Genomic DNA, 72,089 nt, shown 5'->3' on the forward strand with positions numbered 1-72,089 from the left:
CACAATCTTTGTTCACATTTCATACTTACGTGATGTGCTTGGTGCTATACAAAAGATGACTCACTTCTACATCTCTGATGACAAGACACATGACACTTTGTTTGTGCAGCACTATTTTCTTTTTCACAGTGAGTGGCTAAAAAGACACGGCTATAGTGTCAAGCGACATTGGGTGTGGTCGGATGGTGGTGCATCACAATTCAAAGCAAGGCGGCCATTCTATTTTGTTGCACAACTCTTCAATATGATAGGTGTCGAAATGACGCACAATTTCTTTGCTTTGAGCCATGGAAAGAGTGAACACCCCGGGGCTGGTGTAGTGGTCAAAAGAGCCCTCACATAGGAGCAATTGAAATCTAACAGGTGGGGAGCCGCATAATGCTTCAAGCGTTGTTACATTCATCAATGCAACTCTGAAATCACTACCCACAGACAGGCAAGAAAGTCGATCATGTTTTTTCACAGGTCAAGCTCGGTGATGTCAATAGAGTTATAGAGTAGGATTGCAAGCGCATGACAGGGTCTCGATCCTGGCACTGTGTCAATGGCTACAGTCGGACAAATATGCACAGACTAAGGCACATGCTGCTCTCTTGCTTTTGTGGTGCGTACATCAAAGGTCAATGGAGGAGACGTTCCAACAAAGATCATGTGCAGGGGTGGGTATAATTGCAAATACAACCCACAATTACGGATGAAGCGATGGAGAAGCGTCGAGCCAGGATGAGGATGAATACGCCCCCATGTATGCTGGCCACCATGATGACCTAAGCGATGCCTTGATGGTTGGCTAGAACTTTGTAGTGATTGCAGAGGAGGCAGGTGAAGACTTCTACGTTCTGAAATGCACCAACACAAAGCGCCTAACCAAAACAGAGGAAAAGGGTCAATGGCACAACATCATTAAGAAACATTTGTATGTGGTTGAGGGCCTATTCTATGACAAGGTAAATGACCGAGATGATACTTATGTCCTTTTGGACAACAAGCCCACTGCTCTAATCTACTCCCATCTGATGAAATGCATCAGGTTTTCCATGTCCGCGAGGGAAGGTGAGCATAATGTATATGATATGTCAAATGACATATTTGAGCAAATCTAAAACAGCAAGCGCCCAGAGGAGAACTTATAAGATATATCTCTGTGAATTTGACTTTGGCCAACACTTTTAATAGTAGCTAGCACTTTTCATAGTAGAGTGATAAAAGACGTCTTTTAAAACACTTGAAAGCGGTTCTGAGCACTTAGCGAGTTGACCAGGACTTTACTGGCCCCCTGAACCACTTTACCAGCCCTCAGAAACACTTAAATGCACTTTTGAGTACGTTACCAGTCCCATGTACCACTTGACTAACTCTTTGGAGCACTTAGGACCACTTGACCACCAGCACTTTTAAGCACTTTATACCACTTGACAAGCACTATGAACCACTTGACCACATCCAAAACCACTTGGCCAGCACTTTATACCACTTGAAAATCACTCTGAATCACTTGACCAGCACTTTGAACCACTTGACCAACACCTTGAACCACTTGGATAGCACTTTGTTCCACTTAACCGCTATTTACCAGCCCCATGAAAAACTTGACCAGCTCTTTGGACCACTTAGGACCTCTCGACCAGCACTTTTAAGCACTGTATACCACTTGACAAGCCCCTTGAGCCACTTAACCACCCCCCTGAACCACTTGGCCATCACTTTATACCACTTGACAGGCACTCTGAACCACCTGACGACCAGCACTTTGAACCACTTGACCAACCCCCTGAACCACTTGGACAGCACTTTGTACTACTTGACCACCACTTAACAACCACTTGAACCACTTGACCAGCTGTTTGGACCACTTTGGACCACCTGACCAGCACTTTATACTACTTGACAAGCACTATGAATCACTTGACCAGCTCTTTCAACCACTTAGGACCACCCGACAACCACTAAGGGCCACCTTTGAAGCACTTTATACTACTTGACAATCACTATTGACCACTTGACCACACACACTTTGAACCACTTGACCACTTAACCAACACTTAACACCCAATCTAGTTGGCAGCAGTAGTTGACTTGCAAAATTCTTCATAATATATTCAGGTTTAGATACATCAACAGTTTTCTTTACAAGGAGTTAGCTTTTTCAAGGAGTAAAGTCAGTTAGTTAGTAGACTGCTCTAGCCATTCTTGCTGACGTGGCCGCTTATAATTGGTTGCTGGACCTGGCATTTTTTATGCAAAAATTTTATGTTGTGCCCGTACTTTTCCATGTGCCAAATTCCAGTCCAATTGTGCAAGTTCATCCGTCCTGGCATCAAATGGCCATTCCCTAACAGTCTTGGCTCTGTCAGGAGTCTCAGTCCACTGTATTATAAATGAGGCAACCTCTTCCTTAAGGAAATTTTCCCACTGCCTCTCATTTTGCTTTTCTATCCTAGGCAGAATGACAAAGTTACTGGGATCATTGAAGTACATCTTATAAAGGGAATCATCTAGCAGTAAAGTGTTAGACTTATTGAACTTAGGAAAGAGGTGCCAAAAGGTTTCTAGTTTTTTGAAAAACATTTGCTTTGGGGGTGTTAGAAGCTAGACACACCCTACGGAAATTGACTGCCCGGCAGATTATCATTTTTTGTAATTATTCATTTATTGAAAAAACCCGACATTTCACCTTGTAACAAATATTGGGGCTTACAGAAGTTTCTAGATTGTATCCCAGTTTTGACATTTAGATTGAGTAGATGGTTAATTTGGAACTTTAGGGTTTGAGAATTGTAAGATATTTATACCACTTTTTGACCTTGATGAAAAAACCTTTTGTCATTTTTTAAAAAGAAAGTTTGAAGTCTGTGAGTGAGCGTCCTGTGTACGAGAAAGAGTGTGAGCTTCATCTTGATGCTACATGTGTACCAGTGGTCGGAATCGAGTGCAGAGAAGTGCAGCGTGTTGCCCCCGACGAGAGCTACACGCCGATACCTACATTGCACGTGTACGGTTCGGTTATGCGAGCTCCATCTCCGAGCTTCATTTGGTGCTTCAGTGAGCATACGTTGTCCAATTTTGCATTGCAGCATATCCACACGTTCACATTGAGTAGAGCTACACATAAGGCACTTTAGATTTTGGAAACGAAGACCTGCAAATTTTGGCCAGACATCCTACGTGATTTTGCACCGGGTGTTTTGGGTTGGGGTTTTGGTTCATAGACCTTAGGGAGAGCTACCTATTGGTGTTAGTAGGGTCTCCTTCAAGTTCTGTGGTGTTTCGAGATTGGTTGATGGGTGTTCGACTCTAAAAAGCATTGTAGGAAGTTTCCTCTTATGCACTCTTGAAGGCTGTGACTTATTAGACATTGGGTAGAGACCTCTGTAGGAATTAGTTAGGAGTCAGTGGAGTGTAGGTTGACACCCTATGCTTGCTTCCACGCGCCTGCAGGTCGAGCTTTGTCCTTAGCTGACAAATCTTGTTAGGTGAGTTCTCGCTGTACTGACGTCCGTCGCGGTGTATCCGTCCAACATTGGCGACACTGTCGGGGACGAAAACCTTAGGTAGGTGACCGAGACTACTCCTTGAGGATAGGGATTTTTTGGCTTGCCAAGAGTCTCGTTTTACATTTAGATAGGATCAGAGGGTGGAGGACTCTCTAGGTCTTAGAGGGAGTCTAGGAAGCGTGTGTCTGGCCTATATCCTTCTACTTAGGTAGGTTTAGGTAGACTGAGATAGTTTTAGATAATACTTGAGTTCTAGAGTAGGAGTTGGAGTGGTAGAAGCAGTGAGAGGAGAGCTTGAGAGTCCGGAGAGGCCAGAGAGCAACCAAAGCACCATTATCACCATTTCATATGAAGAGTAGGAGTAGAGTAAGTAGGACATCATGATTCAGAATCTAGAGCACTTCATGCATGTATACTTTCTTGGTAGATTCATCACAAGGTTGTAAAAGACGCAGAAAGACGCAAAAGTGTGTTTGAAAGCTGAAGTGAAGTCCAAAAGTTATTGTGAGTGTTTCTGATAGAGCTGTAGAGCATCAGGAGCATTTCTATCAGGAAAAAATTTAACTTTAAGCTAGGAGATATCCTACGTGTAGGATGTCTACATGCTAATCTGATGGGAATTTTGGGATTTTGAGTTGACCAGTGTGTTCAAAAGGTGGGGTTTATCCTATTTTCACCTGGAAAGTGGAAATTCAACCATATCTTGACAGGATAAGGCCAGATAGACTGTAATTGCCAGATATCCTACCCAAATTGTACCAAAGCATTATTTTAAGACTAAAACCATAGGATGGCTGCATGAGCATGATCTGCATGACATATTGAGTGACTGAGAGAGGACTCATCTCATTTGGGTGAGAAAAGTGGGTTCTAAGCAGACTTTAGCACTTTTGACTGAAAAAGGAAAGAATAGCTAAAATTGGGGACTTTTGAAATCCAAACCAAAATCTAAGCATACCTCTGGGTTGCTGACATCAAGGAGAAGTTGTGGGTCAAGTCTGGGGTCAAACAGGCCAAAAAGACATCCTACACGTAGGATGTCATCTGTGTGATTTTGCACTCCAAACCTAATTTTGAGCATACCAAAGTGATCAGCAACTCAAGGGGAGCCTGTGCTTTGAATTTGAAGCCATTCTGATGAAAAGACATCCTACGCGTAGGATGTCTAAAGCAAGAAATTGAAGCCAAATACTGACTGTGGGCATAGCAAGGTGTTGTATAGCCTGAGGCAAGCCTACTAGTCAATTTCGGGAGTTGATTAGACTGATCAAGACCATCAGCAGGCTGTCAGAATAAATTTATGATCCATTAACCAGCTTATAGGTGTCCAAATCAAAAAGTAAAAACAGTTGTGGACTCAGCACATCAAGGGGAATCCATAGTGTAAAAATCCAGGCAAAACAGAGCAGGAGACATCCTACGTGTAGGATGTCTACTGGGGCCTACTGAAGAGAAAATTTGATTGGGCTTAGACAGTGAGGTTCCATTTGGCTTAAGGGTTATAGAACTTCTTTCAAAAGTGAATTTGGACCTTGTTTGGCCATTTGACGGAGCAAAGACTGAATTCAGACATTTTCACGTAAATTGACCAACATCTGAGGGAAGTATAGTTTTCAGATTAGCAGACTTAATCCAAAACATCAGCAATGTATAAAATACAGTAGTGGTTGAGCTTAACTCTCTAGTTATACCAATCATTACTAAGATCACCTCTAGCAGATAAATGTTTTGATTCAATTGCCAAAACTAAACGCTTGTGTACAGGTATATTCAGGAGCAAAGCAAGAAGTTGTGCGGAGACTGATCCATTGCCAGGTGAGTGGTTGGATTTGGGATAAATTGCATTGATTGTTAAGTATGGAGCTTGATTTACCCTTGTAATTTTCTGTGGTAAAAGCGCACATTTGTAAGGCCCCGGGGCATTATGAGGAGAAGCCATCGTGCGTGAAGGAAAATCACTCACCGGAAACCAAAATTTTCACGGACAAGAATCAGGGGCAACTTTAGAGGCCAATGTGGCAGGTAAAGTAGAGAAAGATGCTCTAATTCTCTCATTAGACAATGTGTCTAATTCCTGGATAGTAGATTCCGGGGCTTCATTCCATGCGACACCACAGAAGCAACATTTCCAAGACTACACCAAAGGTAATTTTGGGTATGTATACTTGGGAGATGATGAAGCTTGTGAGATTGTCGGCAAAGGTACAGTTTCTATCAAAACTGCTAACGGAAATGAATGGAAGCTTAAAGATGTTAGGCATGTTCCTTCTCTTTGCAAAAATTTGATCTCTACAGGACAATTGGACGATGAAGGTCGCATTCGGAAACAAACGGTGGAAGATCTCAAAGGGATCTTTGGTGGTTGCCAAGGGTGAAAAAGTCGGTACACTTTACTTGTGTACTGTTAGCACGCAACCTTCAGCTTGTGCAGCAACTACAGAAGTTGACAGTGCGGTGTGGCACTACCGACTTGGGCATATGAGTGCCAAAGGAATGCAAATCCTTCAAACAAAGAAGCTTCTACCAGGTTTGAAAGAAGTGGACTTAGAGTTCTGTGAAGATTGTGTTTATGGTAAACAAAAGAGGGTAGAATTTCAAAAATCAGGAAATGAAAGAAAAAATAAAAACTTGAGTTGGTTAATTCTGATGTTTGGGGTCCTGCAAGTACACCATCACTTGGTGGCTCATTGTACTATGTAACATTCATAGATGATGCGACTAGAAAAACATGGGTTTATGTCATGAAGAATAAATCCGATGTATTTTCCATATTTCAAAGGTGGAAAGCCTTTGTGGAGAATGAAACAGGTACCAAGGTTAAATGCCTCAGATCCGACAATGGAGGCGAATATTGCAGCCAAGCTTTTGAAAGCTTTTGTGCTAGCAATGGCATTCGGAGGCAAAGGACACCTCAACAAAATGGGATTTCGGAAAGGATGAACAGGACAATCATGGAACGAGCACGAAGCATGCGGCTACATGCAGGCCTATCGCTTGAGCTTTGGGCGGAAGCTGTAAGTACGTCTGTGTACTTAATCAATCGGTCACCCTCAACGGCATTGGATGGGGGAGTTCCAGAAGAGGCATGGACAGGTAAACCGGTGAATTATGCATTTCGCAAAGTATTTGGGTGTGAGGCTTTCATGCACATAGATAGAAGCCTAAGATCAAAGCTAGATGCAAAGTCCAAAAAGTGTTTCTTCATTGGCTATGGAGAAGGAGACTTTGGGTATCGCCTATGGAATCTTGAAGATGGTAAAATCTTATGGAGTAGGGATGTAATTTTTAACGAACAAAATATGTACAAAGATTACTTGGAAAGAAAACAAACAAAAGAAACAGATGATGAGTACATGGATCTTGAGGACGGTGAAGACTCAAGGACTGCAAACGGTGACAATGTGCAACAACGTCAACCAAATGAGGAGCCTCAACCTATTCCCCGAAGATCTACAAGAGAAAGTAGACCTCCAAAAAGGTTTGTTCCTTCCTTCAACCATCTCTTGATCTCAGATTCTGGAGAGCCGGAATCATACGAAGAAGCTATGCAACATGAATCCAAAGAAGAATGGACGAAGAGCATGCAAGTGGAGATGGACTCACTACATCGCAACCAAACATGGGAGTTGGTTGAGTTGCCTAAAGGTAAGCGGGCACTTCAAAACAAATGGGTGTACAAGCTAAAGGAAGAAGAAGGTGGGAAGAAAAGGTACAAGTCTAAGCTTGTGGTAAAAGGTTTTTCTCAAAAGAAAGGTATTGACTTCAATGAAATATTTTCTCCTGTTGTAAAAATGAACTCAATTAGGCTTGTCTTAAGCCTTATGGCTGCTCATGATCTAAATCTCGAGCAAATGGATGTAAATACGACATTCCCTCACGGTGACTTAGAGGAGGAAATCTACATGCTTCAACCAAAGGGGTATGAAGTAAAAGGTAAGGAGAAAATGGTTTGTAGATTAAAGAAGAGCTTGTATGGTTTAAAGCAAGCATCAAGACAATGGTACTTGAAGTTGGATCGATGGATGTTGGATCATGGATTCACAAGATGCAACTCGGATCACTGCGTCTACACGAAGAATTTCGGAGATGGGAAATTCATCATCCTAATGTTGTATGTTGATGACATGTTGATTGCAATTGCTAACATGCAGGACATCAAATACCTAAAAGAGGAGCTGTCCAAATCTTTTTCAATGAAAGATTTAGGTGCTGCAAAGAGGATACTTGGTATGAAAATATCAAGGGACAGGACGAAGAAGACAATAAAGCTATCTCAAGAAGATTACATCAAGAAGGTACTAGAAAGGTTTGCAATGCAAAATGCAAAACCAGTTTCTACACCTTTGGCTGGTCATTTTAAACTAACGTAGGATATGTGTCCAAAGACACAAGAGGAGATAGCCTATATGTCTAAAGTTCCATATGCTGCAGCGGTAGGTTCTCTAATGTATGCTATGGTCTGGACAAGGCCAGACATTGCACATGCAGTGGGAGTTGTGAGTAGGTTCATGGACAACCCAGGTAAAGAGCATTGGCAAGCTGTGAAGTGGATACTTAGGTATCTAAAAGGGACAACAACAAATGGTTTGTATTTTAGAGGAACTGATATTTTTCTAGAAGGGTATGCTGATGCAGATATGGCAGGTGACAAAGATACTTGAAGGAGCACTACTGGCTATGTGTTCACGGTTGGAGGCACAGCAGTAAGCTGGGCTTCAAAGCTGCAGAAAGTGGTTTCACTCACGGAAGAAGAGTATGTAGCAATGACGGAGGCAAGCAAAGAAATTATGTGGCTTCACAGATTCTTAGAAGAGCTTGGATTCAAACAAGACAATTTTGTCTTGTACAGTGATAGCCAAAGCGCTATCCATCTTGCAAAGAACTCAGCCTTTCATTCAAGGACAAAGCACATTGAGGTGAGATATCACTTCATACGCACTCTTTTGGAAGAGGGACAACTAAAGCTAGGAAAGGTGCATACAAGTGAAAATCCTGCAGACATGTTTACAAAGGTGGTCAACAAGGAGAAGTTGAGCTTTTGCTCATCTTCAATCGGCATTCAAGGATAAGAAGCCAGAATGGAAAGCAGTCACAAGTTTAGTTTGGAGATCAGTCTCCAAGTGGGAGATTGTTAAGTATGGAGCCTGATTTACCCTTGTAATTTTATGTGGTAAAAGTGCACATTTGTAAGGCCCCCATTATGAGGAGAAGCCATTGTGCGTGAAGGAAAATCACTCACCGGAAACCAAAATTTTCACGGACAAGAATCAAGGGCAACTTTAGAGGCCAATGTGGCAGGTAAAGTAAAGCAAGATGCCCTAATTTTTTTTCACCAGAATATTATGGCTGGACGACGGCCGGAAAGTGGTCGGAAAACAATCGGTCGGTTGGCCAGTGGTCGGTAGTCAATGGCCAATGGCCGGTGACCGGTGGTCTGAAGTCAATGGCCGGTGGCCGAATTCAAAAGCGGACTTGTCTTATCAGGGGCGGCCACACATGGGCGGATTGGAGGGTCCGATTCGGACTTATTCGCACAAGGGCGGCTACACATGGTTGTCTCTCATAAGAGAGGGCAGCCCTTTTGGCCTATAAAAGGAGGCCATTTCTAGACACATTTCATAGTGTGAAGTTGATGCAACAAGGTGAGTGTGAGGTGGTGAGAGTGAAGCAAGGCGAGAGCTCTATCAAGGGTTTAATCCCTTTGCAAACTACTTCTTCTTTTGAAGTGCTAAAGCCATTGAGTGGCTGCTTTCCCATGGACGTAGCCCACATTGGGTGAACCACGTATATCGTGTGTACTCTCTCTCTCTCTCTCTCTCTCTCTCTCTACTCTATAATCTTTTGTGTGTGAAATCTATCTCTCTCCATTAAGTAATCTACTCAAAAATCTATTTAGCTACTTCTTATTTTCTAACATTGATAAGTTTGATGAATTTAAGATCAGGAAGATACATTTTTAGAGACCAGAAGGTGGCAGGTGACCAAGGTAGCTTAGTGTCCACTGAGGAGAGTGTAACTCAGGCAAGGCTAGATCCACTAGCACCGATTATTGAGAAAGGTAGTGATACTGACACTTCATCAAACAAATCCTTCTTCATGATGGGTAGTCAATAGCCAGGAGGTTTCACCTATGACGCACCTATGCCAGGAGGAAGCACCTCCCTAAATCCTTTGAATGATTCCAAGTTCACTGTGATCTTCTAAGAAGGAACAAACTCTAGGGGAGCCCTAGTCTATTCTGACTATCGAGGACGCAAGTGCATTTGTATTGAAGAAAGACCTCTTAGAGATTGGAGATAATTCGAGTCTATGATGATGGAGATCGATTCCAAGACGAAAAGGGGAACCACTATCTGATAGTTAGTAACCCTGAGGATTACAACAGATATGGAGATAACATGGCGAAAGGGAAAATGGTTTCAGAATCTCAAGAACCGCCACCAAACATTGATCGACCTCGAGTAGGTTTTATGTATGATAAGAAAACAACCAGGGTTTCAACTTATAATGAGCACGTAGGAATCTACAAGCATGAGAGTGAGGGAATAGTCTCTTACTTTCACTGCAATGAACCATACTTAACCGAGTTAAGCAAAGACAAGGTTCTTTACTTATTCTCTTATGAAACTGCTATGGGGAAGGATATAGTTTTTGTTGATAGGTACGGGCGAGAATACCAATGTATTCTCCCAGAGGAGGTAGAAAAGGCAACAGTCCCAGGAGCATCAACATATGCCCCAAACGAAGTGCCAAGAGCCACCTACACCCCTAGCAAGTCTACAAATCCCTTTTTAGAAGAGTATGACGCTACCTCACATTCTACCCGACCGTAGACATTCAACAACCAAAACCAACCATCAACTCAGCCATCATTGCAGACATGGCTTCAACAGAGTGCAACATTGGAGCAAGACCAAAATCGAGATGGTTATCAATCCGCAAGAGGGCTAAGGGATTTGCAAGAACCACCACTCTATTCAAGGCATCAAGGAGAGAGTAAACCAAAGACTCAAGGGTCAACAGAGCCTGGAAGACCACCCATAGAACGAGTTCGGAGAGATGAACCATCTCTTGCAAGAACTATTAGAAATTATGGCTTAAGAGCACCACTAGGAGAGGAACCAGCCTACTATAGAAGACCAGAGGAGGTATATCGATTAGGACGTGGAGATCCAATGATGAGGCTTGTACACCATCGTAGAATTAGACATTCTCAAGTGCAAAAATGGGTAAACAAGAAATACACAGGAAACAGACATCCAAGAGATCATGTAGCAGCCTTTGTGCGTGTAATTAGAGCGGAATAGGTGTTAGACTTCCCTAACCAATTTGCAGGGTTTGGACTAACTCTAGAGGATGACGCTGCTACGTGGTTTGACTCTGTGGAGCGTAGAGACTTTGAGTCTATGGAGGAGGTATTTGACGAGTTTATCGAGGAATTCTCACAAAGGGGGATAGCTCATAATACGGTCTCACAAATCCATAAATTCAAACAGAAAGATGGGGAATCTATGCGAAAGGTAGCCCTAAGACTAAAAAGGTATGTGAAGTTCTGCCCTGTGGAAGAACTGCCAACTCAGTCCAGACTTATGCTTATATTCATCCAAGGACTAAGGAATGCAGATCTCCAGAAGGACTTACATATGAAGAGGAGCACGACGTTGAATGAGTTAACCAAGGAGGCTCTTTACCTTGTGGATAATTGTGCGGTCTACAAAGAGGGTGAGTTCAAGGATCTTGACAACGATTCATCTCCACAACAAAGCGGAGGCAAGTCTTCTAAGACAACACCGAAAGGAGAAGTGGCTGTAAACCAGGAGCAGCTTGTAGAGGAAGTGCTAAAAAATATTAACTTGTACGCCAAACCCCAGGCTAAACAGCACAAGTGGTGTGCTATTGAACAAAAATGGACAAACCATGGGACAACGGAATGTTATTATAACAAGGGATATGTGAGAGAGAAACCTTACGCTCCCCAAGCTCAGGTAGCTTCTCCTCAAGTTCCACCAATGCCTAGGTATCAAGCAGGTAACCTACCAGGACCTGTAGGTGTAGAAAGACCACAACCAGTGTTGGGGCAAAAACCACCCCTACCAGGATTACGACCAGTCGGTATAAGATACACACCAACCGTAACCGAATTAGAAGAGAAGGCTTTGGTGCCTATGCATGCATATTATGAAGATCCCAATGGATATGCGGAAAACCCTATCTATTATCCACCAGAAGAACCCTCGACACCAGAACCATGGAGCATGATAGGAAATACAGGACCACCAACAGCTGCACACACAGCAGGAGAAGGAAGATATAGCTTAGATGAACGAACATTGTTGTTCATAGCCAACGAAGGCATGGGCGGACAGAGACATGCATACCAACAAAGAGGAGCTCAATCAGCACCTCAACAGCCTAAAGGACCCTGCTACAAGTGTGGTGGAGACCATTGGCTACGAGACTATCCTCATGATGAAATCATTAGAGTCAACGCATATTGCACCGAGTGTGGAGTTACTCATTTGATTCTTGATTGCCCTAAGAACTCGAGCAAAGGAGCAAAAACTACCTTGAACATGCTGGAAGTAGTGCCTTCCAGTGGAGGGTCAGAAAATGAAACAATCATACCTATTCAGGCTGTGACACGAGCCCAAGCTCAAAGAATGACAAACGAACCCATCATTGAATAACCAAAAACCGATACCCCAAGTTCAGAAACGAAAAAGCAGAGAAGCACTTGGAAAGCTAGAAAGGCGTGAATAAAAGCCAGGAAAGAACGAGAGCAAATGGCTCTATCCGAGGAGTTAAAACACACAAAGGATAGATTAGAGCGGTTAGAGGATCTAGCTAGCCTAAGCTCACACACTACGAAAACCATAGCACCCAAGGAAATAGCAGAGCCCAAAAGTGCAGGATCAGGAGGACCAGTACTGGCAGACAAGGTAAATGAGCAGTTGGATGCACTTCTAAAAGCTTACGAAGCCAGACTCAGAAAGAACCAAACCCAAGAGCAAAGATGGTTGACTTATCCATATGCTGAAATAGAAAAACAGAGGTTGGAAATGTGTAGAAAGATGATTGAAACAACTCAATCTTGGATAGAAAACCCGCTTGGTAAACCTGCAAATTGGCATGAAGTACCAGCTCCAACCCCTATCCAACCAGCTTTGGAGGAACAAGTAGAAATGAAGGAAAGACTCACAAATGCCTATGAGTCCAGGGGAGAGCCTATCATAGTGCCAAATACAACAGATGAGGCAAGTGACGGGTTCCAGCCTAAAACATTGGCAGACATGGAAAGGACTATAACGGTCTGGATGATCTATGGAAGCAAATCCATGAGGCCAACGAAGCTAACAGGGTGAGTAACCACATGAATAGCATGAGAAAAGAGAAGAATGAGATCTTACCTCCTATTGCAGAGTTTGAGGCAAGGTCACAAATGAACTTTGATATACATTCACAAGGGGGAGACCAGGGATCAATTAGTTCGGGGCACAACCAACCAGACTCGCTGAAAACTCTACCCTCTTACCTAGGAGAGTATGAAGACAAGTCTGAAGTGAGAGCAATCCAATCTCAAAGACTTTCTTCTAACAAAGTGATGGACTCACAAGGGTTGATTGAGTTATTGTCCACCCCGGTGGCATGCACAATCACATTAGCCGAACTCCTAAAGTTACGACCAAACATGTGTACCACAGTAGGTAAATTCCTAGAAAATTTTGGAGTGAAAGACCCCACCTCCAAGCTCCAAGAAGGGATCAGAGAATTGGACAGGCCTCAACTAAACACTAGGCCAGTACCATTAAACAAAGTTGGAGAGTATTGTGAGGGAGAAGATGGAAACACCACGCTACCAGTAGAATTCCAAGGAATAGTTTCCAAAGCTATTCTTGATAGTGGAGCGGGAGTTGCTATCGCCACCAAGGAAATCTGGAAAAAATGGGGAAAACCAGCTTTGAGAGCTGCCATAATGAAATTGCAATTGGCATATGGGTTCATGGAAAAGCCTCTAGGACTCTTAGAAAAAGTGATTGTCACTTCATGCAGAATCGAGTATGAGAATACATTTGCAATAGTCGATTTTGACAAAAAGAACAATTATGAGATCATCTTGGGAAGACCGTTCATACGAAAATTGAAAATGGTCCAAGATTGGGGTTACGACCACATATACCTCAGACATGGTGAGACAACAACCAAAATACACTTGAAAGACCATAGTTATAAGGATGTGAACCAGACACCAGTGGAAGAATTCGATTCAGCTACAGTAGTAGGATCGGAACTCCCAGCGTGGTTAGGGTAACAAAAAGAGCTATGGATGTGCGGAGCTTCACATTCTGGGAGCTTAAAAAGAGAGGAATGCGTCTTAGAAAGAGCGATTAAGGACAAAGAGTATATTCCGGAACCTTTTCCTGAAGATACCTTGGAACCTCTAGAATGGGAATATATACTAGCAACATTGGATGTCTGTACCATTACAGATAGTCCAACAACAAGATTTTGCGATAAGGATGGCTATGATGTGCTACCCTACTACATGGTAAGCATTATACCAGGAGGAGATGAGATGGTAGAACCACCAGAACAAGAAGAGTTTTATAACTCCTCTAAACATCGGGAAATAAATAATGATGCACATAATGAGTGTTCAGACAACTCAAGTGAGCGTGAGGGGAAAACAGAGAATATCAACTTTTATGATTTTGCTAATCAGCACCCTAGACGCCAGGAACGCTATAGGAGGAAACAAGCAGGGAACAAAGGGAGAGACAACCTGATGCCCAAGATAAAAGATAAAACTCACTATTTGATGCTGGTAAAAGCAGAGGATTGTGTAAAAGATCAAATATCAGGAAGATTCTCAAAAGTTTGAAGAGAAGGAACGCGAGAGGAAATAAGACAAGTACGGAAAGCCAAATCAGAAACAAAATTTAAAAAATCAAAAAAAGAAACAACGAAAGGCCAAGAGTGGACCAAACTGGAGCGTAAACAGAAATACCAAGAACTGAAACGGTCTTTACGAGAGGTATGGACTACTAAGGGAGATAGTGATGGTAAAGAGAAGTCAGAAAAGGGAAACATGAATGTACCATCACACTATCAAAAATTCACCATCCAGTACAGAAAAATCATAATGACACCACCAGTCAGGGAAAAAACCAACCAGGAATCTTATGATGGGCCAGAAAATGCAAAAAGGATAGACCTCGCGGAACCAGGTGAGAAGCCTCATCCGGTCTATATAGCAACCGATTTAGAGCCTGAAGAAGAAGAACGGCTAACACAACTTCTCAAGAAGTATAAAAATGTGTTTGCATGGTCCTACAAATACCTCAAAGGAGTTGATCCATCGATATGCCAACATACAATTCCTTTGAAATCAGATGCAAAACCTAGCAAACAACTTCCTTATACATATAATGACACATTTGCTAAACAAATCAAAGAGAAGATTGACAAGCTGATGGAAGCTGAATTCATTTATGAAATCGAGCATACAGATTGGGTGTCACCCATTGTGGTAGTCCCCAAAAAGAACGAAAAATTGTGAGTGTGTGTAAACCTCAAAAAGGTAAATGCAGCCACCATAAGGGATAATTATCCCTTGCCAATTATAGAACATGTACTTGAGAGTGTGGCCGGAAAACGGGCTTATTCCTTTCTAGATGGGTTTTCAGGATACAACCAACTGGCAATTGCAATGGAGGATCAACACAAAACAGCGTTTGCCATAGAATGGGGAATATATGCGTATCGAGATAAGCCGTTTGGCTTAACTAATGCCCCAGCTACCTTCCAAAGGTTAATGACGCATGTGTTCAAAGAATATCTAAGAATATTCTTAGAAATATACATGGATGATCTTTGTGTACACTCTCTTCTACGAGAGGAACATATTGACCATTTGCAAAAGGTATTTGAAAGATGCAGGACATATCAAATCTGTCTTAACCCTAAAAAGTGTATTTTTATGGTTAGGCAAGGCCGCATCTTAGGACACATTGTCTCAAGAAATGGCATAACCACTGACCTAGACAAAGTCAAAGTCATAGTAGACCTACCCAGGCCTACTAATGCGAAACAAGTGCAATCCTTCATGGGACATTGTGGGTATTATCGAAGATCCATATATATGTATGCAGTCATCGCACAACCTCTGTATCGTTTGCTAGTCAATTTTGACTGTATCGAAGAGTGTGAAACTTCATTCCAAAAGCTGAAGGAAAACCTTGTATCAGCACCTGTACTTAAAGCACCGGATTGGGAAAAGATATTCCATGTTCACGTTGATGCTTCTGCATATGCAATCGGGAGTATTATGGCTCAACCTAGAGACAGAACAATGGATTTTCCAGTTTTTTATGAAAGCCGACAATTAAACAGTGCGGAAAAGAACTACATAACCACCGAAAGCGAGGGGTTAGGAATGATTTATGCTGTAAAGAAATTTCGGCATTATTTGCTCGCAAACAAATTTGTGTTCTTCATAGATCATCCAGCTATTTTGTACCTGGTGAATAAACCATGCAATACATGGAAAATTGTACGTTGGTTTATTATATTGCTACAGTTTGATTTCACAGTGGTGGTCAAAAAGGGTAAAACCCATCTACGAGCGGATCATCTTTCAAGGATACACAATGGGGAAGCTCCTGAAGGAGTAGATGATGACATACCAGATGCTTATCTTTTCAATATTGAAATGATACCCAAATGGTCTCAGGAAATTGTTAGCATTCTTTCCTTTGGAGGTAGGTTTGATAATACGGAATACAGATCCAAACAACAAACAATTCGACAAACAAAAAACTTCCAGTTGATTGCAGGACGGCTGTATCATCTAGGATCGGACCAAATTCTACGATTATGTATAAATCCGGAAGAATTCGAGTGTTACCTTGAGGAAGCACATGTCCAGGATTGTGCATTTCATTATTCAACAGTGAAAACACACCAGAGACTGAAACAGTTAGGGGTTTATTGGCCAAGTATGTATGCAGACACACATGCTTATGTTACCAATTGTACTATATGTAGTGCCAAACGACCAATGGATCACGTGACATTGATTCAGGTAAACAGTGCACCTGCATGGAGTCAATATATCATTGATTTCTTAACCACAAGGATGTTTCATGAAAACATAACAAGAGCACGGAAAAGGGCTATAGAGCTGGAGACTTGGGACTTTTAGTTAATTGGGAACCAACTCTATAAGCGAATCAACTTAGAATCTGTGCAAATGAAAGTGAATACCTGCTGATTCTAGAACATGCACATAGCGAAATAAGTGGAGGACATTTTTCGGACGATAAGACGGCAAAAAGCGTCTTAACTGCAGGAATATGGTGGCCTACATTGCATATGGATGTTGAAGAGTTTGTAAAGCGTTGTGACGCATGTCAGCGCACCAAGGTGCCGATGAGGAGAGATGAGATGCCACTATGGCCAATGATGGGAGCAAGGGCATTTTCAAAATGGGGCATTGATTTTGTGGGACCTATTTCACCCCCTGCATATCGCACCCATACCCAATATATCATTGTGGCTACGGACTATCTCGCAAAATGGGCGGAAGCCAAGGCAACACAAAAAGCAGATGCACGGACCACTGCACAATTTTTGTATGAGAATATTTTGTACGATACGGTTTACCAATAGAAATTGTCAGTGATCGTGGAACACATTTTCTTAATGAAGTCATTGAATATCCGCTAGAGGAATTCATGGTCATACATAGGAAATCTGCTCCATACCATCCACATGCAAATGGACAAGCTGAGGCCACAAATAAAACACTATGCACGGTTCTCACTAAAATTGTGTCAGAATCAAGAACAGATTGGGACCAGTTGATACATTCAACATTATGGGCATACAGAGTAGCTTACAAAACATCGATACGAATGACACCATACAACATGGTGTTTGGCCTAAATGCTATATTACCCATAGAGTTTTTAATTCCAACTCTACGAGTAGCGAAACGCCTAGAATGGACAGGGCATGAGCTCTCTTCAAGAATAGATGATCTTGAAAAGCTAGATGAACTCCGATTGTGAGCTGTAGCTTCGATCTATGCTAAAAAGAGAAGACAAAAAGAGTTTTTTGACAAGCATGTGCGCACGAAAGAGTTCAAAACAGGTGATTATGTACGTGTTTATACTTTGAAGCAACATGCTAAGAAACTTAAAAAGCGAGGGATGGGACCCTTTGTGATTAGTGATCTATCACAAAGCGGAGCTGTCAAGCTTGCTACATTAGCAGGTGAAGAAATGTCAAACTGGATTACTGGATGTCGATTGAAGAAATATCATTTACCACTAACACAGGATATGCTTCAACAAATTCATCAAGGAAAAAAACGAATGAAAGAGAAATAGAGATTACGAGAAGAAGCTCAAAAGAATCAAAAGAACGCATTGCAAAACGGAGACTTTTGCGACAACAACAACAAGGTGGAGCACCATTGCGAATCACTGCCATTCGACTAACGAAGTTTGACGAAGACATAGTGGAGCCAATAATTGCAGTCAAAGTGGGTAGCAATCAAGTTAAATCGACGGCATTGCTTGATTCTGGAGTTCAAGCAAATTTGATCTCTTACAGATTATACAAACAGCTCAAGTCCACAGGTCAAATTTATCCTACTCCATAAGTGCTGGAAAGTAGTACATCACACTTGTTAAAAACATTGGGCTGGACTATATTGCATGTACAAGTACATCAATATATTTACCCACACAAATTTTATGTAGTCGAGGATGAAAGCACACAACACCCCATGTTGTTGGGACAACCTTGGCAAAAAGAGTACAATGTGCACATAGATTGGAATGCGAATGTAGTCAAAATTCAGCATGCACAAGTAAATAGGTGATAGTCTTTGCTCAGCAACCCCGGAATAATCAACTGCTATCAGCAATGCAATCACTAGAAATAGAGCCAAAAGCAAGGATGCCACCAAAGAACAACATAATACCCAAGGCTAACAAATAGGTAACAACCAACATTGACCACTACAAGTATGACAAGTCACCAACCGCTGTGCAAAGATCGAGGTTACCAAAACCAGAGAAACAATTATGGATGCGGAAGGATAGAAATGACATGGCAGACAGAAAACACAAAAACGGAGGAAGTCAACATAAGCCGATAGTTCAACCAAACACCAAGGGCATAAAACAGATATGGATCCCAAAGAAAATGCTCAGCAATAACTCAAATACGACTCGCATTTGGATCAAGAAGCCGAAGCAACAGGAACTCCCTTCAGTACAAGCAACATCGGAAGGCAGCCATCTGCATTTGCAACTGGCAAACCGACTTATGTGGATGCCAATAAGCAACAAAACAATGGCAAACAATCCAGTAGCAATAAACCCTAAACCAGCAAAAACAAGCTACCAATGGAAAGAAAAAGAGATACGGTCTACGGCCATTCCGGCCAAGCTAATTCTCTCCAAAGAGACAACTACGGCCATATCAACAGTAGAGGCAACGCGACTGCCTTTTGCAAGAAAGACAATCAAACAAAGAGCAGTAGAGTTACAGCTATTACTTGCAAAGAAAATAGGAAACCTCGACGGTGAATGCCAATAAGCATCTTGCTTATACCCTTCTCTTGCACAACATTAATTTTTCCATGCATTGACCGAGTATGCATAAAATAGGGCCACATTACACGGCCAAGCATTAGCACAAATTTTTCAACCTATGCACGGCACATACTCCGAGGCGATACCTTGTCATCCGGGAGGACTCCAGCTAGGAGGGGGGGAGGCATTCTCAAATGCGGACCCAATGGCAGAAAGAGCAAAAAAGGGCATGATTTTTGACTATTTTTAAGGGTTGTTGTTTGATTGCGAAATTTTTTGAACTAACCCAAGTACATATGCCCTTTACAACATGTATCTACAAGTATATGGGGCCAAATGCCAAATCAAGCCCCTAGGTGTGTGTATATAAGTAGAAATAGCCATTTTTCGGCCAAAATATTGGTAAAACGGAGAAATCCGGCCATAAAAATTGCATGTGAGTGTTTATAATGTTTTGCGGTGATGTTTTTGATTTATTATTATTTTTGGGGATTTTTTGGGTTTGATTTGCTATTTTCCTTTTAATTTTGCTAATTTTCGGCAGAAAAACTTCAAAAATACAAAAAGCAGGTGAAAAACGGTGGTAATGAAAAAAAAAATATGGGGATGATCAATGACTATAGGACAACCTATGGTACATTGGGGGTGCAATTATGAGACTGGAGCGGAAAGCGTGTTTTGGCCAGATTTTGACCCAAATGCCAAATTTCTAGTAAACAGGGCAAATGGAGTCCAAATCAACAAATTTTTGAGCCTAAACCGCATCTCACAAGAAGTTGGGAGCACATGTCAAATTTCATGAAAAGTGGTTCGGGGACCTCCATTATAAGAAATTCTCACCTCATTTTTAGCTCATTTTCACTATTGTCCTTTGAGAGAGAGCTTCTGCCACCTAGAGCGAGCGGAACTTCCAGTAGCTTCTACGACGCGCACAACTACTCGACAGGCTTCAGACATGAGAGGTAGGCTCACCACCTTGAGCTTTTCGCGCATGTTTGTCGTTTTGTCGCGAAAACTAGCGTAGGGTTCACACACAAAGCGGACAGTAGAGACCTACAACTAGAAGTGACCACCTAACGGCTAACCCAAAAGCAACGAGTCTTCATCAGCAGCTTACCCTAACATAGCAAAGCAGTCTTGGATGTCCAAAGGCAGTAGAAAATCATCGGAAAAAACCCTAATTCCTAGAATCCCGCAAGAGGCCACCAAATGGAAAATCGGCGGAAAGGCGCCCAAATGCTACCAAAATTCATGGGTAGGAGCATCTCGACATGCTCGACAAGTCTATGTAGCCCACATGACCAAAAGGTGACCCGAAGCGGCACTAAACTTCAGAAACGGCATCAAACACACAAAGCGTCAAAGAGCTCTCGCGGCCAAACCGCATGTCCGTTTGCCACCAAACTTCATGAGCGGCTTTCCTAGACCATCAACAACCAAGTCCTATGGTGGTAGACCACCACAAATCATCAAAGACATGTAAACGCAACCACGGGTGCTTCTAGAGCGACAAATTGCCAAATGGAGCTCCGGTGAAGCCAAAGTCAACAAAAACCATACAGCAAAGATCCCCAAGGGATCGGGAAGCTATGGAGACCAACATCAAGAAATTTCATCGCCGAAAAGCACTCCAAAAGTCAGAAAATGGTTCGGAGGATCTGAAACCCACACAGGGAGTTACTTTCTATCTATTTGACTTTTTTGTTGAAATTAGGCTTAAAAGGGACTCAGGGGGACTAAGGGCAGGCACTAGTGACAGTTTCCATCAAAAAATCATGAGGAGACATCCTACACGTAGGATGTCTCAAGGGCATTTCTGGGCACAGAACCCAACATTTCTCATCACACACATTTGTTGAATGGCCTTTACATGCTAGCCACCAAGTTTCATCACATTTGGACCAGAATTGACCTCATATGTATGAAAAAACGCAAAGTTAGGGCATAGAGGCAATAATGGGCCATAGACCAACCAAATCTTGTCCAAATCACATGAAACTTGCACAACACCTTCATAAGCACATAGCCAACCAACCTGTGTGGTCACCTGCAAAAATTGATGAAGTAGACATCCTATGCGTAGGATGTCTATTTGACATTTTCGGCCTACAGAGGGTGTTTGTCCATTCCAGATCTAATCACATCATCTTCAAGAGCTCATATACCAAGTTTGAAGCCATTCTAATCATTTTTGACCCCCAACACCTTCAAGATACACTTTTTGAGCCCAAAAACACTACCCAGGGTCTTACCAACATCAATTCTTGTCCAAATCAAAATCCAAGAGCATGGCCATGTTCCACATGCCAAGGACTACTCACATAACAAATCCCAAGCCATTTTGATGAAATAGACATCCTACGCGTAGGATGTCTCCAGCATGTTTTTGAACTTTTGTGCAACCAATGACATTATGAGAGCCAATACCATGGTGCAATGAGCCCATATATCAATTTTCAACCCATTTGGACATCACTTGCTACCTGTTGTGGACTTTCTACCCAATTTGTGACCTAAAGCCTGAATCAGCCCAGAAATCCACTTTTTGATGCCCAAATTCAAATCCAAGCACATAGCCATGTTGAACAGGCCAAGGACCACCAGCATGTCAAGTATCACCCAAATCTGATGAAAAAGACATCCTACACGTAGGATGTCTAAATGAAAATTTTTGGCCAAAATTGCATTGTGAGCACATGCACAGTTTCACAAGTTTCTTTTAAGCTTTATTTTCAATTTCCAAGTCATTTGGATAGTTAAAACTCAGTTTCTCAGCTCATATGGAAAAAACGCTAACTTCGGACTACTGAGTGCAACAGGATCTATGGCAGCCGCAAAGTCACCGGCAAAGAAGAAGAGGATGACCATAAAGGATTACCTAGAAGAGGTAGAGCCCTTCGTCATACCAGAAGGAACTCTAAAGCCAACAAGCACATGGATCCAAGAAGATCTGCTAGAGTCAAATGATCTAAAGATTTACCAAGGCGTGTTCAAAGACACCGAAGGAAATGTGATAGAGCTACCAATGCTACCGCGGGAACTCAATGAGTTCGTCAGAAGCAAGATGGCAGAGTATCTGGAGAAGATTGATCTCCAAAATTATTTTGAAGCTGTGCCGGCAGGTATTGACATAAAAAGAGTATGGGAATTTGTGACGACCATCAAAGAAGATGGAGTGGCCCGAGTCACGGATCTGCAGGGCAAGCCAGGCACGGAGATTCTAATCACAGAAAGAGTAGTGGAAGTTGCATTAGACCTCTCCAACAAAGGGGATAGTGTAACCAAAAGAAGAGACGAAGTAAAGGTGTACACCGAAAAGAAAGGCAACTATACCTTTGAAGACATTGCCAACCCTAAAGTGGCAATCATGAGTCAGCTGTACAATCAATATTTCCATATGTGTACAAAGTGGCCACAAAAGTACAGGATGTCGCCTCCAGCAATTGCCACAACATTCACTTGGGCAATGCAGAAGAGCAACCCGAAGGTAATCAATTATGCAGCTTATGTACATGATAATCTAGTGAAGATGGGCAACAAGAATCCCACATACATCGTGCCGAGTGAGCTAATCACGAAGGTGATTTATGGAGCATTGCACACCAAGGGAGATGGCCCGACCCTCCATCACAGAACGACTGGCTGAGGCTCAAAGAAGACAAGGAAGAGGAACAGCCAAAAGCACCAAGGGTGGCAACCCGTTTGAAATGCCGGTTAGAAACCATGCAAGAAGAGCAGCAAGAGCTGAAGAAGGGAAAGAAGGAATCTGCCCAAGTGCCAGTAAAAGAGAAAAAATCACAGAAAGCGGCACGACTAGAGCGGCTGATGGAAAGCTTCAGGGCAGAAAGAGCCCTCAAAGGAGATTTAGACGAGCTATGGAAGCCGTCTCTAGAAGCAATGTCGGGATCATCCCGAAGGGTGCACAGAGACAGATTCGACGACTACATTAAGAATTTTGAGATTCTGGATGCCACAACAGAAAATATCCCACATGTACCATTTACAGAACAGGAAGTGGAGCAAGTCCGACATAAACTCCTAGAAGAGCAAGAAGGCCAAGAGAGAGAAAGGAAGACAAAGGCGGACAAAGATTTCAAGAAAAAATCGACAACTCCACCGCCCAGTCCTGAGTCCATCCCACCGCCCTCACCACCTCCTCGTAGCCCTCCACAAGAAGAGAAAGAGGAGCAAGACAAACCAGAAGACCAAGAAGAGTCAAAGCAAGAACAAAGCCAAGAGAGAGAACCAAAGGAAGAGGCTAAGCCTAAGAGTGAGCATCCAGAGCCAAATGAAGCAAGGTACAACACATTTCTAGACCTGCTAGCTGCCGGATATACAAAAGAAGAGGCTACCACAGTCGCATTTGACTTGGCAAGCACGGGGCCCAAAGAGCAAATGCAGAGCCTGCGGTTAGTGGAGCTTAAAGAAATGGCCACTGATACAGTGGACCTGCACCCGCCCACCAATGATTGGGATGTGGTGATGACAAAGCTAACCGGGCTAAGAGCACATTCAATGGCCTTAGAAAGTGAAATGGAAACTCTTAGATCCACTAAAGTGCAGATAAAGCTTGAAGTTGACACTTTACAAAAACAAAGCCAAAGGTAGATAGAGAGAAGCAGAGCTGCAAGCCAGTCTAGCAAAGGCATTGCAAAGATGCCAAGAAATGGAAAGAGAAAATCAGGAAGCAGCTCAAAAACTGCAAGGAGCCAAAGAGGAATATAGACAACTCAGCAAGTCATTGACAGATGCAGAGAGGGAAAGGGATAACCTAACCCTACAACTTGCTGAGGAGTCCAAGGAAGTTGAGGCCATGTGAAATGACAAAGAGAAGGCAGAAATAGACCAAGGGGCTAGCCAGGATGAGGTCCTTGAGCTCAAGGACCGCAAGCTTGAAATCTAGCCAAAAATTTGCAATTTTAGTGGTACAAATACACTAAACCTTGGCTTATTGCAAACATTGATAATCTCAAATAGTCCCAAAATGGAAGAGCATTAGACATAGAAAAGTTGATTGCCCAGTATATCCACGCTCACTCTCTTACCACCCCGAGGACATGCTATGCCAAGAAAAGATGGGCACACTAGTGAAAATCTGTTACAACCTCCCATGGGACATTGATGTGTGTGTGTGAGAGAGAGAGAGAGATAGAGAGAGAGAGAGAGAGAGAGAGGTTTTAATGCCAAAGGAACACATCAAGAGACCTCAAATCTCTTGAACTTAAGACATGGTACTTAAGAGGGAACTGAGAAAACCAATCGCACCCTCTGCTTATTCACTAAGAGAGATCCCAAAGATGTAGCCAACAAGTCTAGAACTCAAAACTTTTTGTGTATGTATGTGTGTGTGTGTGAACGTGCATGTCTGTGTGTGTTTAGAGTGTGTTAGAGAGAGAGAGAGAGAGAGAGAGAGAGAGAGAGAGAGAGAGAGAGGGTTTTATAAGAAAAATCAAAATAGATATAAAAGATCTACTCAACAAGTCTTGATCTCAAGGGGGGGGGGGGGGGGGGGGAGAGAGAGAGAGAGAGAGAGAGAGAGAGAGAGAGAGAGAGAGAGAGAGAGAGAGAGAGAGATAGATAGATAGTTCTATTATCGTCCTGGGAGGTCAAATATGACCTATGGGACCAAATGAACATGTCACGTGGTGTGAGTGGAGTTCATAAGTGACTCTCGATGCTCAAAAATGGCTGAAATGAGCGTCGCAATAGAGAGTCCACATCGTGGTTGGGAGAGGAAAGTATGTAGGGAGAGATCATGGCTGAATATATGGAGAAAAGAAGACCTAATGTGGTCAAAAGCTGAGCACTCAAGTAGTGTGTGGTACTCACTCTCTCGCACTTGACGAGGGCATAAGGTGCAAAGTCGATGACACTCCTCGCCAGTGCCCCAACGTCCTGTCTCGCAGCGTAGAGAATGGGAGCTAAGACGAATGGAGGCAATGGTGCGGATCGCACTCAACGGGATGGGCTCAAGGATGTAGGAATGGGTTCGGTTACCTCGTTCCGAGAAGAAGAGAGATTTGTAGTTTGGGGCAACGTGTGTGGTGTAATGGCTGAAGCGAGAACCTCCGGATTTCTCCGAAGCCGTGATACATTGGCGTTGTAAGAAGGCCTCATTAACTTGGGAGTCGATCGACGCATCCTTGACCAAGTGACATGCATCCCATCTTCCAAACCATTTCTTGATATCAAGCATCCACCCCGAACTTAGTATTTTGCTCTTGCATGTCTTTTGAACCATTTGACTTGCTTCATATGCGATTCTAGGAAGTCGATGCAAAGGGCTACGTTGTGTCTTACGCATGTACTCCACAACCCTTTGCATGCCCAAGACCTCAATGGGAAGCAATCTGGACTCAAGAAGTAAGAGCATGTAGGGTGTTTGTGTCTTGACTTGGAGAAAGTTGGTGAGAAAACGCTTTTGGACATTCTCAAACTCTTTCCAAGTAGACTTCCCGATGCTTCCACCCCACACCTCCACTCCATAAAGAAGCACCGGTGTCACCAATGTGTCAAAGAGGTACTTTTTGAGAGCCCAACACTTGATCTCTCTTGCATTGCACATGTTCTCAAATGCATAATAGGCCCTCTTTCCGGCTTCCAAGCGACTCATTGCACAATCCTTCCATTTATGATTGGATGGAACCTCAAGGCCAAGGTACTTGAAGTGATCTACCACTTCAAGTTTCTCATTGTTATATACAATGCATGGATTTTCATCATTGAGGGTCTTTACAAGCATAACCTTGGTTTTGGATCCATTCACGATAGTTCTATTATCGTCCTCGGAGATCAAATATGACCTATGGGACGAAATGAACATGTCACGTGGTGTGAGTGGAGGTCATAAGTGACTCTCGATGCTCAAAAATGGCTGAAATGAGTGTCGCAATAGAGAGTCCACATCGTGGTTGGGAGAGGAAGGTATGTAGGGAGAGCTCATGGTTGAATATATGGGGAAAAGAGGACCTAATTTGGTCAAAAGCTGAGCACTCAAGTAGTGTGTGGTACTCACTCTCTCGCACTTGACGAGGGCATAAGGTGCAAAATCGATGACACTCCTCGCCAGTGCCCCAACGTCGTGTCTCGCAGTGTAGAGAATGGGAGCTAAGACGAATGGAGGCAATGGTGCGGATCGCACTCAACGGGATGGGCTCAAGGATGTAGGGATGGGTTTGGTTACCTCGTTTGGAGAAGAAGAGAGATTTGTAGTTTTGGGCAACGTGTGTGGTGTAATAATGGCTGAAGCGAGAACCTTAGGATTTGTCCCAAGCCGTGATACATTGGTGTTGTAAGAAGGCCTCATTAACTTGGGAGTCGATTGACGCATCCTTGACCAAGTGACATGCATCCCATCTTCCAAACCATTTCTTGATGTCAAGCATCCACCCCGAACTTAGTATTTTGCTCTTGCATGTCTTTTGAACCTTTTGACTTGCTTCATATGAGATTCTAGGAAGTCGATGCAAAGGGCTACGTTGTGTCTTACGCATGTACACCACAACCCTTTGCATGCCCAAGACCTCAATGGGAAGCGATCCGGACTCAAGAAGTAAGAGCATGTACGGTGTTTGTGTCTTGACTTGGAGAAAGTTGGTGAGAAAACGCTTTTGGACATTCTCAAACTCTTTCCAAGTAGACTTCCCGATGCTTCCACCCCACTCCTCCACTCCATAAAGAAGCACTGGTGTCACCAATGTGTCAAAGAAGTACTTTTTGAGAGCCCAACACTTGATCTCTCCAGCATTGCACATGTTCTCAAATGCATAATAAGCCCTCTTTCCGGCTTCCAAGCGACGCATTGCACAATCCTGCCATTTATGATTGGATGGAACCTCAAGGCCAAGGTACTTGAAGTGATCTACCACTTCAAGTTGCTCATTGTTGTATACAATGCATGGATTTTCGTCATTGAGGGTCTTTACAAGCATAACCTTGGTTTTGGATCCATTCACGATCAGCCCACTATGTAGGCAAAAGCGTTCCAAGACACTCATAAGCTTTTGTGCATCTTCTAAGGTATGTGCCAAGAGCACTACATCATCGGCATAAAGCAAAAGCATGATCACCGCATTTCTGATCTTAACCTCTTCTATGCCTTCTTGTTGCATAAAATCAAGAACCATGCATTCCAATTCATCAATGAGTAGCCCAAAGAGGGTTGGGGAAAGTGGGAATCCTTGTTTGACACCAATGGTGCTTGCAAAAAATTCTGAAATTCTATCTCCCATACGTAATTGGCATATCACTTTTTGATAGATGCGAAAGACTGCATGCATAAATTCTCTCGGCACTTGAAGGCTTTGCATACGTCTCCAAAGATTTCCTCGCGATACCATGTCAAAAGCTTTTTTGAAATCCACAAAGCAACAATATAACTTTTTTGCTTTCAATCCAGACGCTTCCATAAGAACTCGAAGAGTGACAAGGTGATCAATAGTGCTATGATGCTTTCGAAAACCTGCTTGGCCAAGCGCACGTTTTCCATTATTTTCAGCCCATTCACTTATCTTCATCTCCATGATACATCCAAATAACTTTGCCATCAAAGAACCAACCATTATAGTGCGGTAGTTGTTCACATTGTTTACATCTCCTCCTTTGTGCAAAGGTTTGATCCAATTTGCACTCCAATCATGAGGCATGCCATACTAAAGTGCAAGGTTAAACATATCGCATATCCAATATCGTGTTTTCTTACTTGTCCATTTAATCATTTCAGCCTTGACACCTTGAAGGTCACCTGCCTTGCGAGTAGCAAGTTTCTCAAGCGCGCGGCATACATCTTCAATGGTAAAGAAGGGAGACATAAACGGAAGGGAGCTACAACACTCCATCTTATCAACATTGGGTTGCTCATAGAGGTTCTTGCAATGCATATACATATCCTCAAGAGTCAAGTCACCAAAGCTCTCAATGCGCTTGCCTTTTAAATTTTGCCAAAACTTGCCACATGCATGTGCTTTCTCTTGCGCTAAAAGAAGTTTTTTTTTGACTTCCCACCTTCTCCTCTTCTTTTGAACAAGTGCTTTGTTTGTGTGTGAACATTCCAAGTAAACTTCCTTGTCTTTGATTGCATCCAATCTTAGCAAGTGTTTTCGGGATTGACTACATTCCATGTCAAACCATTTCTTCTTGGTGCTACCCTTCTTAGACCTTTTGCAAGATATGTGTTTCACCGAAAAGCATTCCTTCGCACAAGAGCAAATTACTTCTTTGAAAACTTTCTACTTGCATTCTAATGTTGGGCTCTCTTGATGCTCTATCATGCTTAATATTTGTTCCACCATATCAGCATATATAAGTGCTCGTTTGAAGTCTAGACATAGGTACAAATGATTCACATCATGATTGGAGGCTACATGCTCGGGCCGTTTACCACACTTGAGGTCAATACATAACATCCTATGATCCGATTCCGGATTCCATTCACCAAGTGTAAAGCTTTGTATGCATTCTAGAGTGGCTTCCGAGAACAACATATAGTCAATCACGCTATCACCATTGTGCTTTCTACATGTAAAGTTATTGGTGCCTTGCCATAGAGATACACCATTTGCAATGAGCATTCCGGTACTATTGCACATATGTAGAAGTGACTTTCCATAGTGATCCAGTTCTTTTGCATCATTAGAACTTCGATTATATATGTATGAGTCATCCATTCTTCTTGAGACATGCGGCATGTCAACTTGTTGTGTGTCGTGTTGTAACATATTTGTGCAAGCATTCATGTCTCCAAAAAAAATGACTTCACCTTGATCCTTGTAATGAGCAATGTCTTCCTCTAGTTCAACAAAGGGCTGATCTCTATCCATATTCAAGCGAGCATAAAAGTTGGAGTCATAGTGAGGAATGTAGAAACCAACCACAAACATGACTTGACCATTTGGTGGGCTGATTTTCAGCCATAAGTAGCGTTTATACTTATCTTCTTTGACAATGGAAACATCTTTCAAATCCTTTTTGGTCATACATGCTATGCCTCCTTGGCCTCTTCGTTGCTTTGCATTTTTGGCCCACATCAATGAATGCATATCGTATTTGTCAAATCTAAGAGTTCGTTGCGCATCATGCTCCCATGTTTCAACAAGAAGTATCACATCGGAGTCATTGGTAAGCTCATCAATGCCAATTCCCGCATTCCATGGATACCCGTTACAATTCCAAAAGCTTCTTCGCAAGTGTGAGTTGGTCTCATAGATCATGTGTCCCTATTTGTTGGGTGGACTTGCATCCTCCTCAAGTGACTTTTCTTCTTGAGATGATACCTTAACCTTCTTGCTTCTTTCCTCATATGCTTTGCGACGTACATTTTGTTGCATAAGAGTGCGATTCTCATATACATTACAACCCGTTCCTTTGAGGTAGATCCAACCATTGTCAAGGATGATCTTTCTCTTTACCTCATCAACCATGGTACATATAATAGGTCTTTCTCCCGAGCGAGGGACTCCTTGTTTTCCAACTCGATGTGCACCATAAGCCATGATTCTTGACATGCCAAAGTGTGTAGCAAAAAACTCTTCAATAGCAACCGCAAGGGATTGGGGTGTTTCCATGCTTTCCTCCTTGATTCCACGAATGACAATGTTCTTTGAGCGTCTTTGTCGTTCTTGCAATTCTTGAGTGTCCACATTCTCTACATTCTTTGCTTGGACAACGGCTTGCGTGATAGGAGATGTAGAAAACACATTATCCTTACATATATCAGCCCATGATTTGGATGCATTTCTCATCTCACATACATCATGTCGTATTGTATCTATTGTTTCCTCTTTCAATACATGATCACTCTCAACTTTGCTCAAGAGCTCTTTCAATACATTCATGTCAACAAGAGAGCGTTTACATTCCTGAACTTCATTCTCAAGATGCATCAAGCATGTTGTTTGCATTTCAAGAACTTTCTTGAGGTGCTCATTTTCCACAACGAGAAATCTTAAAGTGCCATTCTCCATTGCAAGTGCATGCAACTCTTCACCTTGCTTGTTGACGGTTTCTTGTAACGAGATCAAGTAAGCCATGATCATTGCTTCTGTTATTGTAGACGATGTGGTTGGATTAGCATCCAATCCTTGGAGATTTTACATCATTCTTCATGGCGAGTGTGGCTTTTCCACCCTTGCGAGTTTTGTGTGACATTGCCTTCAAGTCGGCAACAAAAACGAAATGTTTTGACATTTTTTTCAGTTCTGAGATGCTGTTACAGCAAAGCCTTCCATTACACTGAAAAATTCTGTCTTTACATCAATGCGTAAAGGGCTTCGTGCTCTTCGATTGAGGCTATAGATCACCTAAATCGGAGTTCGGGTGGGCAAGTTATGGTCAAAAGAGTGAATTGCTTTCTACTAGGTCAAAAAAAGAGAGAGAGAGAGAGAGAGAGAGAGAGAGAGAGAGAGAGAGAGAGAGAGAGAGAGAGGATTTTCATCTTTGTGGAGTGATTATAAGGACTACAATCCACTCTCCTCACTTGTGCGTTCACACACACACACACACACACACACACACACACACACACACATAAATAATTGCATCTCCCTATGATCCTACAATTGTCCATAGGGAGATAAAGATAGATGGAGGGAGATAGAAAGGGTAACCGACAACTTGAACGCCTATGTGTGTGTGTGTGTGTGTGTGTGTGTGTGTGAGAGAGAGAGAGAGAGAGAGAGAGAGAGAGAGAGAGAGAGAGAGAGAGAGAGAAGTTTTGATGTTATAGAAACACATCAAGAGATCTCAAAGCTCTATTTGACAAGTCTTGAACTTAAGACTTCGTATTTAAGAGAGGACTGTGATAACCAATATGCCACACTCAAGGTTACTATAATTTCCTTTTCTTGTTCACTGAGAGAGATCCCAAAGATCTACCCGACAACTATTAAACTGAAAACTTTGTGTGCGTGTGTGTATGTGTGTGTGTGTGTGTGTTTGTGAGAGAGAGAGAGAGAGAGAGAGAGAGAGAGAGAGAGGAGAAGAAGAAATTTTAATGTCATAAGAGAAATCCAAACAGATATCAAAGGTCTACTCGACGAGTCTTGATCTGAAGATCTAATAAGAAAGAGAGAGGGAATTGCAATCTTCTTGAAGTGATTACAGGGACTAAAGTACACACTCATCGCTTGTGCGCGTGCACACACACACACCCCCCTACAAATTTGTGTTTTTGTGTCACCCAATGGCCATGCTTTCTTAACCGCAGCAACTTGCGGGTCACACACTAGTTTAATAAAAGACTAAAATGAATGTTCATATACCTATATCCTGAAGTGAATGTAGTGTGCAAGTGAGGGTATGCAACTATGACCTTCCTGATCATACAAAATCAATACTTTACATCAAATTTATGCCTAACTCCCTTCTTCACTAGCAGCCCGACTCGCCAAGGAGCTATGGGTGTTGCAACAATTGGATACTCTTTAAAAGAGCCATCACACACCAAACTGAGAAGCGCTCACATAGCTTCAAGGGTTTGCAATATGTGCTACAACCTCTGCAAATTTTAAAAATTGGCCAATATTTGCAAGCATTAGTTCGTGTTATGGATTGACAATGGACAATCAAAACACTAGTTGCCTCAATGCCCACAAGCTTATCCACAAGTAGCTACCAATTGTAGCGCTCAAAATGCACGCGGCTTGTTTTAGAAAGCCAAAAATGGCTTAAGGAGAGGTCCGACACCCTTATTGGCTTCACTTCTTCCATTGTCAATGGCCGCTTGCACCAGAAGCTCCCCATAGTCTAAACTCGACCATCGAGCGGGACTGGTGGTTGGTCGGTTGAGGGATGATATAATATACGAGCCTATCCCACCAGGCAACTCTGGTAACCCCACTAACCTTTTAGTTAGTGCGATGATCAATACAGAAGAAGAAGAAGAGCGAGACCTACACTCCTCTCCCAGCTATGTCATCCTTACCCGCGCGCATCCTCTTCTTCATGTCAACGATAGCTCGTCTGCTCAATCCTCGCATGCAGCAGTAAACTCAATTTTCTCCCCCCGTCGGATCTGTGATTGTGGGCAAGCGCCATGGCTCTTTGGCTTTGCTCCCAGTCTGCTCTTTGCTCTCCCCAGGTGCTCTCTCTCTCTCTCTCTCTCTCTCTCTCTCTCTCTCTCGCGCGCGCGCGCGCACACACACACACACACCCACCCACCCACGTACATCGCTCCAGCCTCCTTGTATGTCCGGAGACAACGACGTACACTTGTGTACTCACACACAGGGCTTTTGTGTACGCGCAGCATTCAACTCACAGTGGTACCTGTGAAGTTTATTATAAAGGATTCCCCGCGGACCCGAGTTATGGTCAGCTACACAGCTGCTGGGGGTATGGCGTATCTAGAGAAAATACTGGTGCTGAAATGTGTGGTACATGGCCACTTACGTTCATGCGACTTATTCTCATTCTGGAGAACACATGCATTATGTAAGCTATTGAGTTAGCAGAGCCAGATGCCTTTGTTTTGTCTTTTGCAAACTCAGAGCAGCCATTTTGAACTGTGAGCCTTCTACCTCACAATTGCCTGCCATGTAAATGGCAGCTTTTGTCCCTTTGTTCTTATAAAAAAATGGAAGCAATTGTCAGGTAGCTTATCCAGTTGAGCCAAATGATTGAATTGGACTCGTACTCCTTGGTCTGTCATCTGGCCAATTGACTCCAAATTCTTTGCGATAGTAGGCACACCCTCCAAAGTGTTATATGTTCCATCTTTCTCCAAGAATAGTACGGAACCAACATGTGTGACCCCATGTGTTGTGTCAATTCCGAGCTTGCCTCGAAGAAAACCGGCAAAATTTTACAAATTCTAGTGTAAATTGGCAAATGCTTCAAATTTTGGCCTGAAAAACCGGAAGAGTTTTTAAGTGTGCCCTTATTTTATTCGTACACTTAAAGGGAATTCTTGAGTTTTTTGGGTGCAGAATTTAATTATCTGTAACTAGTCCTTCACTTTATTGCGCCCAGCAAATGCTCAATCCACCTGCGCTCTGACTTTTGCTCCTTGCCTTTTCATGGAATATAACCAGGCAGTGAGTCATCAGATTAAATGTAGATTGCTACATTTAGGAAAGCTCTCTAATGTTCTCAGCATGACATATAATACCGGTTTAAGACTGCATATCCTTTGTCTGGAATAATCTAGGAAGCATGGGTTTATCGGTTATATTGATGTGGATACTTATTTGCTTAGTTGCTTGAAGTCGATGAGATCGTGTTTACAAAGATTGGATGGTTTTTGATGTCCCAGATATTGCTCGATTAACATTCTAGGTTGCTAGTTTTTTTGATAAATTATTAGGAATCAAATTATGTAGTATAGATAAGATATCTCAACCTTTTCATCAATGCTCTTTCTAGATTCATCAAGGTATTCAACTTTGCAAAATTTCAGTAAATTTTCTCTTCCTATTTTAGTTTCCGACCCGAAACCTTTTTGACAGCCTTGTTTTGTGACCAGTATAAAAAAGTTGCTCCTGGAATTTTGTAGATCTCCGATTCCATCAAAAGTCAAGCTCATTTGCGATGGATGCCGGACTTGTCAAAGCAAAAAGTAGCTTTTGATAACAGGTGGTTGAATAATCTTTCTTCAGGCAATGGCCAACTGGCTGGAGAGCGGGTTCGTCCCATGGCATTTAATGGTTCTAACAGCATGTCAAAGATGAAGAGAAGCAGAACAGCGGTCTCTGCTTCAAGTAAGTGCAATCAGTGTAATGAGTGGTATTGCTAGCTTTGAATGTGTTTCGCTGGCCCTTAAAAGCTGGTGCGCTTTAAGCTTGGGTCTTCTGTGGTTGCTTTTGGATGTAGAGGGTTTGGTTTGAGAGTGGAAGCTTGGTAATTTGTGCAGTGCCTTCTCTTGCGCCGGCAGCAGTGCAGGTTGCAAGCAGGCTATTTACGTTCGGAACTGCGTTTGTAGTGCCTTTCTACACAGTGATGATACTTGCCCCACACGCGACATGGGTAAGTCTCAGGACAGATTTGATATATTTTGTCCTTTGAATAGAAAATAATCACTGTAAGTCTTTCATGATGAGCAGACAAAGAAGCTTGTTGAAAGCAGTGTCCCGTATGTCGTGCTGGGGGTTTTGTACGCATATCTGCTCATACTTTCTTGGTCACCAGATACGTTGCCATTAATGTTTGCGAGCAAATATTGGCTTCCTGAGGTATGGAACTTCCCCGTGCAGTTCGTTATCTTAAGATTAGTCTATAGTGGAGGGCCAAAGCTTGAGATTGCTGTTAATCCTCCCAGCTTCCTGGTATCACAAGAATGTTCTCGAGCACATTGACAGTTGCATCTGCATGGCTTCATTTGCTTGCTGTTGATCTCTTCGCCGGGAGGTGCGTGTTATGTCTTCATGTTTGCACTCTTTGCGCGAAAAAGAGACAATGTAAAGAACTTTTTCGCGATGTTGAAAAGCAGGCAAATTTATCTGGATGGCTTGCAACATGCCATTGAGACCCGCCATTCACTGACTCTCTGCCTTCTATTCTGCCCAGTTGGAATGGTGACTCATTTCATTACCAAGGTATCTGTTAAGCTTGCCGTTTCCTATCCTCTCTTCACTGTGAGCGTTTGAACATTGCGTGTCTTTGTGTAGGCTATGGTTCAGCTATATAGGAAGGCCAATTCTGGGGAGATTCCTGACATTGCTGAACTTTATTCTTGATTTGACAATACCATCTCTGTCTAATTGTATATTATCCAATTATTCTGCTGTCCAAAAGTGTGGGAGAGCTTAGTGCGCCGGTGAAGAGTGAATATGACTTTACTGGAGTGGTCTAATGGCCAGCTTACAACTTAAGCCAAGCGACAGCTAGGCTCTTGTCATAAACTTTGTACCAGTATGATTCTTGTTCAGGCAAAGCAATTGTGTGTATTTTGTTCGTGTTATGTGCTTTGCGGATGCTATTTATGAGTACACATTTAGTTATCAATACATGTGGGTGCATGTGCCTTCTACGCCCATAGGTGAAAGCACCACCACAGACTAAAGCGAAAGCGATCTGATGTCACTTGCCCCCCTAACTTGATGTCAATAAGTGCAACATATCTGAGTCGTTTCAAATAGTGGAGAGGAGAAAATTTCATGTTTGTGAATGTCGATGTGAGAACATGCTGAAGACAATTTGAAGAAATTATCTTTTGATGGTCTTTCTTCGTCCTCTTTTAGGCTTTGTTGATTTCAGTGGCGACCTCGTAGTGTTTTGTCGATGCTATGCAGTCGATTGTGATAGTCTAGTGGATGATGTTTATGAACCTGAAGCTTACACTTTCTCTATAGGTCATTCTGGGCTTGTCCTCAAGTCATTCTTGTATGAAATATTCTATGGATTTTGTAGAGCTAGAGCTCTAGTACAAGTCTGATAGTAGACATGATGCACGAGTAGATAAGAAAGTAATCTTTTCAATGTGGACAAATCCTAGCTTGTCTCATTGTAGGCAAGTAATCTGTTTCGTCTGTTCAAACATCTCAAGGGTCGCACAATATCCATGATGTGTGCTGTGCTTGTGTAAGGAGAGTGTCTAAGGTTTTTAGATGAACTAAAATTACACTACATGTGCTCCTAGTACAGGGCAACCCGGGCCTCAACAAATTTGTTTTTCCAAGAAAACGATCCTTGTCTTAGTTAATGAAACTGCCCATATGGCACAACCACCTCTACTAGAGAGGGCTACAACAATCATAAGGGGGAGACTCTCCCAATGAAAAATAACATAAGTACAATGAGGCTAAATCAAGAGATGGGAGGGGGGGAAAAGCCACACAGGTGTACGGTGTGCTACTGTACACCTTAGCACACCTTGGACCATGGTGAAGAAAGGCCCAGGGTGCTAGAGTTGAAGGAACGCCTGTGTATGCTCCCGCATGTGGTCGGAGTGCCTTGGAGTCTCTCGAACTCTCCTTTGAGAGTATGGACCAGCTCTAGCCAAAGATCATGAACAGTCTTTGTTGGTGGTATAGGGTGAGCCTCAAAGATGCGGAGGCAGCGGGCCCACCAAATGAACTAGAGTGTCAGGCCGCAGATGAGCTCCCAACACTCCTCTCTCACTGCACCACTCTTGTGGAGTAAGCTCTGTAGCAGGTTGGAGTGTGGGTCGACCGCCTTGCATCACTATCATCCTATTGGTGGAGGATAGCCCAAATTGAAGTGCCGGGCCTGTGAGTGGACCAAACAGTTGCCCCCCAAGTGTGCTGACGTGTCATGGAGAGAGCTGGCATCGATCGAAGGACACGAAGCCAAATGTGCTGCCAAAGGACAATCCCAAAGACAATGGCGTTGACTCTCCATAGGATGGTCACAAGTTGCGCATGTTGTCGAGAGACCATTATGTACAAGCCAGCTCCCAACTGTTGTAGCTCGATGTGCAACCAACCATTGGAACAAAGTGACTCGCCGCGGTTGTTTGGAGTCCCACAACCTCTCCCAAAGAGCTCATAAGAACTCAGTTGTGAGACCCTCTTGCCAATGAGTTGCTGCAGAGCGGGACGAGCCTCTCTTCGTACTGCCAGTTTGTGATGATGCCCCAGTCGAACAGTGTACTAAAAGAAAGGGACACCTGGATGGTCGACCGAGGAGAAAGAGTCCCTCCAAAACCACTCTCCAGGATCCCATTGCACTCGTGCCAGTGGGCAGCACTCCCTAGCCCACAACCTCCAATGGCCAGTCTCAAGAAATGTAGGTCAGGATCTATGACACAAGTCCTCCCATAGATGCCCACAACTCGGATCCTCTGAAAACAACACTTTGCCACCTGTGGAGCCTCTACTGAAACTCGGTGTAAGCGACCCTTACCTTGTAGCTCGAAAAACATGGAGAGTACAGTCTCTGAGCAAGTTCGAACTGTAATGTGAACCTCCAGTCCCGTGAAGGCCCCCATCCATCTGGGCGTTGTTGACTCGAGAGGTGTGAGCCACTCAGCTGGTACTGCCTCTGTCTCTGCAGGTACTCCCAGGAATGGAGCAAACTCACAGCAAAACGGTCTCCCAATCTCCTGCTCAGGCCAACTCTGCTCATCTCTGTGAAAATCTATCTGGTCGAAGGTCGCCGAGGGCTTCTAGCCTGAGGTACTCTAGCACTAAGCCGCTGAAGCAAAAACTCCTTCCGAGGCTCCTCTCATGGAAGTAATCCTCTTACAACAAACTTCCGAAGAAGGCCCTGAGAACAAGGAAGAGTGATGACCTACCAGACCACTTTGGCCCGGGCTATCCGAGTGTCACGCCTTGACCAAAGGAAGTTCCTGATCAGCCTCTCTACCTCGTTGATGCAGGAACTCGAAAAGATCTAGCAAGAAGTGATGTACCACATAGTAGCCAACAACACCCGGTTAGCCACTACAACTCTGCCTGCCAGAGAAAGTTGTGCTGAGCTCCAATTTAATAACTTTTTCCTGATGGATAGGAGGGAGCAATCTGCTGCTCAGGAGACAAGTCCAAGCCAACCTGACAACCCAAGTATCGAACTGCAGTCCTTGGGGGAATCCGTCTGAAACCCTCACCTTGCAACCAATCAGGTGTAGGAGCACTACCAACCGAGAAAGCCATTGTCTTTCTCTAGTTGATCAGTGCACCTGATGCACAACAAAGGGTCTCAAGAGCCTACTCACACCTGTGAAGGTTGGCCTCCTGGCCCTCCAAGTACAAGGTTGAGTCGTCAGCAAACTCAACATCCATTAGCTCGTCTCCTCGAATAGGAAGTGCTAAGCCACGTAGACCAACTTGTTATGAAACCAAAAATCTACTCATCGCCTCAACATAAAACAGAAAGAGGAAGGGATCAAGAGGTGTAACAGACTTGGACACTCTAAGTTGAGATTCTACTGCGAAACCACAAGAATATACTTCAAAACAGTTCACATTTCACAATTGATTCGACACTGGCTTGGCGGAGTTCCGTGCCTAGAGATATTGGCCCCAAAGATTGGCGCCCCTTTCGGTATCTCTTTTTGTATTAACCTGCAACTCAAAGTACAAGCGAGTAGTCGGGACTTACTCTCAGACTCTGCGTCCAGATGCTCTGAGAAGTGAGAGCCCAAACTACTAATATATAGATTTACAAGGGATGCTAAAAGCAGAGCGCAAAAGCTTCAAAATAAAAAACATGTTCTTTTCTCTGTCAAGCTCTCTTGAGCCTAAATAAAGCAAAAGAGCTCTCTCTCTCTCTCTCTCTCTCTCTCTCTCTCTCTCTCTCTCTCTCTCTCTCTCTCTCTCTCTCTCAAATTTGCGTAGCCAAAAATAAAGCAAAACTGTCGCAAAACGCGGACGTCCGTACAGCCTGCAATTTCACAATCTGCGCTGTGATTTTCGGACAGGCCTGCCACGTCGTCATTTCTGCAAGGTTTTTCCCGCGGGGATTGACCATGCCTAGGGGTAGTGTGTGTGTGTGTACAAAGGCCATGTCACCACAGTTTGTGACATACCCCCCTCTTGAAAGCATTATAATTGCCCTCGATTACACAAGCAAAACAGACAGAAGCCATAAACTGTCTTAGCAGACACTGATTGTTAGTACCGACGCACTAGGAACACTTCTAGCACATGTACCAATCGACAGTCACATCATAGGACATCACATGACAAATCACATTCAACATTCATTCGGATCTCAGACCATGATTTATCGGCAATGCAATTAGCAATCGCATCTAGAGCCACTCAAGACCTTATAGATGCCCGATTGACTAATCCCTATTGCAACCACGTCTATCGAGATCATTCAGACCAAAATGCTGCAGTCATTTCGTCTATCAGTTCCTGCACTTAAACAAGCCAAGAACAAATCAGTTTCATATTATCTGGAATTTCATTTCATAAAGTCATACAACAAAATACTGTCAGCTCTCAGTATCTCTGAAGCTCAAAGAGACATCAGTGACTCTAGTATTCAAAAATCGAGCCATCTGTTGACAAAGGAACGGAGTAACTCCCCTTTTGTGCAAACCCACTGAACCAGATCTCCGGCCAAGCTAAATTCGGGGTTCCATTTGGAGTAGACTATGCTAAACCAAAAGCTTCAAGGTAAAGTTTCACAATCTGAGGAGTATCTGCTAGGTCCTCCTCCTCCATCCACTTAGCATCCAATGCAGGGTAGTTCAAGAACTGCCTTCTGACTTTACCCTTATTCTTTCTGTCCTTATGTGCCAAAATCTGTTCAGGAACAAGGATCTCCTCGTTTACCTCCACTTCGGGTTGCTCATCAGGCTCCCCATCTTCTGGCACATCACCTTTAAAAGGTTTCAAGACTCACATGAAATGCATTGTGAATCCTCCAAGTGTCAGCAGGCAGTTTCAGTAGGAAGGAGACATCGTTGATCTTTTCGGAGATTTGGAAAGGTGCGTAGTATCTCATACTAAGCTTTGGAAAAAGCCTCTCCTTTCCCTTTTTCTTTCTCAGGCGTGCCTTCTCAAAATGTAAGAGCACCCAATCATTCTCCTTCAATTTCAAGTCGCGACGATGGCGATCAGCTACCTTTTTTTGTCTTTCGTGAGATTTCTGCAAAGCCTCGCGGACCTTGGCAAAAGCCGTGTCTAAGTCGCGTGTGTACTCATCAACTTCAAAATCTTATCTTTTGTGCTTAGGAAGGGTGGAACCTTTGCAACACCTTCAATAATCTCAAACGGTGCCTACCCCGTTGAAGAGTGTATCGTGTTATTGTAGGAAAATTCCACCAACGGTAGATACTTTTCCCATTGAGTCTTCTAATCCGAGATATAAGACTTCAATAAATCTAAACCACTGAATTGGCAATCTCAGATTGCACGTCAGTCTGCGGGTGGAAAGATAACGAAAACTGCAACCGCGTGCCAATGTTCTCCCAAATTGCCTTCCAAAACAAACTCGTGAATTTGGGGTCCCTTTCGGAGACAATCGTCTCAGGCATGCCATGTAATCTGAAGATCTGGGCCACAAACATTCTTGCTAAGTGATCCGGCTTGATTGTTTTCTTCACTAGAATGAAATGAACCTGCTTGTTAAATCTGCCAATAACAGTGCAGATACCATCGTGACCACTCTGTGTTCTCGGGAGATCAAAAGTGAAATCCATTGCAATACTTTCCCAGGGCGGGTGGGTATGGGCAAAGGCTGTAACAATCCCTGTGCTTTATGCCTGTCAAACTTGACCTTCTGGCATACCAAGCAACTGCGTACAAACTCGTCCACATCCTTCTTTAGTCTCGGCCAAAAGAAGTACCTCTCTACCCCTTTCAAGTTGGTAGCAATGCCGCTGCGACCCGTAAAAGGTAGACAGTGGCATTTGGTCATAATCTTTTCCTCAACGGCTGTGTAACGCACGATATGGTTTTCTTCATCAAGTAGCCATCCCAAATGGAATATACCGCTACTCTCTTCCCATCCCGTATCCGTGTAAAGATATCTGCAAAATCTCTATCTGTGGCATACTGATCGACCATATCCTCGAAGCTCCTATGATGTATCACGGAAATAGCCAGAACCAACAGTTTCCGAGACAAAGCATCTGCCACCAAATTCTTCTGTCCCTGCACATGGACAATCTAGAAGTGAAACTGTGACAAGATGTTGGCCCAAAGTTCTTGAACTTAACCAAGAACCGCCTTCGGACTTTACCTTTCTTCGTAGCCCGATGTGCCAAAATCAGTTCAGGAACAAGGGTCTCCTCGTTTTCTTCCACTTCGGGTTGCTCATCAGGCTCCCCATCATCAGGCACATCACCCTTAAAAGGTTTCAAGAGACCCACATGGAATGCATTGTGAATCCTCCAAGTATCTGGCAGTTTCAATCGGAAGGAGACATCATTTATCTTTTCAGTAATCTGGAAAGGTCCGTAGTATCGCATATTAAGCTTTGGAAAAAGCCTCTCCTTTCCCTTTTTCTTTCTTAGGCGTGCCTTCTCAAAACGTAAGAGCACCCAATCATCCTCCTTCAATTTCAAGTCGCGACGATGGCGACCCGCTGCCTTTTTCTGTCATTCTTGAGACTTCTGTAAAGTCTCGCGAACCTTGGCAAAAGCCGTATCCAAATCTCGCGAATATTCATCCGCTTTAAATATCTAATCTTTTGTGCTCAGGAAGGATGGAACCTTCGCAGCACTTTCAACAATCTCAAATGGCGTCTTCCCCGTCGAAGAGTGTATCTTGTTATTGTAGGCAAATTCCACCAAAGGCAAGTTCTTTTCCCATTGAGTCTTCTGATCCGAGATACAAGACGTCAATAAATCTAAAACCAGTGAATTGGCAATCTCAGATTGCCCGTCAGTCTGCAAGTGGAACGATGACGAGAACTGCAATCGCGTGCCAATGTTCTCCCAAATTGCGTGCCAAAACAAACTCATAAATCTGGGGTCTCTGTCGGAGACAATCGTCGCAGACGTGCCATGTAATCGGAAAATCATTGTGATCATTTTGTGTTCTTGAGAGATAAAAAATGAAATCCATTGCAATACTTTCCCAGGGGTGGGTGGGTATGGGTAAAGGTTGTAACAATCCCTGTGCCTTATGCCTGTCAAACTTGACCTTCTAGCATACTGCGCACAAACTCTTCCACATCCTTTTTGAGTCTCGGCCAAAAGAAGTATCTCTCTACTCCTTTCATGGTGGTAGCAATGCCGCGGTGACCCGTAAAAAGGTGGACAGTGGCATTCAGTCATAACCTTTTCTCTCAACGGCTGTGTAACGCACAACATGGTTTTTCTCATCAAGTAGCCTTCTCGAAGGGAGTATCCTGCTACTGTCTCCCCATCCCGTATCCGTGTGAAAATATCTGCAAAATCTGTATCTGTGGCATACTCGTCGACCATATCCTCGAAGCTCCTATGATGTATTGTGGAAAAAGCCAGAACCAACAGCTTTTGAGACAAAGCATCTGCCACCACATTCGTCTGTCCCTGCACATGGACAATCTGGAAGTGAAACTGTGACGAGATGTTTGCCCACCGCATCTGCTTTTCCGAAAGCTGCTTCTATGACAAGAAGTAGCGCAAACTCTGATGGTCTGTAAAGACAGTAAAATCCGCTCCGAGTAGGTAATGCCGCCACTGAGTAAGAGCATGGATAACCGCCAAAAGCTCTTTCTTATAAATCTGTGCTGTCATCTTCGTCCAGAGAACAATTGGCTCTCGTAAGCAATGACATGGCCTTCTTGCATAAAGACCACAACCAGACTACCACCACAAGCGTCACAATATACTTCAAATGACTTCTGCGAGTCGGGCAAAGTCAAATCTGGTCCTGTAGTCAATTTCTTGTCTGAAAGGCAGTCACCTCTGTGGATCCCCACGAGAAAGGGACTCCTTTCTGTATCAAGATATGCAAAGGGGAAGCAACCTTTGCAAACTTTCGTATGAACGGCCTTTAGTACGAACACATCTTCAAATTGGGCCAATCACACATAGTCTCTATCTTGGCCAAATCCACTTGCACTCCTGCTGCTGGTGAGACAAAGTGTCCCAAAAAGTCTCTGAAGCAGATGATCTCTGTGTTCTGCCTCATTCTTGGAGAAACAATGATATCATCAAAGAAAGTGCCAACAAATAGCATGTACTCTCGAAAAATCCCGTCCTTCATCCGGTTAAATGTCGCAGGAGCATTGGTTAAGCCAAAAGGCATCACCAAAAACTCAAATAATCCAAAAAGTAGTCCGGAAGGCTGTCTTGTAGACGTCCCCCGTCGCGATTCGGATATGATGATATCCACTCTTCAGATCAATCCTGCTAAAGCACGAGGATCCCTGTAACCTATCGAGTATATCATCGATCCTAGGAATCGGAAATCTGTTCTTGATGGTGATTTTGTTGAGAGCTCTATAATCGATGCACATTCTCCAAGATCCGTCTTTCTTCAAATCGAGCAGTAATGGAGAGCAGTACGGTGAAGTACTAGGCTAGACAAGACCCTTTTCCAAGAGGTCTTTCACTTGGTTCATAATCTTTTCAGTATGTACTCGGCTCACACCGTAAGGTGGCCGGTTCGGTGACGTGCTTCCAGGTATCTGGTCAATGGTCTGATCTTCAGGCCCTCTAAAAAGCAATCAGCATGAGCGTGGAGAAAAATCTTGGCGTTCTTTTGATCAGGTCAAACCATATTCAACCTTTATCCATTGTTCAGCTCTCTCCCAAAAGAATGAGTAAAGAAATTGAAGTTCATCAAGTACAATTCTCTGAGCCCTTCATTTATAAAAGTCACTTTCTCGACCCAGTAGTCAACCACAGCGTAATTCTTGTGGTACCAAGGGATCCTGAGTAGAACGTCACTCGCGTGCCGTGAACACCCTTGTCATTGCAAACGAAGTTTGCCAATGCTCGGTGTAGTGGAAACATCCCATCCGGGTGCCAGTCGAATTACCTCCGCTCGTGGCGTCAGTCTGTCGGGCGTTATTCCAAATCGAGCCGCCAATTCCTAGTGAAAAGAAATTGGCCTTGGCTCCTTCAAAAGAGCTTCTTGATCCTTCACTTTGCCCCAAAAGCGGCAAAGTTTGTACTTTCATTCATTAGATTCGGTGCAGGTCCCACGCCATGTGGTACCAGTTCTGCTTTTCTATCTGCCTTTTCTGCCACGTTCCTCAGCTGCTCCCGAACTCTCAGGCCTGTTGTCGTCTTTATCATTCTGTTCTTTCTGTGCCTTTTTAGGGCACTTCGCGGAGATATGTCCATGTTCCCTACATCCAAAGCACTTCCCCTCTCTGATGAAGCGAGCTCTCTCCTCAGGAGTAAGCTTGGGTCGTGGATCCTTTTTCTCCGGATTGCCCTTTTTCTTTCTACTTTCATTCCCAGAAGTCTGCTCGGCTCGTTGTGTCATGGCCTCATCTGTGGGGTAGGTCAGACTGCCAGAGTGAATGGCAAAGCCCCGCTTTGCATGACTCATCAACTCCCGAATAGAAGCTGACTTTTGTCCCAAGCAGTGATCCCGGATCTCTGTAGGTTGACCCAAGGTAAACCTCTCAACCTGTTCTCTGAACGAGATCTTCTTGAATAAAGAGGCGGGTAGAAAAGAGCTCCAGAATCTTTCACAGTAAGCATTGATTGTCTTTCTTGGTCATCCAAAGATGGTTCCAAGCAGCTCGTATATCTCGTTCATATTCTTGTGTCAACCAAGAAGAAATAAAAAGCTTCTTAAACTTCAGCCATTTAACTGGCGCCGTCTTGTTTAAAAGAAGGGTGGACCACCAAGTAAGAGCATTCCCCTTAAAGTAAGAGGCAGCTCTCTGAATCTTGGAGTGCTCTGAATAGCGTCCTCCCGCGAAAGCGATATCAAACTGCTGTATAAAAGACAAAGCCTTCGAAGCATCTGAGTATCCTGAAAAACTATCAAACTTGACCGAGTGGCCACCTTCCTTAAACTCTCGGACTTTCTTGCTTTTATCTTCGAGAAAGTCATACTGATTGGCTTTGTAAAAATTCTTCTTGTTCGCATAAAAGTTTTCGTCATCGGAATCTGAGCTATCTGTAGACGAGTCCTCAGTAGAACTGTCAGTCTCTAGGCGAGATTTAGCCTTCTTTGCCTTTTTCTTGCCCTTTCCGAAGCTTTGTTTCTTGCTTCGCTTTTTACCTTTTTTGTCTTCTTCGCTCGAATATGAAGAGCTAGAAGAACTGTCAGAAGAAGAAGAAAAAGAAGAAGAACTGGGTACTCCTTCAAATCGAACACTCTTCTTCTGTTTCTTTGCCTTGTCGAATGTCGACTGACGACCCAAATATCCCGGGAATTCAGTGCCTTTCTTCTGCTTTTTGCCGTGCTTTTTGGCTTTCTTTCGCGCGTCAAAAAGCTGAGCAATCCGTGCATCAACCACCTCTTGTAATTCCTTCTCTGAATACTGTGTGTGATCAGAAGGTTTCTTGAGAGTGGGTTTTAGGGGTGGTGTAGTGGTTTTCTGCCACTGCGTATGCACTTCTTGAAAAAAGTCTCACTCATATTTTGCCAATTTCGGATCCTTCGCAAAACTGAGCATCATCTTTGTTGCATCGCCGATCAATTGACGACGCTTCATCTCTCTTTGCTCCGCATGAGTAGGCCGAGGCGGGCCATACTCTCTGCCGGAATCTTCGTTGTGATCCCTGCCCGCATCTCTAGATGCAGAGGGAGTCGACCGATCCTTGCGTGAAGCCATAGGTGCCGCAGAAAAAAAATTGGGGATCGGATTTCCCGTAGAAGAGAAATCGGCCGTGCTCTGATACCACTGTAACAGACTTGGGCATTCCAAGTCAAGAATCAATCGCGACAACACCAAATAACCACTTCAAAACAATTCACAGATCACAATAGATTTGCACTGGCCCGACGGAGTTCCGTGCCTAGAGATATTGGCCCCAACGACTGGTGCCCCTTTCGGTATTTCTTTATGTATTAAATCAATGTCAAAGTACAAAGAGCGGTTAGGGTTTCACTCTCAGACTCTGCGTCCAGATGCTTTACAGAGTGAGCCCTAAACCGTGTATATAAAGATTACAAGGGATGCCCAAAAACAGAGGCCCAAAAGCTTTCAGTTCAAAAGCAGTTTCTCTCTCTCTCTCTCTCTCTCTCTCTCTCTCTCTCTCTCTCTCTCAATGAGAGAAAAATAAAGCAAAGCGTAGCCCAAAAGCTGGGATTTGCGTCGCTTAAATTTTTATTTTTTTTTCACCTCCATGATTTCCGAAAATATCCGTACATTGCAGCCGCGTGGCATGGCCGCCTACTTTTAGGGTTTCTTGCCATTTTAGGGTTTTAGCTAGCAGTTAGGATTAGGGTTTCCAGAAATTAGGATTTTTGCAAAATTAGGGTTTCTGGTAGAAATTAGGGTTTGCAAGAATTTTAGGGTTTTTGGCAGAAATTAGGGTTTCTGCTGTCGTAGCCACGTCATCACTTTGTGACATCCATCATCCGGTTAAATGTGGCAGGAGCATTGGTTAAGCAAAGGCATCACCAAAAACTCAAGTAACCCAAAAGTCGTCCAAAAGGCTGTCTTGTAGACGTCTCCCGTTGCAATTTGGATCTGATGATATCCACTTTTCAAGTCGATCCTGCTAAAGCACGAGGATCCCTAAACTCAGTCAAGTATATCATCGATTCTAGGAATCGGAAATCTGTTCTTGATGGTGATTTTGTTGAGAGCTCTATAATCGATGCACATTCTCTAAGATCAGTCTTTCTTCAAACCCAACAACACTGGAGAGAAGTACGGTGAAGTACTAGGCTGGACAAGACCCTTTTCCAAGAGGTTTTTCACTTGGTTCATAATCTCTTCATTCTGGGCTCGGCTCACACGATAAGGTGGCCGGTTCGGTGGTGTGCTTCCAGGTATCAGATCAATGGTATGATCTTCAGGACAAGTGGGTGGTAACTTGCCTGGCAAGCCCTCTGAGAAGCAATCGGCATGAGAGTGGAGAAAATCTTGGCATTCTTTATCAAGTTCATACATATTTGTCCTATCCTCGTCACTCAACTCTTTCAAAAAGATCGAGTAAACAAACAGACTGGATTTCATTAATTTAGAAATGGCCGAAGCCGATACAATAGGGACAGACTCGCCCTTAAGTTTTATATCGAGTACAATGGTTTTGCCCTTCTCTGTGGTCAATGTCGCTTTCCTCGCCCGATAGTCGACCACGGTGTTGTTCTTGTGGTACCAGGGAATTCCCAAGAGGACATCACAACCTTCCAAAGGAATTTTGTAAAAGTCCTCATGCCCCAAATACCCCTGAAATGCAATCGAAGTTTGCCAATGACAGGTGTAATGGCTATGTCCCTGCCGGGTGCCGCTAGAACTGCCTCTGCAAGTGGTCCCATCTGATCGGGAGCGATCTCGAGCCGTGCCGTCAATTCTGGTGAAATGAAGTTGGCCTTGGCTCCTCCATCAAAGAAGATCAAGGCTTCTTGGTCTTTCACTTTGCCTCAAGCTCGGAAAAGTTCTGTACTCTCGTCCATCGTGCTGGGATTGTACCCACGCAATCTAGAACCAATCCTGTTTTCATCTTGCCTTTTCTTCCACGGTTCTTAGCTGCTCTTGAACTCTCAGGCCTTTCGTCTTCCTTGTCAGTCTGTTCTTTCTGTGCCTTTTTAGGGCACTTCACGGAGATATGCCCAGTTTCCCCACATCCAAAGCACTTCCCCTCAATGTAGAGAGCCCCCTCTTGAGGAGTAAGCATGGGTCCCGCATCTTTGTCTTTCTGTTCTGGGTTGCTCTTTCTCTTTCTACTTCTATTTTTCGAAGTCTATTTAGCTCTTTGGGTAATGATCCTATTTGTGGGGTAGGTCAGGCTGCCAGAGTGAATGGCAAAACCCCGTTTAGCATGACTCATCAAGTCTTGAATGTAAGCTGACTTTGTTCTAAGCAGTGATCTCGGATCTCTGTAGGAGGAGCCAAGGTAAACCGCTCAATCTGTTCCTTGAATGAGATCTTCTTAAATGAAGAGGCGGGTAGAAAAGAGCTCCAGAATTTCTCGCAATAAGCGTCCACTGTATCCTTCTTGGTCATCCGAAGATGGTTCCAAGCAATTCGTATGTCGCGTTCATACTCTCGAGTCAGACCTGAAGAAATAAAAAGCCTCTTGAATTTCAGCCATTTAATTGGCGCTGTCTTGTTTAATAGAAGCGTGGACCACCAAGTTTGAGCATTCCCCTTAAAGTAAGAGGCAGCCCTCCGAATCTTAGAGTGCTCTGAGTAACGCCCTCCTGAGAAAGCTATGTCAAACTGTTGTATAAAAAACGAAGCTTTCGAAGCATCTCTATAACCGGAAAACGTGTCAAATTTAATTGATTGTACACCTTCCTTAAACTCTCAGACTTTCTTGCTTTTGTCTTCCAGAAAGTCATACTGGTTGGCTTTATAAAAATTCTTCTTCTTTGCATAAAAGATGTTGTCCTTAGAGTCCGAACTATCTGAAGACGAGTCCTCTGTAGAACTGTCAACCACGGGGCGAGATTTAGGTTTCTTTGCCTTTTTCTTGCCCTTCCCGAAGCTTTGCTTTTTGCTTCGCTTTTTGCCTTTTCTGTCTTCTTCGCTTGAGTCAGATGAGCTAGAAGAACTGTAAGAAGAAGAAGAAGAAGAAGAAGAAGAAGAAGAAGAAGAAGAAGAACTGGGTACCCCTTCAAATGGAACACGCTTTTTCTGCTTTCTTGCCTTTTCAAATGTAGACTAACAACCCAAATAACCTGGGAAGTCAGTGCCTTTCTTTTGCTTTTTGTCGTGCTTTTTAGCTTTGTTCTGCGCATCAAAAAGCTGAGCAATTTGTGCATCAACCACCTCTTCTAATTCTTGCTCTGTTTACATCCTTGGAGTAGGAGGTTCCTTTGGGCCGATTTGAGGGGTGGCTCTGTGGTCTACCGCCACTACGCATGCATCTCATTGAAAGAGGTCTCACTCATATATTTTGCAAATTTCGGGTCCTTCGCAAAATTGAGCATCATCTTTGTTGCATCGTCGATCAATCGTTGAAGCTCCATCTCTTCGAGTTCCGCCTGAGTAGGCCTAGGTGGGCCGTACTCCTCGCGTGAATCTTCGTTGTGATCTCTTCTCGCATCGTCAGATGCAGAGGAAGTCGACTAATCTTTGCCTGAAGCCATATGTGCCACGGAAAAAAAAAGGGATCAGATTTCCCGTAGAAGAGAAATCGGCCGTGCTTTGATACCACTCTAACAGACTTGGACACTCTAAGTCAAGATTCTACTGCGACACCACAAGAATATACCTCAAAACAGTTTACAGTTCACAATTGATTCGACACTGGCCCGTCGGAGTTCTGTGCCTAGAGATATTGGCCCCAAAGACTGGCGCCCCTTTCGGTATTTCTTTTTGTATTAATCTGCAACTCAAAGTACAAGCGAGTAGTCAGGACTCACTCTCAGACTTTGCGTCCAGATGCTCTGAGAAGTGAGAGCCCAAACTACTAATATCCCACTAATATATAGATTTACAAAAGATGCTAAAAGCAGAGCCCAAAAGGTTCAAAATCAAAAGCATGTTCTTTTCTCTCTCGAGCTCTCTTGAGCCTAAATAAAGCAAAAGCAAAAGAGCTCTCTCTCTCTCTCTCTCTCTCTCTCTCTCTCTCTCTCTCTCTCAAATTTGCGTAGCCAAAAATAAAGCAAAACTACCGCAAATTCCGCCGCAAACCGCGGACGTCCATACAGCTTGCAATTCCGCAATCTGCGCCGTGATTTTCGGACAGACTTGCCACATCATCATTTCTATAGGGTTTTTCCCGCAAGGATTGTCCATGCCTAGGGGTAGTGTGTGTGTGTACAAAGGCCACATCACAAGTTTGTGACAAGAGGGCAACACTATCTAACCGAACGTGTGAGCATGGAACGATCTCCTCTGCCACCTGACAAAAGTACTTGACTGTGTGCCCGTCTTAAAGAGCTGACACACCTTTGATCTTGGCATCTGATAAGCCCATCCTGCGTAGAGTGCCCTCCAAGAAGTCCCGATCAACTCTATCGTAAGCCTTCTCAAAATCGAGAAGAAGTATCATCAGATCCTCAACACAGAGGCGTACGAGGGCAGATGCCACCTAGAAAATAAAGATGTTGTCAAGGATACTACGCTCCTTGACAAAACCTGTCTGTGTCCCATGTATGATGCTCTCTAGAAGTGATTGAATCCTCAAACTCAGAGCCTTGGCAAGAATTTTGTAGGCTGAGTTGAGGATGGTGATGGGCCGCCACTGTCGAATCTCATCCAAGGAGCCACCCTCCTTGGGAATGAGGTAAATCAGGCCCTCACTCATGCTGTCAGGCATCTCTCCGGTGTGTAGGATGTAGTGAAAAACGTTGCAGAGATCTGAGCCAAGCAAATCCCGGTACTCTATGTCACGTGACACATCCAACCCTATGTGTCCGTGGACAAGCTACAGCATGATCAGGGTTCAGTCAGTCCAGTCAGTTTAGATTTAGAAGTGATCTGGCACTTTTGTGAGTCTATTCGTAGACCGTGCATGCCCAGGCACTTAGTGTAGATGCATATCCTCTGGTTGCACACAGCATGATCATCAATATTCCCATCACAATCCATTAGAATCGGTTAGGGGAATTTTCCAGTGATTTTAGCCTATCTTCCCTATTTTTGACATTTTTCACTTATTAATTTAAGTGACTTCCCAACAAAAGTAGGTAGGGCAATTTGGGTAAGTTAATAGCAAACCCAAGTTAGCACTCAATGGCAGAAGAGGCAGCAGGAGCTCCACGCTCAACAAGCAACTTCTCAATAGACCCCCGCCCCCCCCAAGGAGATCTAGCGTTTTGCAGATCCAGCATCACCTAGTGTTTTTGCACAACATCCCCTACACCTTGGCGTTTTCAGCAATCCTCTCATCGCCAACAGTACCCCTCACCTAGCGTTTGCAAACACCAGCTTTGCTAGCGTTTTTGGTCATCAGATCCTATAGCGTTTTTGGATTTCAGTCCCAGCTTTGCATTGTTTTCATCGCCATTAGAAGGCTGCAATTTCAGCAGCGTTTTCAGCCACAGATCACAGTAGCCATCAGCGTTTTTGTCAAGAAGATTCAGCCCCGAAAAACGCAGCCAAACTTGCGTTTTCAGCCCCCCAAAATAGCCCCAGATTCAGCAGATTTTCAGCAGTTAGATCCACCCCCAATTCAGCCCGCATTGTCGTCCTCGCCATAACAGTCGCCATCGTCGACATAGCCTAGACTTGCATCAATCACTTGCATTCATTTGTACCAGATTGTGCAATCATAAGTAGACCACTCTCGCCGACGAGAGTGGGGCCTTCGGAGGGGGGTTTTACAACGTCTCTGGTGTCGTATCTCTCTTCTCTCTATCTCTCAACCTCATTCACTTGCACGCACAGTGTCCGGTCTCTTTGTTCGTCGTGATCATAGCACTCTCCATTAAGAACGGAAGGCTCTCCCTTCCATAAGAACTAAAAGGAACCTTGAGAAAATATGGATCACTCATCTTGAGAAAGAACAACATTCATTCCGCTGCACCTTACACTTTAAGAAAAAGCTGGGAGTCAAACCATCCTCACCTGGACAGCTACCATGGGGAAGTGTTCTGAGGGCCTCATGGAGCTCCTCTAACTGAAGAGGCACCTCAAGCCTTTGGCGTATCTCCTGAGTCACAAGACAAGGCATCTGTGCCCACACATGCTGTCTGCATGCATCCTGACGCTTTGACTGAGGCTCTGTTTGACAGCAGTTCACGGTAAAAGTCGGTAGCATCTGCACGCATATCCTCTGGCTCTGAAGCTACTGACCCGTCAGGCCTCCTCAACTCGCTGACCCTGACATGTCCATGTCGGGGCTCCACTGTCTCAAAGAAATCCCCTGTCACTCTGTCACCCACTTGAGTCCACTAAGATGCCTGTCGATGAAAAGAAAACTCCTGGCGCCTCTCCTATGTGCTGTCAAGCTTTTGACGAGCCTGCTGCAACTGCTCCTCCAACCAAGGACTGTCTGGATGCTACTCCCGCAGCCTCTGCAAGGAAGCAACGTTGTAGCCAGGCGGGTTGTAAACTCCTGGAGAAATAAGCCACTCTGTCAGCTATAGACTCCTGCATGTCTAAGCCCTCTGTCCAAATAGCCACCACTCGCTCTTTGAGCGCAAAGTCCAGCAAGACCCTCTCAGGGATGCGAAGCATTGTGCTCCCCCTCCTCTGTCTATCTGTCACTGTGAGGATCACTGGTGCATGGTCCGAAAAAGAAGTCCCAGCCAGAATGCAAACTGACCCACCCAAGTCACAGAAGTGGTCACTAGTGTAGAAGCAATCTATTCGAGATAGATTCACTCCTTCGACTCTACGGTCCGAACGAGAGAAGTCCAGGCTGTCTGAGGGCCTCACAGAGCTAGAATGCTGCCACACATTTGAAACCCACAGAGTCATACATAACCTCTCCCAAGCTGCCAACTCAATTCCATGCACAGTAGTATGGCTACCTCCAATCTTGTCAGAGGGTCCTCCAACATGTTGAAATCACCTCCAATGCACCATTGCTCTTCCTGCGGCGGTAGAGACTCTACAATGTGAGACCAAAACTTTGCACGTGCACTTGCCACATTGGGTGCATAGATGTTCAGGAAGCCCATGAGGCAACCCTGAACCTGTATAGTAATCCACTGAGCCCTGCCCGGCACAATAATCCCTCTGCCCACAATGGCCTACTGCAAAGAATCCGCTATAGTCATACATACCCCACCCTGGATGCCTCCAGGTCCAAATGCAGCGGACCAAAACGTCTCATAGCGACCACGCAACATCTGACCACACCGTCTAATGCGGATCTCATAAAGATGATGTTCTTGTAGCATAAGAATGTCAATCTCACCATGCACAAGGCATCTCTAAAGCTCCTAACGCGGTCGACCCCTTTGACGCTGAAAATGGGGCCCTGCTAATCCCTGCACATTCCATGAGATGATCCTCATGGAGTCAGTGGGAGAAAGATGCTGCTACAACAGCCAACCTCGCTATCTTTGAGGCCAGTTTGGATGGGGAGTAATCCGCATCCGAACGACCTCTAGACAAGCGCGAAAAAAGTGACTGTCCCACTCAGGCCCAAGCCGAGCATGCAGCCTGAAGGGCTACATCCTCTGTCCAAGAATCCTCATGTACAAATACATAACAAGGAGGTCTCTGAGTATCATCAAACAAATGCACCACAATGTGCCTGCAACCCACTGTATCCGGAGGCATCACGCTGAACTTGGCAAGAGGCCAAAGTGTCTGCACTAGATTAGTCACCTCTAAGTCCCCTGTGTAGTGTGAGAACTCAGTAGCCTGAGTCTGGGAGCCAGTCAAGAACTGTGTGCTCAGTCCACTCTATGAGATTCCTACTGCAGAGCGGAAAGGAGAAACCCACCGCTGTGTTGTCCAAAGCCTCAATGCCTCTAGTTGCAAGAAAGAGGACGTAGACTCGAAAGCAAGCCTCCTCCAGGTCACGAGAAGAGTCACCCAGAAACCGTGTGAAATTGTAGTTGAAGAAGTCCGAGCATCTGCGAATGTCAAAGCTAGGCAAACCTTTAAGGACTGCTGCAAAAGGAGAAGTCTGCACCAAAAAAGGCGGCCTCAAGTGGGGTTGTCCCTCCCGAGCCTCATGGCTCGTAGCAAAAGCACTACTAAGAGATTGCCTCGCGGTAGATGCGTGACCAGTCCCCTGCGTCTGAGGAGGAGTGGTGGAGGGGTTGGGAGATGAGGTTGTGGGCCCCACCGAGGAGAGAGGAGGGATGGGAGGCGAAGGCGGAGGCAAAGCGGAAACGTGTGAGGGAGGAGGGGGTGGAGGTGGAGGAATTGAAGTGGAAGGGACCTCCTTAGAACCCGTGAAGGGGTTCAAAACGGTTCCCAATTGGAACCTAGTGCTGCTGAGCTACAGAAGGTCGGCCACTAGGGGGAGCAATGGGGTGAGCCCGCCCGTGTCGGCGGCGGTAGGCACCTGCTGCGAACCGTTAGCTGTCTGCTTGCCGGTCTCAGTCGAGGTACCAGCCTGTGCATCCTTTGTGTCTGGCTGTTGGGCTTGCTCATCCTTGGAAGGCTGCGCATGCGCTGTGGGTCGAGGTCTCCTGCGAGGACAGGCCTTTGGTAGTAGGATGACCTTCGAGAGAGTATGGGTGTCCCAAACCAGAATACGTACTAGGGGATGCCGGCCGCCTTGGCAGCTACAGAGGCTGCCGTGTGTCTCCAGGACAGTCCCAATCTCTGAGTCTATCCTGGACAAGAGTGGCAGGTACTCCCTCCTCAAATCGGGGAAGCAGACGGAGATGGGAAGGTCTACCTCCTCTACTAGAACATCTATAGCTGGATCAAAACCATGCCTCCACTATCGGAAGTGGGCTCGAACTGCTCGGATAGCCAAGGGGCTCATCGCAATGACCTTGGACCCCATCTCAAAAGTTTCGAACTCTATCTGATAGTAGCCGCGTCCGAGGAACTGAACATCCAAGATATTGCCCACCTGTACGAGAAGGCGGACCTAGAGAAGATCATGCACTTCTTCTCTGCTAGGTTGGTGCCGAGAATCTTGCAGATGACGGAAGTCGCCTGAAGGCGTTCCATTTTTGCTGCGAGGCTCGCTTGCTTTGTCGGCAAAAGAGCAAGTCGGATGGTGGGCTCTGCAGGGTTGGGCGAGGGGGCTTCTTGAGAGTCCCTCTGAGGTGAAGCATGAGCCTCCATCAATGTGTGTTGTTTGCTGTGATGGCGAGCAGGGAGACAGGGGGAAGAGGAGCACGATGGCGAGCAGGGAGACGGGGGGGAAGAGGAGCATCAATGAGCGCGATGTTTTTTACCCTCCCCGGGCATCAACAATTGATAGCTCTAAAGAGAAATGAAATATAAAATTGGTCAATTAACTTACAAAACGGTACCAATTTACTACGAATTGAGCAACATCACAGGAATTAAGCACAAGTGAGTGTATATTCTTCTCATTAAGCTTGTGATTGAGCTACTTGAACAGTTTCAACAACATTACGAAGAAACATTCAGAAGTCCACATGATTTTGGAGGGGGTGTCGTAATTTTTGCATTAGAGGAGTAAGGATCTTGTCATGTATGCCCATGGGATGATAAAGCACATTCATACTAGCACAACTAGAGTATTATTGTTCACCGAGCAATCTTTTTGAGCGAATGAAGTTTACGAGTGAAACTTGGTGGATTGGGGATATTGATGGGATCTCTATCCCTAGTAAATGTGTGAGTGAGTGAGTGTGTGTGTGTGTGTGAGAGAGAGAGAGAGAGAGAGAGAGAGAGAGAAAACATATGCCTACAACAATGAAAATCATTAAATGGATCCCAAGTACTTGTGCATATGTTTGGCAACAATGGCCAAAAGTTTCTTTAAAGCACAGTCATACTAGCACAACTAGAGTATTATTGTTCACCGAGCAAACCTTTTTGAGCGAATGAAGTTGACGAGTGAAACTTGGTGGATTGGGGATATTGATGGGATCTCTATCCCTAGTAAATGTGTGAGTGAGTGAGTGTGTGTTAGAGAGAAAATATATGCCTGCAACAATGAAAATCATTAAATGGATCCCAAGTACTTATGCATATGTTTGGCAACAATGGCCAAAAGTATTGAGTCCCTTCTTTGTTTTGGGATAACAGATGAGGGCATCAATTTTTTTAACTTTTTTTTGGTTTTTTTTGTTTTGTTTGTTTTTGTTTTTTGGGGGGGGGGTGGGGGGGGGGGGGGGGGGGGGGGGGGGCTTCTTCTATAAATATAGACGAGTAGTTGGAGCAAGCCAATAGGAAACTAGTGAAAAAGTTGCATGTGTGCATGCACCTTCATGTTTATGGCTGTTGCCTTTGTACATCAGTCCCTTAATAATCCTTTGAAACCCCCCTCCCCCCTCCTCGCAGGTTGGCCCCTATTGTGCGGGCCTCCTTGAATAAAGTTTATGAGTGAACCTTGTTGGATTTGGAATGTTGATGGGATCTCTATCCCTAGCAAATGTGAGTGACAGTGTATGTGTGAGAGAGAAGACATATGCCCACAACAATGAAAACACATTAAATGGATTTCAAGTACTTGTGCATATGTTTGGCTAAAAGTATTGAGTCCCTTTTTTGTTCTGGGAGAATAGAAGAGTGCCGCATTTTGTTGTTGTCGTTGTTGTGTGTGTGTGTGTGTGTGTGTGTGTGTGTGTGTGTGTTGGGGGGGGGGGGGGGGGGGTGTCGATGGAGCATTCCAATAGGAACCAATGTAAAAGCTGCATGCGTGCATGCACCTTCATGTTTATGGTTGTATTTGAACATCAATCCCTTGATCTCCCCTCCCCCCCAAAAAAAAAGGTTGGCCCCTATTGCGGGGGTCTCCTTGTAGCTTTGTAACCGGCAGGTTTCACTTCGAATACTTGCGTTTTTCTTTTGCATCACAACATCGTGGAGAAGCCATGAAGATTGTGTGTGTGTGTGTGTTGTTTGATTTTGTAAGTATTTTCATGTGTTGCATGTGATACTATGTGTGTGCATGCGTTTATGAACTGACTATGTAATTTTTGTGTGCATGTATGCATATGTATGAATTATAACTATGTAATTGTGCATAGAATGAAATGTGATGTGTGATGAGAATTAAGAATAAAAGTAAGAGTTACTTTTCTAAAATTTTGGACAAAACCTTATGTGAAAGAGGGCAAACTGAAGTTTTTGGCACATAAGGTTTTGCCAAAAACTTCAGATAAAAGTAACTCTTACTTTTATTCTTAAATTTACTCTTTGCATAATATATATAGGGTAAAGGGGTAAATTTAGGGCCACTTAAGGTGGGAGCCAATTTGTCGATCAGTACACTGCATTGTTTTGGGTTGGATGGATGCAATCCAAAGAGCGTGGCACTACCTACCTCCCATAGAAATCACGTCGTGAATAGAGCAACGATGACACATGACGACGACAAAATATTTGCATGTAACAAAAATGGTCGTGAATGGGAGGCCATACCAAGGGGACATAATGTGACGTTGCAACCAAGGGGTATAATGTGAAATTGTAGCCAATGGGGCTTGAGCTTTGATCTAACGGTGTAGGTGGTAAGTTGCAGTCAACTAACCACCTTACTAAGTAGAGGCTTGTTGAGTCCCAAATTTGGACCTTTAACATCATAGAGCTAGGGGGACAAGGGTCTCTCACAAGGGCCCAATTTTTGATTGGCCCCTTTATCTTGCAGACATGTACATGGATGCAAAAATTGGTGATCACGTAAACAAATACACTCTCTCAACATGAGGAAACCCTTGAGAAATACCCCTTGAATATATACTAGAGCTCGCACTCAAACTCAAAGGATGTTTCACTTATGTCTTATGTAACGTTGTTATGGAGAAACGTATTATATTAAAACATAATAAAACAAAAGAGGATGTTTAAGGGTTAATGCACAAAGACAACCATAAACATAGAGATGTATACACACTTGCATAACTTTCCCTCCAGTTTTCCATAGGCTTGCTTCATCAATAATCTATATTAAGTGACACAAGCAAGTGAAGGGAGTGATGGCTCTTTGTTGATCCACATGGCACACATGGATTGTGACCCAAAACAAAATCCACCACAACAACGAACAACACAATTCAAACCATCAGCCTTCTCTCTCCCACTCAACCTCCCTAGCCAACTTGCCAATCACAATTTGTTGAAAGCTGTCCATTTATAGAGGACTCAAACTTGTCCCCTCCCCCCATTCTCCCAAAACAAAAAAGAGACTCAATACTTGTGGCCAATGTTTCTGAGCACATGCACAAATACTCGGTGTCCATTTAATGATGGTCATTGTTATAGGCATATGTTTGCTCACATGCACACACTCACTCACACATTTTCTAGGAATAGAGATCATATTGATATCCCACCCGTCAAGGTTCGCTCGTAAACTTCATTCGCTCGAAAAGGTTCGCTCGATGAACACACTCATCAAAAAATCACTCACATTGAATCAAAAGGTGACGATTTTCAAGGACCATTGGTGGGTGACACCCTTTTCATATTTTTGTTAATATCAACCTATTTTTCTATGTGACATTGGCCCTTCTCTCATTAGAGGAGCTCCTCCCTCTCTCTCTCTCTCTCTCTCTCTCTCTCTCTCTCTCTCTAAAAGGCCCTCCAAAAGACCTCCGAGATATCTAAATGCATACTTGGAGCTTTGATTGTACTTGCTAGAGTAAACTAAGCCAACACAAAGATCAAATTTTTAAGCATACAAAAGAGTTTTAAAAGTGACTAAAAATAACCTCAAATCTTCGGTTATCAAAATTTTAAGCATACAAAAGAGTTTAAAAAGTGACTAAAAATAACCTCAAATCCTCAGTTTTAATCATATGCAAGTGATGTATCACAATCGTACATAACCCTCCTTGCACGTAGAGATAGTTTTGACCTAAAAGAGTGGAAACAACTAGTACACAGATGCACATGAGACACCCACATCTATTCTTTGAGGTCTCATGCATCATATAATATCATCACATAACCTTAATCATGATGAAAAACAACCTTTTCACTTTGAACAATTATAGGCCATAACTTCACATATAGGAGCAATTTTTTTTTTCTATTTTAGGATATGCACAAAACATACAAGAGAGAGTGTTCAACTCATATAGATACATCAAGATCAGACCCATACCATAAAATATCACCTTAACAAATCACTTCACCCAAATGAGAGTGATGCTTACAACTGTTATGCAAAAAGAAAGCCGTTTCATGCAAAATTGACCATACAATTTGGGTTGGATATCCATACATCAATGCATGAGTTTGTGGATATATCAAATAACAAAGCCAGGTAAGAGTATTATTGTGAAAGTATTTTCATATGTAGAAGCAAAAGAAAAGCATGGAAACAACAAAAAAAGAAAAGATCTGTTGCATAAAGAAATGCATTGCTGGGAATTCCTTCAACTCTTGAAGTCCAAGTTGAAGATTTTTATCATCATGCCCATTGGCAAGATTTTGCAAGGTTGAGTAGTGCAAGAAAGTTGCATCCATTGTGGCTGCAAGCATTTGCAACCACGTGGATGAGCATGTCTGCTTTTTTAATTCAACTAGCATGCTTTCATCCAATAGCAAGCTTAGGATCTCCACAACATTGGGAATAAATTTTGAAACTCACGGTGACAAAAACATTGGTACATATCAACTCCCTCTATTCAATTGTAGAAATGTGATTTTCATTGATTGTTTACGCTATCAAATTTCCTTGAAGGTTCAATACCCCTAAGAAAACTTGATTTTGCCACATGAGAGGAGTTGCATGAGGAGTATGACTTAAGCTTGGAGGGCAAGCTCTACCAGCTCCTCAATGAGGTCAATGTTACATATCAGGATTGGTTGTTAGTCTTCATGAAGAAATGGGAGAAGGGCTCTAACATATTTTTGCATATGATGCAACCCAACTTTGTAGATGAGTGCATGTTATTGTTTCACAAAGTCTACCAAAGCATGCCATCCAACAAAGATATCACACAAGTTTGCAACTTTGTTTTTGCAGGAGCAATGCCCAACTACTTGATCCTGTAGGTTGAAAGGTTGCATGGGCTGGTTTTGATGAGCAAGTAATGGATCATTGCAGAAAGATTTTGAGTGGCATTGACAAGAACGCAATGACTTGGCTGAAGAGAAATGGGGGATTCACTGATACAATTTGGAAGCATTTAGCCCCTCTCAATCTAGCGCATAATTACACAATTGTTAGCATAGCTCAAGAATCACTAAATTACAAAAGTGTATAGCTAGAGACATTTAGATTGCTAAAAAACATGGGAAATTACAATATGGTCTGTCACATTTTTAAAGCTGTGCAACTAACATTTCTCCCCCTGTGATTCTGGGTCATTTTGCGACATAGCTAGCTGATAGCTAGGTAGTGCTTGGGTTGTCACCACTAATGATTCTTGTGGAGGTCCTCCAAAGCCTTGTGATACTTGATGCAAAGAGCCTTCTTTGCTGTGGTGATGAACTACATGGTGATTTTGTTCTATTCTTCAATAGCTTTGTAAGCCACGAACCTTGCATGGAGGTTCTGTAGAATTGGTCAAAAATTCGGGATTGAAATGTGAAGAATCCTATGAAGAATGCCTCTTTGAATGTTTTCATATAGTATGTGAGGGAAAAAAAATGAGTCTTGCATAGAACCCATAAATAACTTCATATGAGGGTTGGCTAGATAAGTCATGGCACAAGCTCTTATTACCCTCGAGGAAGGACATCTAGGCTGTGTTACTCTGCTCTACTTCTTAGAAAGTTTCTAGGTAGGTCAACATCATTCCTGCTATCTTGATGACCATGATGCAGGCCAAATTTGGAATCATCTTGAACATTTGAATTGCCTCTGTGAAAGCCTGACGGTGTCAGCCTTGGGTAGTTTAGCCATACCGATGCTTTTTCTTGACGACCTTATGGCTTTCTTGACTATACAAGCGTAGTACCAGGCACTGTGTAGGATCTTTCCTAATATCTATTGGAGCATTAATATGAATTATTAGGTACATTGGATACTTCAATAACTAGATTCTCTACGAGTTAGGATGTATCAATGTTGGATTGGCTTCTTGCTCCTTCACTAGTCTTTCTTTGATAGAGAGAAACTCGAACTTAATTAGTGGATATGGGAGAGAGTGCTGGTGCCACTCTTCATTGATCATCTTGGGGGTGATCATGGTGACATTGAGAGAGTGCAAAACCCTCTCTTCCCATTGCATGACATCCTTTCAAATTTGCTCAGTCTCTTCAGGTATCATAGATTTGAGCTCTAATTCTATTAGATTGCTTAAGTTGAGCACTTATGAGGTCCTTGTTACCATATACATGTGGTAGTGATGTGTGTGAACACACTTAGGACCGCCGAGGCATTTTTTCCCTCACTAGGAGGTTTTTCCCTCTCCATACGCCCATCACTCTAGGGCTATCTTATCTTTTCATTGCACACTAAGTAAAACAGTATCTGTTGTGTGCCTTGAGCTTCCTCATCTTCTCCAAGATGTGTGTGTTTTCTTGCAACCCTAATTCCAAAAAATTGGTATCAGAGCAAGTTGCGTCCTCCGAGGCTTAGTCGCTAGCGGCTCCATCACACACCTGCTCACTGCTGCTCACTTTCTACGATTTTAGTGAGCTTTGATGAGCGTCAATAGGTTGACAAATACTTCAAGATCACTCGTAGAGCCTGGTTTACTCAAATTTCTAATTTGGGCTCATTTCGGCCTCCGTTTTCCACTACAAGCATTATTGTGCAAGCTATTTCGTCATTTTGTGTAGAAATTTTGTCAGTGCCATTTTTTGCATAATAGATCCCTTATAGTCTACTACGGTTTGTGCTATATAGCACGTGTTGTTCCCACTTTGTTTCTCCTCTTTTCTGGCAGTTTTCACATCAGGTGCAACATTTGCCATGGCTAACAACAACACAGATGTGTTCACGATGTTTGTTGCTGAGGACAGATTGGATGGATACAATTACCCTATGTGGGCTTATATGATGCAACATTTCCTTGTGTCAAAGGGAGTTTGGAACATTGTGCAGGGCATTGATGCACATCCCGGTTCTAAGGATGAAGGCAATGTTGAGGATGTTGTAGGTTTTGGTGGCAGGATTGCTACTACAAGAGTTGTTTTGCCTATGGACGAGCAAGCTCATTGGGATGTAAAAGATGCGCAGCCACACGCATTGATTGCATTTTGTGTGAAGCACACTATTACTCCTACATTTGTTCAGCAAAATCTACAAAATAGGCTTGGAACATTCTGGATGGTCTTTATGCAAGTCGCAATGAGGCAAAAAATGCATTGCTACGTAAAGAGCTGGAGTCAAATAATATGCATGAGGAAGATGATAAGGACACTTTCCTTGTTTGTGTCAAGGATATCAATGAGTAGCTTATTTTTGTAGGCCAAGTCATTTCTGACAATTCCCTTGAGCAGACTATTCTTGATGCTTTGCCAGATTCTTACCAAACTTTTACTAGTACTTGGAGACTTATGACCCAAGGAAATCCAGAAGTTGTAAAGTTTGATGCATTATGCACATTTCTATTGCAAGAGTCACTTTCGAAAAAAAAAAAAGGACTAGATAGTGTGCAGTTGAACAAGCCTTCATTGCTTTTGAAAAGTGGGGCATTGATGCTATGGGTCCACTGCCTATAACAAAAAATGGTAAACTCTACATTCTAGTGGCTGTAGATTACATGACTAGGTGGGTAGAGGCTCAAAGTGTGGCAAGGATAAATGGGAAAATAGTGAGTAGGTTTGTCTACACTAATATTTGTTGTAGATTTGGGACACCCTTGGAGATTGTTTCTGATAATAGTCTAGGGTTCACGAAGGGTTTACTCACGAAAGTTTGTGAAGAGCTTCACATTCTATATCGTCATAGCACCCCCTACTACCCACAGTCCAATGGTTTGGTTGAGAAGGCTAATGGTGTCATTGCAGGCATCATTAGAAAGATGGTGAAAAACAAGACAAAGTTGTGGGATGACTTTTTGGATGGTGCCTTGTGGGCGTATCGAACGACATATAGGGAAGCCACAGACTCTCTCTCTTTTACTTTCAAACTATCGCCCTCAAGATCTCATGTATAGCACTCACCATACATGACAAGCTTGATGGCGATAGTTTGAAAGAGAGAGAGAGAGAGAGAGAGAGAGAGAGAGAGAGAGAGAGAGAGAGAGAGAGAGAGAGAGAGAGAGAGAGAGAGAGAGAGAGAGAGAGAGAGAGAGAGAGAGAGAGAGAGAAGGTGGAGAACTTGGTGAGACAGGGAGGAAGGGACACTTTCAAAAGCTAGAAATGGATCATTACCTTAGTATGCAACAATCTTGTTTCACCTTCTCTTTCAACTCTTAAAAACCTTATGGTCATCCCCTATTTATAGGATATTTTGCTAGCCAAAGATCAATCCCGCACATACTCCCTTCACTCCCTCTCTCTCTCCCACTTTCCCTATATCTCCCTCATGCAAGACATGTATATTGAGCACTAGTCACCATACATGTCTTGCGTGAGGGAGATAGAGGGAAAGTGGGAGAGACAGAGAGAGGGAGTGGAGGGATAAGCCAGCTGAAAGAAGGAGGTAAATGGGGTGAATTCAAAGGGTTTGTTTGAAAACTTACCTTGGAATCAGTATGTGCTCCAACAATCCCAAGCGCTAGTGCTCAACGACTGGGGGTGTATTTTAGATTGATGCACTAAATATTCAACAGTCCTGTGTTTCCTTCTCTTGAAACTCTTAAAAACCTTTATGTCATCCCCTATTTATAGGAAATTTTGCTATCCAAATATCAATTCCACACATACTCCCTTCACTCCCCATCTCTCTTCCGCTTTTCCTCTATCTCCCTCATGCAAGACATGTATGGTGAGTGCTAGCGCTCACCATACATGTCTTGCATGTGGGAGATAGAGGGAAAGCGGGATAGAGACGGGGTGTGAACCATAAAACCTCCTTCATGTTTTGTGGACTATGAAATCTAAATGCTTTTGTGGCTCTTTGTGCATTCTCTCTTGATCTTAACGAACTCAATGTTTACAACCTTCCTCAATCACATCCTATTCTCTACTTTCTATTAACATGCAAAAAGCATCAACACATGTAGGCCACATTGGCATTGACATTGGAAACATTAGCACATACATAGCGATGGAAATATTCATTCTTAACAGCAAGCAAATTGTGAGATCTGTGAATCCTTATGCATGTTACAAGAAAAAAACATTCAAAGACCAAGTGTACATAAGCATAAACCTAACGTTAGCAAGCATCTAGATTTTCTTTTGCAGTTTCCATAAGCGAGAAGAAGTGGGATGATGCAAATAGATCGCACAACAAAAACAAACATGGTTGTCTTAGAGATAGACAAGGTACCTTATGCTAATCAGTGACCCAAATGGCTCGAGGACATCTACTGTTGTAATCCAAGGTCTTCCTTATCCTTTTGATTGCTTGATGTGCTCACTGTATGTCACACAATTTTAATGAGGTTTTCTGATATGTTAGTGGTAGTGGCAACTTAAGCCCTTGCAAATGCGATCTAGAGAGTCAAGGGGAAGATTTCTTTGATGCAAATCCCTTTGTATAATGGGCCTTTTATGCGTCGTCAAAGAGAATAAAGGTGGAACAATCCTTCCCAGTAAGTAAAAGGCAAGAGAGCTTTAATGGAAGCCTCTACAAAGGGTTTCAAAAGGCCTAATTTTTTGCCTGCTTCTTTAGGCAATAAACATCTCTGGATGAGCTCCACGAGGTTCCTTTCCAAGCTTCAAGAATCCCAAGCGCTAGCGCTCAACTGCTGGGCTTGAATTCCAAATCGATCCTTCTCTCGTTGATAGATATCTTCCAGGCAAGCTAGTGTATGATAGAGATGTTGGAATTAGGGTTGCAGGGGAAAACACACACAGCTTGGAGAAGACGAAGGAAGTTCAAGGCACACAATAGAGAGTGTGTTACTTAGTGTGCAATGGAAAGATAGATTGCCATAGAGTGATGGACGTATATACAATGCACGGGGGAAAAAACCTCCTAAAGAGGGAAAAAATGCCCCGGTGGTCCTAGTGTGTTCACACACATCACTACCACATGTATATGGTAACAAATCCCCCCTGGAGTGATGCAGTGAACGAGAGCTGGCACCTGAGTAAAGGGAAGTGCCATGCCCTGAGGACATGATCAGTCCACAAAGGGGAGTAAGCCCAAAGCTTTGTGGAAAGCTTCGAGCTTCTCATGAGACAATGCCTTTGTGAAAAGATCTGCAAGGTTGTCCTGTGTTGGCACATAAGCCAAGCCATCTCTCTTGCTGAGAGACTCTCCTTGACATAGTGGTAATGCACCTCAATGTGCTTTGTGCGAGCATGAAAAACTGGGTTCCTCACAACTGCCAATGCACTCTGACTGTCAGTGTAGATAGTGTTGGCAGTGTCCTGTCCAACACCCAAATCAGCCATAAGACATCTGAGCCATACACAATCAATCGTAGCTGTGAAGACCGCACTGTACTCAGCCTCACAACTAGAAGTGGCCACAGTAGGTTGCTTCTTACTCAACCATGATATACATGAACTACCAAGCATGAAACAAAAACCACTTGTGGACACTCACGTGTCAAAACAACCAGTCCAATCCGAGTCCGAAAAAGCATGTAAGTCTGGCGGCAATGATTCCCCCCTTGGGATAAAACAAGACAAGATGTAAAATGCCACTAAGGTAGCGGAAAATCCTCTTGAAATCCTGCCAATGCTTAGACCTTGGGCTATGCATAAATCTGCTGAACTGTGAGACTGCAAACTAAATATCTGGCCTCATGTTGCATACATAAATGAGACATCCAACAACATTTTGGTAAAGAGTGATATCTGTAGGATCATCAACATCATGAAGAGTCAATTTTAAACCCGTTTCCATGGGAGTGGCACTAGGTTTGCAATTCTCAAGTCCAAACTTACATAGCAATGTCTCTATGTAACTTTTCTAACACAAGGCAATACCGCCATCACACTGCTTAAACTGTATGCCCAAATAATGATGCAACAGCCCCAAATCTTTCATCTTGAAAGTAGCATTCAAATAAGCCTTAAATTCAGCCATATGTCTCTCATTTGGTCCAAATCATCTACATAAAGAACCACAATGAGAAGTACATCACCCTCATGCTTTACATACAATGTGCTTTCTATTGGACTATTACGAAAGCCTTGTTTGACCAAATGAGTGTCAACTTTCTCATACCAAGCACGAGGAGATTTCTTTAACCCATACAAAGCCTTCTTACATCTGCACACTTTGTCCTCTTGTCCTTTCTTGACAAAATCGCGAGGCTGTGTTACATACACTTCCTCAAATATGTCACCATTCAAGAAAGGAGTAACAAAAAATGCACAGTAGTCATACGAAAAGTGGGAGCAAAAGTCTCTTCATAATCTATGCCTTTTTGCTGTGCATAACCCTTTGCAACAAGTCGAGCCTTATGGCGGTCGGTCTCACTATCGGGATTGCATTTCAACTTGTAATCCCATTTCGTACCAATGGCCTTTTTGCCAGGAGCCAAATCACATAAAGTCCGTGTGTCATTTTCTATAAGTGCATCATATTCTGATTGCATGGCAACCATCCAATTTTCTAAATTCTGTGTTCATCAAAAGGCAGAGGTCCCTCAACATCATGTAAGCTAGACACAGCCAAAGCATAACAATCTGATGCATAAGATGCATGGCTAGAGCCTGAATGAGTACAACTAGACAAAGTTGCATCTAGTTTACTGTCATGCAATGTATGCACCAACCATTTTGGCATACCTCTAGCCTGCTCATTTTCAGCCCTTTCCTCATCAAGTACATTATGTATATCTGCATCAGTAATAGGCTGATCTGTAACATTTTCAGAAACCCCCATAGGTTGTACATTTGCCTCATTGGAATTTACATTCGAACTTCCACCACTGAAAAGAGGCAACAAAGTGTCATAAATGTCCTGTGAGCTTACATTACTGTCTCTAGTACATGACAGCAAGGGTTGAATAGAATCTGCCACAAACACTACATCTTGTGAAACCAAAATACGCTTTGTTTGCGGATGATACAACCTGTAACCTTTGCTTTCAGCACTATAACAAAAAAAATTACATTTGACAGCCTTATCATCCAACTTTTTTTGCTGCGTTTGTGGCACCAAAGCATATGCCAAACAACCAAAAACACGCATGTGCTCAATAAAAGGCTTTCTATCATGCCATGCTTCATATGGAGTAATAGACTGCAAAGCTTTCGTAGGACACCTGTTAAGTATATAAGTGGCACACATGATGGCCTCAAGCCAAAAAGAATGTGGCAAAGCTTGACTTTTGACCATACATTGTGCCATTTCCGTAAGTGACTTGTTTTTCCTCTCAGCAACGCCATTTTGCTAAGATGTATAAGAAATTGTACATTGGTGTTTTATCCCACAACTAGCCAAAAATGCATTAATTTCATATGTGGCACACATGATGGCCTCAAGCCAAAAAGAATGTGGCAAAGCTTGACTTTTGACCATACATTGTGCCATTTCCGTAAGTGACTTGTTTTTCCTCTCAGCAATGCCATTTTGCTAAGACGTATAAGAAATTGTACATTGGTGTTTTATCCCACAACTAGCCAGAAATGCATTAAATTCATGAGACATATACTCCCCCCCTCGATTGGAACGGAGGGTGTCCATAGTACATTTCGATACATTTTCAGCCATAGCCAGAAATTGTTTGAAGCACATAAAAACTTCGAACTTCGATTTAAGCAGAAATACCCATGCATGCCTGGAGTAATCATCAATGAAGTCATGAAGAAAAGGTAATTTCCCAAGGGCGAAGTTTGCATGGGCCCACAAACATCACTATGCACAAGCTGCAATCTCCATGTGGCCCTAACTGAACCATCCTTTGGAAACATAGAATGCTGCATCTTACCCAAAATACAGCCTTCACAAACATGTTTGACAGTTGCTTCAAGAAGCGGCAAAGAAGCAACCATAACAGATTTCTGTAAACGCAGCATAGTGGCAAAATTTAGATGCCCAAAACGTGCATGCCACAATTTTGCATATGAAACAACCCTTGAATCTGCAATTGCATTTGCAAAATTTTGTCCACACTTGTCATACAATGTGAGGTTATATAGCCCACGGCACAAAAGGCCAGATGCAACAATTTCATCACCAAAACTGAGATCATGAACTGTACATCTGTCATCCATAAATTTGACTACAAGTCCAAGTCTAGCAAGTGCAGATACAGACAAAAGATTCTTCTTGATCCTAGGTACATAAAGTGCATCAACAAGTGTGAAAGAACTGCCATTTGTAGCAGTAAGCACAATCTTTTCAACTCCGTGAACAGGATAAGAGGCATTGTTGGCACAAGTGACTGAATTCCTATGAGGGACAGACTCGAGAGAGGTGAACAATTCACGATGTGAGGTAATGTGCTTTGTAGCACCACTGTCAAGATACCACACATGTGAATCTTTAGCAACCGACATGCATGCATCATGAACAACAAGATTGTAAGTTCACTCTGCACCAAAAGCCCATTTTGCATCAACATCAGCATCACAGTCTTCTTTCATAGAAGACTCAACAATGGCTGCATTTGTAGTGGAACCAGCATTTGCAGTGGAACCACCCTCTTTCTTCTTAGCCTCTTTGGCCTTCAACTTAGGACACTGCTTGATCAAGTGAACATTGGATTTACAATAATGGCAACGCATCTTCTGTTGGAATTAGGGTTGCAGAGAAACACACACAGCTTGGAGAAGACGAAGGAAGCTCAAGGCACACAATTGAGAGTGTGTTACTTAGTGTGCAATGGAAAGATAGATAGCCCTAGAGTGATGGGCGTATATACAATGCACGGAGGAAAAAACCTCCTAAAGAGGGAAAAAATGCCCCGGCGGTCCTAGTGTGTTCACACACATCACTACCACATGTATATGGTAACAAATCCCCCCTGGAGTGATGCAGTGAACGAGAGCTGGCACATGAGTAAAGGGAAGTGCCATGCCCTGAGGACAGGATCAGTCCACAATGGGGAGTAAGCCCAAAGCTTTGTGGAAAGCTTCAAGCTTCTCACGAGACAATGCCTTTGTGAAAAGATCTGCAAGGTTGTCCTGTGTTGGCACATAAGCCAAGCTGATCTCTCCTGCTGAGAGCCTCTCCCTGACATAGTGGTAATGCACCTCAATGTGCTTTGTGCGAGCATGAAAAACTGGGTTCCTCGCAACTGCCAATGAGCTCTGACTGTCAGTGTAGATAGTGTTGGTAGTGTCCTGTCCAACACCCAAGTCAGCCATAAGGCGTCTGAGCCATACACACTCAACCGTAGCTGTGAAGACTGCCCTGTACTCAGCCTCACAACTCGAAGTGGCCACAGTAGGTTGCTTCTTGCTCAACCATGATATACATGAACTGCCAAGCATGAAACAAAAACCACTTGTGGACACTCGCGTGTCAAAACAACCAACCCAATCCGAGTCCGAAAAAGCATGTAAGTCTGGTGGCAATGATCCCCCCTTGGGATAAAACAAGCCAAGATGTAAAGTGCCACTAAGGTAGCGGAAAATCCTCTTGACAGCCTTCCAAGCAATAAAAGCCTGTTCAACTGCACGCTGCCTAGTCCCGTTTTTTCTAGAAAGTGACTCTTGCAACAGAAATGTGCATAATGCATCAAACTTGACAACTTCAGGATTTCCTTGGGTCATCAGTCTCCAAAAACTAGCAAAAGTCTCGTAGGAATCTGGTAAGGCATCAAGAACAGTCTGCACAAGGGAACTGTCCGAAATGACTTCACCTGCAGAAATGAGTTGCTCATTGATATCCTTGACACTAGCAAGGAAAGTGTCCATATCATCTTCCTCATGCATAATCTTCGACTCTAGCTCTTTACGCAGCAAAGCAATTTTAGCCTCATTGCGGCTTGCATAAAGACCTGCTAGAATATCCCAAGCCTGTTTTGCAGATTTTGCTGAACGGATGTGAGGAATAATGGTGCGCTTCACAGACAACGCAATCAATGCATGAGCCTGCGCATGCTTAACATCCCAACGAGCTTGTTCTGCTGTAGGCAAAACAACTCTAACAGCTGCAATCCTTGCAGCAAGACCTGCAACATCCTCAACATCGCCTACATCTTCAGAACCAGGACGTACATCAATGCCCTGCACAATGTTCCAGACACCTTTTGACACAAGAACATGTTGCATCATATAAGCCCACATAGGGTAGTTGTCCCCATCCAACCTGTCCTCAGCAACAAACATCTTGAACACATCTGTGTTGTTGTTGTCAGCCATGGTAAATGCTGCACCTGATGTGAAAACTGCCCGAAAATAGGAGAAATGGAGCGGGAACAACTTGTGCTATATAGCACAAACCGTAGAAGACTATAAGGCACCTGTTATGCAGAAAACGGCACTGACAGAAAATCTGCACAAAATGACGAAATAGCCTGTGCAGTACTGCCCGTAGTGGAAACGGAGGCCGAAATGAGCCCAAATCAAAATTCTGAGCAGACCAAGCTCTTTGAGCTTACCCGAAATATTTGTCGACCTGCGAACGCTCGCCAAAGCTCACTGAAATCGGAGAAAGTGAGTAGGCGTGTGCTGGAGCAGCTGGCGACTAAGCCCGGGAGGACGTGACCTGCTCTGATACCAATTGTTGGAATTAGGGTTGTAGAGAAACACACACAGCTTGGAGAAGACGAAGGAAGCTCAAGGCACACAATTGAGAGTGTGTTACTTAGTGTGCAATGGAAAGATAGATAGCCCTAGAGTGATGGGCGTATATACAATGCACGGGGGAAAAAACCTCCTAAAGAGGGAAAAAATGCCCCGGCGGTCCTAGTGTGTTCACACACATCACTACCACATGTATATGGTAACATCTTCTTTTTGCCCTTATCACCATAATTTCCAGACAAATTTATGCCAGCAGAAGCATTAGGAACAGAATTTTTTCCACTCGCAGCAGAATCATAAGAAGTGGCTGCATTGCTGTTACCACCCGTTCTTTGAGAAGCAACAAATCCTGTTCAAAGGCACGCTGCCTGAGTCCTTTTTTTTCTGAAAAATGACTCTTGCAACAACAATGTGCATAATGCATCAAACTTGACAACTTTAGGATTTCCTTGGGTCATAAGTCTCCAAGTACTAGCAAAAGTCTGATAAGGCATCAAGAACAGTTTGCACAAGGGAACTGTCTGAAATGACTTCACCTGCAAAAATAAGTTGCTCATTGATATTCTTGACATCAGCAAGGAAAGTGTCCATATCATCTTCCTAGTGTGATGGGCGTATATACAATGCATGGGGGAAAAAACCTCCTAAAGAGGGAAAAAATGCCCCGGTGGTCCTAGTGTGTTCACACACATCCCTACCACATGTATATGGTAACAAGAGATAGTGAGAGGCACCAATAAAATTTTTCTCTCTTCTTGTATGGCACCAATATAACCAAGCTTTATCAATCTGGATTGGCCCGAGCACTAGCGCTTGGAACAAGAAGATGATTAACCATGTAAGAGAGAGAGATGGACAAGGGGAGTACTTGGAGAACAAGTCACTCCAGCTCCTCTGTGATGAAGCTTTGTGTGGAGTTACTCACACACATACGCATGGCATGAACTGCAAAATCGACTCTGCCAAATTTAGATCGTTCTCTCTCTCTCTCTCTGCCTGCGTTTCTTAGCTTTTGTTTTGATTGACAGCTAAATAAACGTTTTGATTCTGCAATTTTGAACCAAATAAACTAGAAAATTACCAAAAAAAACTCTTGTAATTTGTGGAAATTCCCTAAGTACCCCTCATATTTCAAAAATTTCCAAATTGCCCCTCATATTTTGTCATTGATTCCCAAAATTCCCTTCAAATTTTCCAAAAAATTAGAAATTCCCCCTGGTTGTGAGATAAATTTCTCACAAGATAAAACAAATTGTATGTTTTCTCAAGAAGACTGATAGTCTATCAATACAAGATACTAAAACTAGAATTTGAGTTGTTTATGTAGGCTTTGGGGATGAATTGCTTCATTATTTCTAGAAATAATTGCCCTTTTGGGAGGTGATTTGTGACAAATAACATGCTAAGCTCTGAAAAAAAAGATCTCAATTGTCAAGTAAGGATAAAGATTAGGAAAAATAACCAAAAATCCCCTCTAATTTGTGGAAATTCCAAGAATACCCCTCTAATTTCAAAAATTTACAAAATACCCCCCCATATTTTGTCAATAATTCCCAAAATGCCCTTCAAATTTTCCATAAAATCCAAAATACCCCTGGTTGTGAGAGTAACTTTCTCAAAAGATAAAACAAATTGTAGGTTTTCATAAGAAGACTAATTGTCTATCAATACAAGATACTAAAACTAGAATTTGAGCTATTTATGTAGGCTTTGAAGATGAATTGCTTCATTATTTTTAGAACTAATTGCCTTTTTTGGGAGGTGATTTGTGACAAATATCATGCTAAGCTCTCAGAAAAAGGGATCTCAATTGTCAAGAAAGGATAAAGATTTGGAAAATTTCCAGAAAACCCCTTTAATTTGTGGAAATTCCCAAAATACACCTCAAAACTAAAAAACTTCCAAATTACCATCTATATTTTGTCATTAATTCCTAACATGCCTCTCAAATATTCCAAACAAACAAAATGACCCATGGTTGTGAGAGTGAATTTCTCAAAAGGTGAAAAAAATTGTATGTTTTCATAAGAAGATTGATTGTCTATCAATACAAGATACTAAAACTAGAATTTGAGCTTTTTATGCAGGTTTTGGAGATGAATTGCTTCATGATTGCCTTTTTGGGAGGTGATTTGTGACAAATAACATGCTAAGCTCTCAAAAAAAGGATCTCAATTGTCAGGAAATGACAAAGATTAGGGAAAATTACCAAAAAACAACTCTAATTTGTGGAAATTCCAAGAATACCCCTCAAATTTCAAAAATTTACAAATTACCCCCCATAGTTTGTCATTAATTGTGGTGAGAAATAGATTTGTAATCATAGACAAACAGTCTTCTTATCAAAAGAATCAACTTTTTGTCTTTTTGAAAAAAAATATCCAGTTTAGTGTTGTTT

At 43.3% G+C, this 72,089-nt stretch overlaps 1 protein-coding gene across 2 annotated transcripts; it reads left to right on the forward strand.

The window, feature by feature from the left end:
- Positions 1-31,872: 31,872 nt before the first annotated feature.
- On the forward strand, positions 31,873-34,991 carry ABA4 (abscisic acid (aba)-deficient 4). Of its 2 annotated transcripts, none has more exons than XM_086513782.1 (7): positions 31,873-32,174; positions 33,558-33,792; positions 33,945-34,057; positions 34,135-34,263; positions 34,350-34,438; positions 34,521-34,626; positions 34,699-34,991. In XM_086513782.1, the coding sequence occupies exons 2-7, from the start codon at positions 33,627-33,629 to the stop codon at positions 34,765-34,767; spliced, it is 672 nt and encodes a 223-aa protein (XP_086369908.1). In that variant the 5' UTR covers positions 31,873-32,174; positions 33,558-33,626; the 3' UTR covers positions 34,768-34,991. The 2 variants fall into 2 exon arrangements, with proteins under 2 accessions (XP_086369908.1, XP_086369906.1); XM_086513780.1 differs by having other exon boundaries at positions 31,877-32,174; positions 33,588-33,792.
- The last annotated feature ends 37,098 nt before the right edge of the window (positions 34,992-72,089 follow it).

Source organism: Adiantum capillus-veneris, chromosome 1 (genome assembly GCF_014529385.1).
Source record: "Adiantum capillus-veneris isolate H3 chromosome 1, ASM1452938v2, whole genome shotgun sequence".
Taxonomy (NCBI): Eukaryota; Viridiplantae; Streptophyta; class Polypodiopsida; order Polypodiales; family Pteridaceae; genus Adiantum; species Adiantum capillus-veneris.

What these genes read in the sequence shown, in the direction of transcription:
- ABA4 (XM_086513780.1), top strand. Translation starts at nt 32,130, where the DNA reads ATGGCTCTTTGGCTTTGCTCCCAGTCTGCTCTTTGCTCTCCCCAG. An exon ending in GTTGATCTCTTCGCCGGGAG is followed by an intron (nt 34,439 to 34,520) that starts GTGCGTGTTATG and finishes GTTGAAAAGCAG; the next exon opens with GCAAATTTATCTGGATGGCT. An exon ending in TGACTCATTTCATTACCAAG is followed by an intron (nt 34,627 to 34,698) that starts GTATCTGTTAAG and finishes GTCTTTGTGTAG; the next exon opens with GCTATGGTTCAGCTATATAG.